We start from the raw sequence: 72,089 nt of genomic DNA on the forward strand, positions 1-72,089 counted from the left end.
AAGTTTTAATGCCAATTTTTTTCAATAACATAATTATATAAATATACTAAAATACAATAAATATTTTTTGTTTGTTTTACATGGTGAATAATATCTTTACCATAGAGAGAACAAGGCCACAGACATTTACTTACATTTTCAATGGGAATCACCATAAAAAAGCAACAGGCCCGCTGCCATGCATGAAACACTTCTGCCACAAAGAGACCACAGCACGACTTTAAAACAAAACAAAACGGAACAAAACAAAAATGAACAGCAACAGAGAACGATCTTAACAAAATAAATCTTAGGTCAACGGAAACCACCAAGCGTGTGACTGTGATGTAATTTATTGGGTAAGAGAGAGCCACTGACCACACAATTTCTGAATGTCTCTTATTCAACCACTCAGCAGACCTGCCCTTTGAGCTCTTGGAGATTGTGATGGGGACTCTTTTATTTCTTTGTGTGTGTGTGTGTGTGTGTGTGTGTGTGTGTGTGTGTGTGTGTTTAAATAATTTCATCCCTCAAAACAGAGCTGCAAAAAGTTAACATACAGCGGATATTCCACGTATTCATTACATGTTCAAAATAATTACAAAGACAGTATTTTCAAACAGTACAAAACAAACCTATGCTACAGAAATGCTTCCTTCTTTCAATGACAGGTATTCAGAAGGTACTGTAAAAGATAGGCTCATTCTCAATGAAAGACTAACAAAGGGAAATTATTTGCTGATAGTATCTTCATTCCCTGGGTCATGGTGGACGTCCCCTTTTGCTTATCCCTCACCTTACTAAGATACAGCAATGTCTTGAGGTTTTTTGATACTCAAGAGCACTGGTTCAGGACACTCTCAGATTTGGACAGTGGGCTGAAAGGGACAATAGGCTTAGCCCTAACTTTCACTGGGGTCCATTTTTGCCTGGACCACTATTCCAGGCTCCCAACTTGACTTCTCCTAACCCAAGATGGCAGAGGTGAGGCAGGGACTCTCTCCGTGAACAGACAGGATGGGCAGGAAGTGGCTGTGGCCTTCACTGGGGAGCAAAACTCTGCCAGCTCTGTCCTGGCCTCTTCCATTGAACAAGGCACCTTCGAGTGTTTGGTGTCCTAGCTGTGCGGATACCTTCCCAAAGCCTTGCCTCTGGACAAGGTTTTCTATTGGTAGCCTTGATCAGTCAACCTGAGTTTTGGGGTCTTTTCCTGTTCCCTTCCCCCTTCCCCAAAGTTCTCAAAAGACAAAACCCTGGTTTCCTCAAGTCTAATTCCAAAGCAGTCAGTGCTCAGGTAGCTAACGCGTTGTATCTCTTAGCGGAGGTCTCATCATCACAATGTCGCACTTGGTTCTGAACCTGCTCCAGGCTACGCCAGCTTAATGCAATTGTCCAGGGGTGGAGGGCCTTAAGTTGGCTTGAGCACGGTCCTCCAGAGAGAACCTCTTAGCACAGTTAGGTAATGTAGGCACTTAAAGCGGGAGGTCCAAAGCAACTTAACACGTGTCATTCCAGAGCCACCTCTGAAGGGTCCTTCAGAGGCCTCCCTTTTGGAATGTCTCAAGTACCATTCCCCACCCCCACCTAGACCTCAGGATGGCCACTCAGAAATTCCTCCTGCACCGCCCGAAAATATGTCAGCTCCACACAGCCGCCACATGGCCAACGTTCAGTCTCCTTTCACCGGCAGTGTGGGCGCCTGTTCTGATCTAGGCGTCTCTGGGTCCATACAGAACTCCACCTTTTGCTCGCAAGACATTTTTAAGCCTTACCATGATTTTTCTTTTAAGCCTTACAATGATTTACCCAAATTGTTTGCCTCTTATTTAAAAAAAAAAATCTTTGTCTTTAATTTTTGTTCTTTTTTCTCCTCTAAAAAGAAAGAAAGAAATCACTGTTCTCCATGCTTATGAGTGCCACGATGTGACATTTGTTCACACATTCATAGCAGTGGTAAACTATTTCAGAGCACGGAACTGATTTTTCTTCCTTAAGAGAAAACAAGAGGGGACCAAAAGGGGAGGCGGGGAGAGAATGTGCTCTAAGTCAATGTAGGTCTTTGCAACAAAACAAGCTTTTCCTGTGACCAAGGCCCAAAGGGTGAGTGAGAGCCTAGGAGGTGCATCGTGGGAACTGGAGTGAGCACTTCGTTCAGTTGCCTTAATTTTTATTCACTTTCTAGTCATCTGATTGATTTTGCAAACATCTCTACAACATACAAATGAGTCTTTCATCAACCAGAATATAGACTGAAGGGGTTCTTTCCCCATCCCTACTCCCTGTGGGAACTTAAAAACAAAAACAAAAACCAACAAACAAAAAAAAAAACACACAAAACAAACAAAAATAGACCCCTCCCATCCCCCATCCCCTAAGCCAGTAAAGCGATGACAACAGCACCTTGACATTGTTTTAATTCCAATGCTATCAGAAGTTTGAAAGCAGTAAAACAGAGTACTAACAAGAATGAAGATACTTACTGTCTAAAATGTAAACGGAATGTTTTGGTTCAAATTTTTGTTGTCGGTTTTTGTTTTGTTTTGTTTGTTTTGTTTGTTTGTCTGTTTTCTGAAAGAGGACAGTTTGTTATCAATTCACAATTAAAGCAGCATGCAATTTATTATTATCTTTTTTAAAACTTTTTTACGTTTTTCAATTCTTGGCAACGGCAACAAACCACAACATGATCGAGGAATGTTAATGCAGACTTTGAAAAGTTGTGCGCAAAATGACTGTTTCCCTTCTGGTCATGGATAGGTCCAATAAATAGATTGTAGAACCACTGTACTGTATAAACTTCATTTATACATGCAGTTCATAAAATTATTTTTTTTTCTTAACTGAATAATTTACCCTGTTATGTATATATACAAATAGATAATTTTTTTGTCTCCATATAATCTATACAACATAAAGCCACTATCTTCCCCTTTTAATGGTCAGTGTACATACACAGGAAGTGTCTATCCTTATGAATCGCCAGCCAATGCGCTTTTTGCTATCCATGGTGAGGGCCCGCACGTACGACTGGGTAGTTCGGCACTGGGAGTTCCAATGCCTCTTGTCTATGCCCCTGCAGCCCTCCTTCGTGTAACCCATGGGATTGCACTTGGTCTCGTAGAAGTACTGCTTCAGCTGGCCTTTCGAGACCGGGACCTTTTCCAGGACCGTGACCGTCCCGCCCGACATGTCCACGGCGGTCTTTTTATCCGCGGCCGTGACCCACTCGCTAATGCTGTCGCACACGCTCAGCTCCCCGCGGCGGGCCGGGTCGGAGTGGCGCCGGACCCTCATGGACATGTTTGCAGCATCCAGGTAATTTTTGTATTCCTCGAGCAGAAAGAGAAGGGGCGGCTCCAAAGGCACTTGACTACTGAGCATCACCCTGGACGTGTACAAGTCCGCGTCCTTACTGTTCTCTTCCTGGGGCCGGGCTTTCGGGTCCTCGTCCAGCAGCTCTTCGATCACGTGCTCGAAAGTGTCAGCCAACGACGTCAGGCCCCTGGAGCCTGCCTTGGGCCCATTCACGCTGTCCAGAGTCCCATGGGTCCGCACACCTGGGTAGGCCAAGCTGCCTTGTCCTCGGACGTTCGCTTCTTTCATGGGGGCAGCCTTCATGCAACCGAAGTATGAAATAACCATAGTAAGGAAAAGGATGGTCATCACTCTTCTCACCTGGTGGAACTGTGGGGAGAAAGCAGAAACAGGGCAGAGAAGTGGTTAGGGCTTTCTTTGGCAGAGGGATGCGATGCAGCCCATTTGATTGCCATTCCAGGCCATTCTGCAGGGTCAAGGGTTTTTTTGTGTTGTGTTTTTTTTTTTTTTTTTATGGATCGGTGATAAACTCCAGCTGCACCAGACACAAGTTAATGTCAGGAGTGTGCTGTACGTGGTTTAATATAAACCAGAGGCGTGCAGTGTTTTCTCTGAGGTTTAGCATATAACCCTGAGATTAGGTGGCGTCCAAGCAAGTGAAAAAGATTGTGGCTTCAAGTTTTCCGCCTTCCTCCTCTCACTTTAGAAGCTTTGTGAGTTAAATTTTTAATGATCTCTGCTCAGGCTGTCACAAGGAACACAACATCAGAAATGTTACTAAGCAACAACTGTAAGTGTAATAGTAATTCCCCCCCTCTGCCCCAAGTTAGCAACAGGGTCCTCTTGCAGGAGTGTGTGGCCTGGGGGGTCTGAGTGGGCCTTTGCTGCTATGTGATAACTAGGCATGAATAGCACAATAAAACGGAAGTCAGGGTGTTATAAAAGGGCTTTTCATTGACGTTTTTTCTCCCATAAGCATCCATTACAACAAAGAAGATCCAGCATCCTGTTTTACAGATAAGGAGACCAAAGGCCACAGAGGACTTGTCTCATGTCATGAATAAAGATTACAGTAGAATGCGGGCCCCCAACCCCAGCTCCAGGGTTTTCCTACTGCACCTGGGTGGTCAGAACTGAAAATGTTTTGCTTATTTCCAAACAGAAATCATTTTCTACACATTGATTTTAATGATGTGTCTATGCCTGAGGCTGATATCATGAAAACAGAGTGTCTGCTTAAGAGAGAACTGGAAAAGTCAGCATCACAAAGGCATCGAAGTCCATTCAGATGCCTCCCGTGTGCGGCTCCACATTTATTTTCAGAACTCTCGGAGCTCCTCACCCCTGGGTTTCTCAGGCTCATATACGGGGTCCTGTGTGTGTGTGTGTGTGTGTGTGTGTGTGTGTGTGCGTGAGCGCACACACCCTGAGTTTATCATACCTTTGAAAAGCTGAGTGGCATTTTGCACGTTTTTGGAATAGGCAGCCAGTGCTTCTTTCTGTGCTTTTGAAGTTTCCTGGGAAGTCCCTTAACAGCACACCACAAAATTAATCTTTTCCTGTTTGCCAGAGGGTTGCTATCCTCTCAATTTGGCTCTACTTCTACACGCATGCTCTGGGAGGCCAATTAGAATGGACGAACAAGCAAAATGAAACATACCTACAGACTAACCCAAGGTGACCGTCAGATGGCGAAGGACTTCAGAGCCACTTACCTGAAGCATCGGGTCCCTCAGCAGTAAGAGAAGCCAGACACTCTAACGTTATCCCTACGCTCAGTTCTGGAGCATGGACTTACAAGAGAACACACATGTGCCAGTCAGCAGGAAAAGGGGACCCTTTTCCTGTCCATGAAGTGTCACTGAATGGGAAGGCAACCTGCCTCGTCACTATGTCACACTGCAAAGATGGCTGAAAACTCGAGTCTTGAGAACCAAATGATTCTGTTCTCCACTTCTACAAGAGATCACATTTTCTACCACCAACAGACTTTATTATCATCCCCAAACACCAACAAACTTCCTTGTAGATTCATTCTCCCTTCGCACGAAGAGCAAGCCTGCTCAGCACTGCTTGCAGTGCACAATGGTCTGAGGTTAGGAAGGGTGCGCTGGTTTGAGTAAAACACACATGTCCATTCTGCTAATTCCTGGACTTTTGTGAATGTTCTGGGTTCTGTACCATCAAAGAAATGGATCCTCCAAGGAGGTTTCTATTCCTGGCAGGCGGTACTTACACCATTGAATGAAAATCCTTCCTCCTAATGTTCCCAGGCCAAATGAAAATAACCCAAGGGACACCTCTAATGTAGGCCGATGAAAGGAAGCAAATTTAGAATATTTTACTCCAGCCATCTCTAGCACACTGGTAGAGATTTGCTGTGATCAGCTCTTTTTTAATATTACATTTCCTTAAATCTAAGATATTATCATTGTAAAATATACTATTTTATGTACCACTAAGAAATTAAAAATGCAGCCAATTAAACTGCTGTTTACTTTATCACTTAGAACTGTTATTGTATACTTACTCAAAAGAGTTATTTTACACTTATTTGGATACTTTTATCATATATAATTTTTGTATACTGGTATATGTAATAAAATTAAGTAAAATAAATTGGCTAAGGCAATGGCAACTATATTGTGACTGCTGCATAGCCAACAAGAACAATAAAATGACATCAGCTGTAAGACACAACCCAAATTCAGAGAGGCTAAAGAAAAAGTGCATCTTAGAGTGAACAAAGCAGAGTTTCTTTTTTTTTTTTTAATCTTTATTGTTGAAACTATTACATATGTTCCTCTTTTCCCCCCACTGGCTCCTTCTAGCCCTCCCCACACCCCTATTGTCTATGTCCATGGGTTATGCATATATGCTTACAAGTTCTTTGGTTGATTTCTTCCCACCCACCTACCCATCCCTGCCTTCCCTCTGAGATTCCTCAGTCTGTTCCATGCTTCCATGTCTCTGGATCGATTTTGTTCATCAGTTTATTTTGTTCATTAGATTCCACATATGACTGAGATCATGTGATACTTGTCTTTCTCTGTCTGGCTTATTTCACTTAGCATAATACTCTCCAGGTTCCTCCATGCTGTCTCAAAGGGTAAGAGATCCTTCTTTTTTATTGCTGTATAGTAGTCCATGGCATACATGTACCACAGCTTTTTTATCCACTGATCTACAGATGGGCACTTGGGCTGTTTCCAGATCTTAGCTATTGTAAATTGCACTACTATGAACATAGGGGTGAATACATTCTTTCTGATTGATGTTTTGGGTTTCTTAGGATATATTTCTAGAAGTGGAAGCACTGGGTAAAATGGAAGTTCCATATTTAATTTTTTGAGGCAACTCCATATTGTTTTCCATAATGGCTGTACCAGTCTGCATTCCCACCAACAGTGTACTAGGGTTCGCTTTTCTCCACATCCTCACCAGCACATGTTGTTTGTTGATTTGTTGATGGAAGCCATTCTGCAGAGTAACTTTAATAAGTATTTACTAAGTGTCCACACTAACTGCTTAAATGGCCCAAAGTACTGAGGCATCTTAACTACAGATTTGAAAAATTGTTTTATTATTACTAACATAGTAACAAGTCTTTTCTTAATGTTATTTTTAATAAATCTTTTAATGATACCTTTTTTATACCAGCCTTAAAGAAGTTTATCCTGCCTTTCATTGATCTCATTTATCTTTGTATTGATTTTTTTTTTGGTTGAAAAAATGGTTCATTCTTTATATATAATTTTCTCATTAGTTCTACAAGCAAATCTTCAGAGGGACAAATAGCGTCTGAATAAATATTACTTGGCTTTCATCCTGAAGCCTTGTAACACAGGTATGCCTCAAAGCAGAACATCTGCATAGATTTAGTAGTTAACCACCTGCTGAAAAAGTCCATCCCCAGGCCCCCATGAGTGATACTTCTTCAATGCTAACTGCCTACTCACAAGCCCTGAAGTCAGGTACACCTGACAACAAACCCATACTTTTTGTCAGAACAATGTAACTTCCTAACTTTTTTGTTTCTGACAATAGTTTCTAGATACTTTGGACCACTCAGACACAGGCTGGAAATCTTGAATCATGTTTGACAATACATTTCTTGTATAGCCTTCAAATCTGGCCAGTGGAGAAGTCCTGCTCATTTTCCCTTTAAAACACTTCTCCTGTCCACCCCTTTCTCTCCAGCCCACAGCCACCTTCTTGGCTCAGCCCTCATCATCTCATTGTGTGACTGCAATGCTCCTCTGATGTATTTGACATCCTTTCTATTCCATTCAACTCTAATAACCACTGCCTGAATAACCATGCTCATCTTATCATTCTCTTACACAAAAACTTACAATCGTTTTATTTTCCCCCTCTACCAGATCAAATCTAATCTCTTTTATCTGGTATTCAAAATTTGGCCTCACCCTACTTAGCTAACTTTGTATATTACTCATTGTTTCATCTCCGTTGCTCTGGTCAGGCCAAAGTCCTGGGAGACCCATACACATTACTGCCTGTAAGTGACTTGTTCCATTCTTTTGGCAAACTCCTTTCTCTCTATGTTACTAAATCCTGCTTATCTTTCATGACCCAGTTCAGGTATCAAATCATATATGCGCACCTTCTCTAATTACTCATACACACACTCTCCTCCTGCTCCTTTAAAATTCCACATTATATCTCATTCAGCACTTCATTCCCTACTCACTTGTTCATTGTGAATGTATTTGCCAATGACAGTCAGTCTTTAGTTGAATGATAAATTCTCTGGGGGAAGTGATCATGTCTGCTCTCCCATTAGCTTAACACAGAATAATGTAATAGTGTCCAGTAAAAATGTACTGATGAGGTCATTAAACCACGAGAAAAGATAGTTCTGACATCATTTCATGATGTCCTTTAGAAAGCATCAGTGACCTCACTGAAATCATTAGATCAAGCGTAGGCTGTGCTAAACCCAAATTATAAGCTCTAAGAAATTTGATGGATTATCACACATGAGCAATCTCTGGAGTTTTTCTAATAGGGTAAAACCTGACTTGAATGATTAAGCAAATAACATTACAGCATACTAACTGTCCCTACTACTTCCTGTGTAGTAGTGTTTCTGACATCAATAGAAGACTTGAACAGTACTCAGGAATAATCATAATAGTAAAATAGGGAATTTTCAGTCTTTTAACTTCCTTTTTTAAAACTGACCTCTTCAATAATTTCATATACTTCATTAAAAAATGATAAAAGTTTAAGAGCTTCTAAGATAATTTTTATGTATTAGCCATTCAGATGAGTCTTTATTACATAAAAGGCAAAGAGGATACACAATATTGCTAAGGAGAGCATGAGTTTATATATCTGTTTATAAATAATAAATTCATTGGTGCCGTGTAATTCTGCTCCAATATTTACAACAGTGCACAATCACAATCAAGTCAACCAAATCTCTAAAATGCTAGGAAGGTCTTTTTTAGACCAACTCTCAAAAATTAAATATGGCATATAGGGCTAAAAAGGAAATCCATACAGAAGGAATAAATATTAGTTTTAAATATGACTCATAAGTCTTAAACATTCAACCAGATGACTACCCATGACAGCATGCTCTCCTGCTATACTAATACTTTGTATTTGTCTAAAAGACTAGAGAACATTCGCAAGTATCATCTAACTTGGTTCTCACAAGGAGAGTGGACAGGTATTGTTGTCTCTATTATGCAGATAAGGCAATTATGGTTCAGAAAGGTTAAGTAACTGTCAGGTATCACAAAGCTAATAGGTCATCTGTCTTCTTGCCCAAGCTTTTACCATCAAGACATGCTGGCAGTTTTGGAATATTCAACTGCAGGGAATAGAGAGAGGCTATGCTACAATGAGTGGTCAAAGAACGAGTTTATACAATATAGACACAGTTGTCTGCAGTTGTGTGTATCCCGGGCCCACCTTTCTAAAGCAGCATCATGTAGACACTACTTTGTAGCAGTGGATTAATCATGACCTCTAAGACCCTTCAACTTTATAGCTTGAGTACTTCAGTGAGTGACTGGAATTTTAGAGCATGCAATTTTCCTCTAAAAGAAAGTTTTGCAAAAAATTTAGACATGTTAGAACCAAGTTTCTATGACAAAAGCTAAGCAGGAAAACCAAACAATAGTACGGATAATTCGGCATACAGGCGAAAATGCAAAGCTTTGTTCCCAGTCCCTTTGAGTTTTGTCAATGAGCATGTAATCAAACACAGTTTAAAGATATGGATGCTCATCTTAGTCCTATAAGCAATAAGGATAATGGTAATGTTGAAGAAATTATCAATTTAGTTCCTTACACACATAATGCAAACCTATCAAAATACCACCTTAATTAAATCTTGCAAATCAATATAATCTTTAATTTTTGTCCAGCTTAACTATGTGCATATATCCACCTTACTTTTGTTTGTTCATTCATTAGACATGGAATCTAATTTTCAAGTCTTATAGTCTAGGGGGGAATTAGGACATATATGTAAGTAACTAAAATATAAAGGTAGAAGTGACCCAGGACAAGTATAGATAAAATTCTATAAAGAGAGAGAGGTTACTTCCTGTTAGAGAATGAAGACTGCTTTGTGAAGAAGACTGCAAGGGATGGAAAGGATTTAAGCGTATCCAGAAAAGATGCCAGTGGATGGAGTGCAGCTTGGTTAAAAGCATGAAGGTTGATAAGCATGCAGTACATTTCTGGAGAGAAGAGTTCTGGATAGAAATAGTGAGAGATAAGAGTGAATGACTGTCAGATTTTGGAAGGCTCTGAGGATGATTTTAAAGAGTTTGGCCCCTGCCTTGCAGGCACAAAAGAACTGATGAGAGTTTCTGAGCAGAATGCTTCAGGAAGCCCAGTTCATCGCCATGTGTAGGAGGACCCAAAAGAACGATAGACTGGAAGAGGTGAATTAATTTATTGGTTTTATTCCTAGTGGCTACTGAACTTGAAAAAGAAATATTAAATAGTTAGTTAAGTGTGGGGGTGGTGTTAAGGGTCTGGATAGATTCTAAACTTCATTTATTCATTCATTTTTAGGCTGAAGTGAGTTACAAAAAGAAACATGGTTAGAGAGAGAAGTGGGCTAAGTGGTAATCATGAGTACTGTTTGGACTGGCCAAAAAGTCAGCATGTTGGAATGTGAAAGGAAGGCGGGAATATAAACTTTCATTCCAATTATAATTACACTGAACTTTGATTCCACTGCTCAGCACTTTTAATTCAAAGATCTCCAAACACTTTGCAAATATTAAGTAATTAAGACTCATAGGACCCTGGAGGTATAGGTAACTATAATTATCCCTGTTTCGTACCGAAGGAAAAAAGGGCCAGAGTTTTTAATCAGCTCCTCTACTCGCTGTGGTTCCCCTGATAGAACAAGGTCAGGACCTCAGATTCCAAAGGAAAACTAGGCCTTCAGCTACAGGCACTAGTTTCTTCCATCCCTCTGAGTTATTTCTGTAGTATTTCCCCATTAGGTATACATTATTTAGCTAAGAAGACTAAAAACAAAACAAAAAAAACAAAAAAAACACTTCACACTCCTCAAAGAAAATAATTGGTAGTTGAAATCCATAACCAAAATGGTGGTGGAGTGTGGGGAGGAGGGAGCTGATGATCATTATAGAATGCTCACCTACTTACCTGAAATGACCAGCCAATTGAAACCAATAAATATTTTAGTAAGTGATGTCTGATAATGCAGCTGTTCCAAAGCTTTGAAGGAAGTGCCTTTAAAAATGTAGTTTTTAACCATAATGTAGTTTATGTCCAGGGTATCCAATTACACTTCCTACAAAACAGTCCTGCAAACCAGAGGACTCGCTGATCCCCTGGTACACTCACAGTGTGGACACTTGCAGACATTTCTCAGCCTCACTAAGAGTGCCAGAGACATTGCTGGTTCTCAGTTCAGACCCAGAGTGATACATACAGGTAACTACCATGAAAAAAAAGTATATTTCCCTGAATCATTAATTTGATAGATAAATTTCCATACATCTTTAACAGAAAGCACTTTAGCTCTAGTCCTCTATTAAACCCCTGTATTCCCTGCCCCATACCTGAAAGAGTGAGGATTTTTCTATTGGTCAGAGACCTACCTTATCCAAAAGTAAAACTAAGCCATATTCTCTATTAGCATAGAAATTGGGTAAAAGTGAACTGTAATGGTGGAATGAACTCTGGAATAAGGGATAGTAAATGCCTGGAACAAGGACCAGGTTAGGGCAGAGAACACTCCCACCTGGCATTCCAATCCCAGGCACAGCTGTCACCATCCAAAGATCTCTAAGTGCTTCCTCCATTACTACTTCCTCGGGAAACCTACTGTTCTACTGTAACTAAAGATTAATCCCTGAAAGTTAGAGCCACCCAGAGTTGGCAGTCCTATCCATGTTCTCACCATCTTCTCCTCTTCCTCGGGGTAAACACTGCCCAAACAGAGCACATCTCTAGTCTATGAAGTCTTAGGAAGTCTTAGCATCGAGCATATATACAAGTCACTTGCATATCAAATGAGTAGGCTGTCTAAAAATGTTGTTCAACAAAAAGATAGATACAGAGACAGTAAAGCAACAAACAGACTTTCAAATTACAGGGGGAAAGTTAGGGAGAGGTGGGGGAGATAAGAAATCAAACGAAGGACTTGTATGCATGCATATAAGCATAAACAATGGACGCAAAACTCTGGGGGGTGAGGGCATGTATGGGTGTGGGGTGGGGGGAGTAATGGTAAGATATGTACACATATAATACCTCAATAAAAAAAATGGAAGAAAAAAAAATGTTGTTCAAAATATATTTTAGAACCACTCTTTTGTAGATTGTAAGAACCAAATGGCAGTCAGCATCCAATAAAAAAAAAGTGTGACCTCTTTAATTAGGATTATCTGTTTTCTTTAGAATTTCAGGTGGGACTTGTTATAATGAACTAAAGTAAAGTTCAGATTTAACAATGTTCTAACTAACAAACTGCCAAAAAACAATGGGTTATTTATCAAATTCCCATACATGATAGACTATAATTTTAATTTAGAAAATGCTATCTACCTGGTTCTATAAGTGTCAGTGAGATTTAGAAAAATGATCAAGTATACATCACATTTAATGATAGGGGTGGATGTCTACAGCTACTGTGAAACCACAGGGGAAATTTCCTATAAAAGGACAATGTCTCTCAAAGTAGTGAGTAGGGAGATCATCATTGTAGCACTGGCATTTTAATTGCATTGAAACATACAGACTTTCAATTTATAGAAAAATTCCAAGTAAGAATTCATTTTATCCAACCTAAAGTCTCAAAATTCAGGTAATTTTTGAGTGTTACATTTATACATTAAGTGTATTAATGCAATTCAAATTTGTGACTAAAAATACTATGACAAAAAGAGAATTTATAGGGCTTGAAATAAGTTTTAGGAAATGTACACATGGATAAACTTTCATGCATGAATATTAAACAAAGCCTGCTTCTCAAAGTGTGGTCCATGGACCAGCAGCATCACCACAGAGTTTATGAGAAATGCAGAATCTTAGTTTCCCTCCCTCCACCCTACCTATCCTATCCACTAAATCAGACTCTGCATTTTGACAAGATTCATATATTCAAACTGATTCAGATACTATTAAAGTTGAAGCACTGGACTAAATGATAAAGAGAAAGGAAATGAAAGTCATCTTTCCTCCTTGGTTCAACTTGTTTTATTGGAACATTTATTATGTAGAAAAAATATTTTTGCTTTTTTAATGGTATTAAGTAAAATCAGGGTTCCCTTTATGTCAACTGGCTTTTCCACTATGGTGTTTATACAATAAAGTACAGGATACCTATAAACGTGATTGGATGAATGAGAATTTACAGAATACTAACTAATCTAAATCTGGCCTTCCACTTAATCACTAATTTTTATCTCAATGCTACAAGGCAAGCACAAGCATAACTGGCTTCCCTGGTCAATTATACAGCCTAACATCACTCACTCAATCAGAATCACACTGGAAACTACAAGGCCAGCTACAGCAGGTGGTAGATTTCAAGGCACATTAATATTACTTGCAGCCCAATGTATCTGAACCTTATGAGTTCTCCCTGTCCTGAAATGGGGAGATAGGGGCAGGCAGAACTGACTCATCCATTCAATGGAGATTCTTTTAGTTCTAGACTTGTCCTAAAACAGATGAACTTCATCTCCTACCAAGTACCAAGAAATGTTTTTAAGAAAAAAGAAAACTCACAAAATAAAACAACAGCAATAAAACCCTAAAAAACATTAATGTAAGTATCTAGCATCAAAACCCCCTCTCCAACATTAACCTGTCTCTACAGGCAAGCCAATTTCTCAGTTGGGTTCCAACATTTGGGATCAAAACTAAAGTACCCAAAATGGTAAGAAGAAAAAAAAAAAAAAGCTAAATTTCCAAAGAAAAATATAAACATTTTTGAGTTGAACAATGTATGAGGGAGTTATGGGCGTAGTTCCATAAACAGAACTGGAAACTGGTCCAGTAAGCTTTTCACAAAGGACTGCAAAGACAAGCCAGTTTCCAAGCACCAAGAAGTCACCAAGCTCACCAGTACAGACGCAAACGACTCCTACTGGGAACCCTAGCAGTGTTGCTATTAAATCATTTGCAAGTGGGTAGGGCTGAGATGACACAGAACACTATTTTCCCAGGCAGTACCCCAAGTATTATTGGGTTCCACCTCAAGTCTTACATAGTACAGATGCCAACACAGATAAGGGGGTGTCCCCTCCAAATTACAAACAAGGCGCACCTATCCCGCGAGGAGATGTTGTGAAAGCAGAGCAGAGCACTGTCTTCAAAGTTCCTGGATCCAGGAATAAGCATGCTCTGTACCTAAAAAAAAAAACCGCAAGGGCGATCCAATTGCATTCCTTGTCCCTAAGGGGAGAACATGCAGTAACTCTTTGAGACCAGAGGATAAAGGGGATCCCCTTTAAGAAAAGAAGATTGCCACAATGTGGAGACTGGGACCATGCCAGAATGATCACAATGAAAGAAATAACACAAAACAAAGAAAGAAAGTTAAGACCAGTCTGTCCCATTTCAATCTCATTTTCAGAATTGGTGACTATATCAACAGGTTGCTTTTAGGGTGTTGCTGGACATCCTGAGTTCCTGCCATGAGATGCTATGGGAATTGTGACAGCTGTGAGCCAACACCCAATAGACACTGTCACCACACAAACACACTCCTAATAGACCCCAGAGCTGTGGGAAAGGCATGCCCTTCTCAGTTTTTCCACAGATGGTGCTCCTGAAATTTTCCATAGCTGTGGCTAATTAGTTACCTGAGCAAATTCCATTATAGAAAGACTAGGTTCAAACTGGAAGGTCCCAACTAGAAGGCTTTAGCATCATTAATTCAGCAGGGCTGATGTGAGAATCAGATGGATAATGCTCACTGATGAAGAGACCTCTCTAGATTTGACCCCATCCTCCGAAGGACATAGAACATTACATTTAAAAAAGCAAAAGAGCCATAGCTGGTTTGGCTTAGTGGATGGTACACCAGCCTGTGAACTGAAGGGTCCCAGGTTCGAGTCCGGTCAAGGGCACATGCCCAGGTTGTGGGCTCAATCCCCAGTGGGGAGTGTGTTGGAGGCAGCCAATCAAAGTTTCTCTCTCCTTCTTCCTTTCTCTCTGAAATATATATATAGATAGATAGATAGATATGGCAAAAGATAGGTGAAAGTAGGTGGAGGAAGAAACGGGAAAGATAAGTTGCTTCTAGAGACAAAAGAATAGCATTCCTTTTAAAACGACTATCAAGAAATCCTAGGGGAAAGGTAAAATTAGTGAGAAAAGGCTCTCAGCTCTCTGTTGCTCACCTTGATGAGACCATTTTCAGGAATCAGTTTGTTAAATTCCACTGAAGTGCAAAGGCACGCAGCACAGCCCTTCTTCTGGGATGCACAGTCATAGCATACAGAGCATGTGCGTAGATGCCAGAACATGTGTGGACATGCAACTCTTTCTGTAGAAACTCAATGTTCTGAGTATTAACGAGGATTAACCTGCACACATAGAGAAAACTGGTGGTTCCACACATCCAGTTGTCTTTCGGGTTATTTTTGCATCCAACTCTATAATTCTTTTAATTGCTTACCTGTAAAGAACAGGGAAGTGATCGTTGTTTGTAGCTCAATGCAGGAGCAACAATAATTGACCGTGTTCCCCGGCTCACTGCCCTACCCCAGCCCCCAACTCTTCTGAGTGTCCCTGTTCATCTGAATAGCACAAGTAAGCCAGTTTCCAGGCCCTGTGCATAATGAGCCATGTGGACCCTATTGAAGAAACTGGCCATGCTCCAGAGCTACCATAAAATACTAGTACAAGGAAAATATTAACATCTCAGATGACAAAAGATCCATATGGCTGGTCAGAAAATATCCCCATAACTTAAGCCAAGAGCATGCACCTATATGGGAACATTCAATTCTGTGGTTCCACGAGTAACCGGGGCCGTGAGAATATTTGTTTGCCTCCATCCCTTTTCACTGAGCATTGATTCCTACAGAAAATATGCAAACTCGAAACAGCAATATATTCAGTCTAAGCAATGGAGCGAGGGCGGTGTTTCTACATAGTACTTATAAATAAGTTCAGTATCGGTGGTGGTGGTGGTATGTATGGAGGGGATTTTGGAGGATGCTCTGGGAAGCTGGATGTGTTAAAAATGGTTAAAAATAATAGCTGACATGTATTAGCTATGAGGTAAATAATCTAATTAGCCACAGTTTATGGGGATGGCTGAGGCTCAGAGAGGTTCAGTAAATCGCCTGAGCCCATACCCCCAGCATGTGGTGGAAATGGAATTTGATTCAGGCCTGGCTTCCATGCCTCTTTCCACATGGGGTCCGATGTGGACGTGGTGGCTTATATTCTGAAGGAGGTCTATTTGGCAGAGATATCCTGCAGACCTAGTGCATGAATTATTTATTTAAGCAAAGCCCCATATGATCATTTCTGATAAGCAGTTTGTTTATACACTATTTCCACAGGGGTTGAACATAACCCTAATGTTTCTTCTTTACTCCCCTCTTCCCAATATTAAATTATTCCTTCAAGGGACTGACCAGGCATGCATACTTCATAGGGCATAGTGTCAAAACTATGCATGAAGGTCATTTGTTTGAAATGTCAGAACATTTCCTCCCAAGATGATCTCTTTGGGCGCTGAGACAGAACCACATGCTATTCATACCAAAAACCACAACTGAAGAATACCTGGTATCAACTCCATATGAGTCAGAATGATTGCAATCAAGACTCAAGGGACATAAAATCTTTCTTTTGTACCCTAACCTAATCCCCTCAAAGTCTGGAGGCCTGTTACCTTAGGCCACCCACTCCATTTGACCTATAATTATTGTTATTTAAGACTAGAGGCCTAGTTGGTGTTGCTCAGTGGTTGAGCATCGACCCACGCACCAAGAAGTCACCGGTTCAATTCCCATTCAGGGCATATGCCCAGGTTGTGGGCTTGATCTCCAGTAGGGGTTGGGCTGGAGGCAGCTGGTGTTTCTATCTCTCTCCCTCTTCCTTTCCCTCTTTCTAAAATAAACAAAAACGTTAAAAAAAAGAAAGAATAGAGCTGAAGGCCTGAGATGTGAGTAAAAGAAATATATGACAAGCCAATCTCACATTTATTCTGAAGGAGTAGTTCAGACAGCTAGTTAGGACCACTAAGGCAGAACAGATGGGCCAGTGTGGACAGAGAGCCAATCCTCACAGGCTGTGCCAACAAGAGCAACCGAGGTGAAACAGCCAAAAGAACAAGGGTCATGGAGTGGAGACCTCATGTGGACTCTGCCACCAAACTGGCTCCCAGAGGCCCTTGGCAGGAACAGCAGAGGCAAAATGGACCCCACAGCCAGACTGAGTTGATGCGAAACATGTACCTGGGCTGACATCCTGAATATTTGTGGCGGGTTAGATGAAGATGGCACAGAAGACAGAACACCTTGCTTCTGCCCATAGCTGGCCCTTGGGAGAGAGCAGACTTCTAGAAAAGCAGCTGCAAGGAGCTTAAGAACAAAAACTGGAAATGCCTGTTGGGAAAGCCTTCCCAGGTGTTAACAAAAGACAAGGTCTGCGTGTCAGTGGTGTGTCAGCTAGCTCCTGGCAGTCCACCCTTACGCCCGGGAATTATTTCTGGTGTAGGCCAGATACTGTCATCAGTGCAACTCCCCAAATGCAACTCGTCCTCATGGCAGAAGAGGAGTGGCTTTGCTCTTTAAAGGGGCCCCACCAACAATCCTGTGAAAAAGACATTCAGTTTGGATCACAGAACCATTCTCCATTTAGCACACTTTCCTATGTGGTGAACCTAAGGGGAATTTTTTTCTCAACAGAGTGCCCTGTCCTCTGCGAAAAATAAGGTTGAAAATCAATCTTTTGCATGAGAATGGTAAGGAGTTATGGGAGGACGACCTGGAATATATGTTTTTCAAAATGTAAAGATGTTATTTAGGCTATGAATCTTGTTTTTACAGGCTGCCCTATTTGTACAGGGTAGGAAACTGCATAGCAACTTTAAGGGACAAGTCCAGCAATATTGCATCATAGTTCAGTGTTGATGTTGTACCCTGGTAGTTTTAATTTATCCTATAGAGTACGAATTGCTTCATTATAAATCTTGGGGGAAGTGCAAAATCATTTTTTAAAAAAGCACCCCCTGGGGTATGAAAGTTCCAAGCTTAACAGGACTTCCTCAGTGATTTGGGCTATTTCTCTTGACCTCAGTCCCTAGAACTAATGTGAACAGCTGGAAAACAAGCCTTGAAAGCCTGGTATGCAGGGCACTGTGGTGGTACAATTCCCTTTTCTGTTCCAACAAACGTTGCGGGGCTCCTCGGATCTAGCATTACTGGTTAGATGAATAATGAATGCGTGCTCAACTTTCCACTGCAGGAAATTCTGCAAGTGGCCACGTGGGTCCATTCCATGTGTGTCACCAGAGCTGGCGTTAGTCCCTGGCCACCACGAGGCATTGTTTCCATTGGAACTGATGCCCACACCAGCTCCTGAACTGTGCAGGGTGTCCACTGCAAACCAGGCAAGGTCAGACACTAAGACGTCACTTAGGCATCCGCCTCCCATTTCTCCCCTTTCAGATTGATATGAACTCTTTGGTGAGGCTGTGGAGAAGCAGGCTTTCCCATACACTGATGGTGGGAGCACAAACCGTTCAAGCCCTTTGCAGGATAGTTAGGCTGCATCTATCGAAGTTATAAACAAATGTTCTGCTGACCCAGCAATCCCACTTCTGAGAATAAATAAATGTACACATAGAGCAGTGGTCAGCAAACTGCGGCTCGCGAGCGGCGGTTTGCCGCTCTGTTGACTAATGAGTTTGCCGACCACTGGGATAGGGGCTTAATCACAAGGAACAAAAACAGCCTGGAATTATTGGAATCGAGAGTCTAGGACCTAGACCAGTGATGGGCAACCTTTTGAGCTTGGTGTGTCAAACTTCGCCAAAAAACTGAGCATAACTCGGGTAGTGTGTCACTTTGAGGAAAAAAACATTATTTCGCAAATGTTTCATCCTCGGAATGCGGCCGCCTCAGCGGCCGCATGTCATCAGAAATGGCTACGTGTGTCAGTGCTGACATGCATGTCATGGGTTCGCCATCACTGACCTAGACTGTGGTCAGCAAACTCATTAGTCAACAGAGTGGTTGGCAAACTCATTAGTCAACAGAGCGGCAAATCGTGGCTCGTGAGCCGCAGTTTGCCGACCACTGAAGGAAGGTGCACATATACCTAAATGATATATATACAAGTAATTAATTGCAACAAGACATATAATAGAAAAATATTAGAAATAGCCCAATTTCCAGCTACAGGAAAGCAGATAAACTATAGTACATACTTATAGTAGAATACATGTAATTGTAAAAGAAAGTTTGTTCCCCATATACGGAAATGAAAAACTCTGTGAAACATTTTGGTAAGTGATAAAAAGCAAGGTGCAGAACAATGTATGCATGACATACTACCTTTTGCTTAAAAGTGGGGGGAAATAATAATATGTCTCTATATTTACTTGTATTTCCATAAAACACACTACAGGATTCACATGACACTAATACAAATGATCACATATAGGTGGTATGTGTTGGGTGGGGAAACGGGTGGGCAAGACACAGGTGGGGGAAAACTTCTCAATGTAGACTTTTTACTACTAGTTCTATTTTTGGATCCTGTAAATAAATTAACTTTTAAAAATTAAATTAAAAATAACCAATTTTTTTAAAAAAAGTACTTTTGGTCCCAAAAACTGTTCTATACGCTTCTGACACAACAGACAAGAGTTACACCAGTTCTTTTGTTGTCCTGGTGGTGGCTATAGTCAAGGAGTCTGATGGGTGCCATACCAATTTCTGGGACATTCCCCTAGAGAAGCAGGTACAAGATATGACAGCTGGGTATAGAGGACACTTCCTGGAGTTGGAGGCTGAAGACCCAAGTTCTGGTCCTGCCTTTCCCACTTGCTATTAAGTTCACCCTCTGAAATGGCAGATAATTGGCCATTTTTAACCAACAAATTGGGCCAATGCATGGGTGCTCCTTTATGGGTGAAATAACCCAAGGATGGCTGCCTCAGCTCTGTGATGAGGATAAGAGTTCTTGCCCTGCCTGACTCACAGCATCTTGCCCAGGGTCATGGACACATGAAAATGGGCTCTGTAAGTGTAAAGGGCAACCCCACCAGCAACTGTTGTGGAACACAACACCAGTCGGAGGGGTGACCTGGCCAAACCCAGAGGAGAATGAGACTCATTCCCAAAAGTGTCTGAGACACTGAGATGGTGGGAAGGATAAAAACTTCCAAAAGATGGAATCTAAACATAATCAGAAAACAAGGGCATGCTGACAAAGAAAGACTTGAAGAGGAAGACCTGAAGAGGAAGAGGTGCTGTTTAATGACTCCCTATGTGGTCATCTGCAATTGAACATCCTGCAAATTCTGGAAGCTTAACTGGAAAATTGGGGAGACATAGATAGGAGCAAAGTTTATGACTACAGACTTGAATACAAATGCAAGATCCATGTCCAATGAATGATCCAAAAGAATGGCCCTTATTCCTTGTAATCAGTATAGTTGTTGGAGGACATGTGCCTGTACATACAGGTAAGCCTCCAACTTTCCTTCAAAATCAGATGCAAACTTCACACACTTCTGAAAATGCTCCCTAGAAGACCTTTCACCCCACGTTTAGAAATTGAATGAAAAAAAAAACTCTTTGAAAAGGCAAAAACACACATCCAACTTCTCATCTTCATATGCACAGTCATCTGGGAAGCAGATTTCCCATTAAATGGCCGGTCAAAGCCGCACTGAGATGTTAAACCCATCATGAAAATCCCAGGGTGGCCTTCCTCATCTTCCTGAAGCGAAACATTCCGAGAGGCGAGAGATAACCACAGGCGGAAGTTCGCTGGAGGTGCCCTAACTTGGTACTGCTATCTAGACTCTAGTTAGGCAACCAGAAGGCTATATGTGGAATTCTGAAAAAGAAAGCAAAGAACTTCTTTCTATTGTGATTAAGGAAGATCCTTGTGCAAGGTGTCTGGTTCCAGCTACGTGTAAGTAGTCTAAGTGGCGCAATGCATTCTGGGACCACCTCTGAATAAAACGATGCACCGTGACTTTAGTCCATGCTGAGACGCTAGCTCCAATGCCATTTTGGGTCAAATACAACATCCTCTGACCTCCAGTTTCATGTTTCACAGAAGACCACCTTTCTCCACAAAACTTTCTCCAGGAGGCCTACTATCTTATATTATTTGAAGGCAGTGTTTCCTCTTGCACAAAAGGCTTTTTAAACTATCTCTGACTAAAAATAACACATTATATTTTAGTTGATAATTCATTTACTCATTCAGCAAAAGTTATTAAGAACTCAGCAAGTTTAGATGCACTTCGCTTTAGGAAAATTATATTCGAGGCTGCTTCATGTAAGGCAGGAATAAATTTACTTGTGTATTCTTAATAGATTTTTCAAGTGGCTACATCCTGAGTTTAAATCATCACTGATCTTCAAGTATAACAGGAGACTCAGAGACCCATGGAGGTGGGGGTACTCCCAGCCAATTACCAGTAGCTTTCAAGGGAAGTGTTTCAGTGTTACTCTAAATGGTCAATTTTACATGGTTAACCAGGTAAAGGTTCACAAGATTAAAAACAATTCTTAAAAAAAATGTTCATGGGAAAGGGACGATAAGGTGTATGTCAGGGTCATGGACATAAGCTCATGTTTCATCAGCAGAGCTCTGGGCATTCAGTTGAAGCTGAAGGTCATAACCAGCTAAGTTTCTGTCATTCCCTCATGTGAAGGCAACTCAGGGGTAGCCCATGTTTATTCCATGAGAGAAGAAAACCCCACACGTGTTTTTAAGCTCCACTTCTGCCTCTTCTCCCTTCAAAGCTAGAAGGGTCTCCCATTCTCCTGTGGTTGGGTTGTCTGTGAAAGCCTGGCATTTGGATGTCAACTTGTCAGACTTAACGCCTAGGATGACTCTGACTTAGCCTTCTCCTAGAATTTATCTTTTAGCTATTTGTTCATTTAACAGACATTCTCTGAGCATAGGTACCAGGGACACTAAAATGAATGAGACAGAATCCCTGCCTTTGGAGACCTCACTGCTTAGACAAGGGATGGATAGCGGATTAGACACATAAACCGGTAATTATCATTCAAGGCAGTACATACTGTAATTGGCAAAAAAGGGCATTCCCCAAAGAGGAAATGAAAAGAGGGGGTAGAGGGAAGGTGACAGAGGAGAGGAGTCTGTTGGCCCAGTATTTTTCTCAATATAGATCATATATTGCAGCACAAAGATTAGATTACTTGATCTGTTAACCTCTTAGCACCTACAACCCATAAAGCAAGACAAAGTACCCATAAAGAGCTCAATATTGGTGAGCTTTTGGGACATATAAGCTGGAAACTGAAAGACTCATTTATGGATACTTACCTAGAACTGATTTGCCATTCAAAATGCTTTCTGAGCTGAATATGATAACGCTGAAATCTGTATCCTTAAGTGAAGGGAGGACATGCTGAATTATTTAGCAAGAACCTATGGCTCTGCCTACTACAAATGTGCCCATCAGTTGTCTATGTGCTATGGGGACTAAGATAATACCGGAGACATAGTTTTTGCTTTCAAGGGCTTATACTATTTTAACTGCAGAGTGAATACTAAAATACATGGGAGAGAAAAAGCTAACTTATACGACAGCTTCTTTGAGACAAAGACCATATCTCATTCAACTTTGAAAAAAAAAATTACCATTTATTCAACTTCGTACTATTTTGTATTTGGGATAACCATGTTTCCTCCCCTCGGGACTTTGAATTGAAATCAGAATAGAAACAGATTGCCAAACAGGAGTCATAATACAGGGTCCAGCCTCATGTTAACAAAGCCGTGTTAGAAAAACAGTGGAACCCACTTCCCACTATCTCGAACCAAGGCCCTGGAACCCACACAGTTAGAGGCAGAAAAATGGGAACTGAGAGAGCAGAGATCTTGGCAGGGCCTGCAAGCAACCATCCCTGGGTTTACTGCTTCCTGTGTAATGGCTAGAATGCCAAGAAACTACAAATGTGGACATAGTGGTCCTACAGAGCAAAGGAGAAATGGGCTCAACCAATGTGCAGTGGTCTGTTGCTTTGGTTTACATGCCATAGAGTCCAGCAGATGACAGATCTAGTGGGTCTCACCAGTCAGATTACTCACTCCTCTTCTCATGGAAAGGAGCAAGGAATAGGGACAAGAGAAGGGTCCAGGTGCTCCTGTTAGTGTTCTCTTTTAGGAAGCAAGTCCCCTTGGGGAACCACAGCATGGGGGGAAATAATTCCCTTAACTTTATTCTAGGCATAGAAAACTTAAGTAACTTGCCCAAAATCACAGGTCTAGTAAGTGGTGGGCCTGGAATTAAACCTAATCATCGGGCCCAGGAATGCAGGTACTAGGCTTAGACTGCCTCATGAAGTTTCTGTTTAGGAAATGTTTCTTTAAAGTCAAGGACTACCTATCCCAAGTAGGATATTCCAGAATATTTTTCTGGACTAGAACATCATATCCAGTCACAGAGAAGACACACAACGATTTAATGATTGTGTAATTGTTTATATAATTAATGACTAGTTCTGATACATAGACCATACATGACCTAGGAATTCAGATAGGGCAGGTTTATTCTGGGCAGGAGACTTTCTAGAGGAAGTAGAACTAGAGCTGGGTCTTGCTGGATTAGTAGGATTCAGATGAATGAAAGGAGGAGAGAGTCATGAATAAACAAATTAGATGACAAGGATTACAACAAAACATTTTTGGTTTTGTCAACTTTGGTACAAAATAAAGGAAACTTAGTCATAAAGCATGCTGACAAAGTTTTTAATTGTCTTGATAGTAAGTCATAAAGATGCTCTTTTAGGACTGGAAAGTGCCAATAATAATAGTATGAACATCCATGAATCACTTATTATGCCAAGCACTTGTCTAAACACTTCTTTACATATATTAACATTATCATTACTCTGAGAAGAGGTTGTGGCCCAGATATTTGAAATAAACTGTACAAGGTGACAGGCCTAGTGAGTGGTGAACCTGGAATCTAACTTGATCCTTGGTGCCCAGGAATGCTGCCCCAGGCCTTTTGTTCTCAGATGGAAGTGTCTGATTAGGAACTATATATTTTTCATTGATTCCAGAGAGAGAAGAAAAGAGGAGAGAGAGGGAAACATCAATGCATCAATGTGAGAGAGAAACATTGATTGATTGCCTCACACACACACCCTGACCAGGGATCAAACCCACAACCTGGGTATGTGCCCTGAGCAGGATGATGCTCTATCCATTGTGCCCACTGGCCAGAGCAAAAGAATTTCTTTAGCAGTCCATGCTCTCAAAACCTCTGAATTTCTGATTATTTACAAGGCTGCAAATCCCTTCTAACCATGCTCTAAACCAAGTATTGGGACAATAAAGTAAATGATGTCTCTCTAAATCACAAGATATTCCATTTATTTGGCTTCCAGTACAGAAATTCAAACTTTCCTGTACATCTGAACCACTTGTAGAAGTTTCTAATCATAACATATACCCAGGCCCTACCCTAAACCTATGAATCTCAGGAAGTAGGATCCGATATCCATATTTTAAAAAAACACCACAGCCCTATGTTAAGTTCTTCAATTGTTCACTTACCAGGATCTTAAGCAAAGCTTTAAGCAAAATTACAACTTTGGAGCTCAAGGAACCAGGCATCAAAAATTATATGTTCCTTTCTCCTCTTTTTTTTTTCCAAAGAAGAAAAAGGAAACTAAATTTTAAAAACCAGAATAAGCATTTTTTTTATCTTCCTATCATCATTTCTTCCTTGGCACATAAAAGTTCTCTCAGCTCTAGGGAGAGAGTGGGCACTAGGCCAGGGTGACAATATTGGCCTCTATCTGTGCCAGGCACTCACATTAATGCCTCAAGAGTGAAATATGGTTTCTTTCTTGAATACTGCAGGTCACGGTTGTAGATAGCCAAAGTAATGGTAAGGGGGCTGCGTTAGAAGTCACCTGGCTGTAATCCTCACTCCTGTTCTGGAAGCTGTGCATCTTGGATCGAGTTATTTAGCTACTCTGAGCTTCAGTTTCCTCATCTATTATATAGGAATAATATCTGTCCAATCTTTTTTCAAAGGTTATTTGTAGGATCAAATGGAATGAGACATGTGGATGCATTTTTAATGTATGGGACACTACACCTTTGGACAAGATTATTATTAAAATGTACAATCTTGTCTAGATATGACTTTAGCCAATAAAATCATGCAGGAATGTTAGTGATGACCAACCAGCTGAATTTTAGTTTCAGTACCAATGCTATTGAGGTGCTTCACCAGAGCAAGACTTCAGAACCTCTGATACTGCATGGAACAGAAATGGTGAGGGTTCCCTAAGTTTTTACAGCAGACTGACTCTGAAGAATAAGCATGGGCCTGACCGCGGTGGCTCAGTGGTTAAGCTCCAGCCTCTGAAGCAGGAGGTCACAGTTTGATTCCTGTTCAGGGCACATGCTTAGGTTTGGGCTCAATCCCCAGTAGGAGGCATGCAGGAAGCAGTTAATCAATGATTCTCTCTCATCATTGATGTTTCTCTCTCTCTCTCTCTCTCTCTCTCTCTCTCTCTCCCTTCCTCTCTGAAATCAATAAAAATATATATTTTTAATAAGAATAAGCACAGGCTCTGGAATAATAGATACTTCCAAGTTTTAAGAAAGTCATTGTCAGAGATGTGAAAAACAAAAATATACATACTGGTATTTTAGAAAAAGCATTTTAAAATAAATTCTACTAATGATGATAAATTTCAATGATTAATAAAATCTTTAAGATAAGGTCCTACTGCATTACTTCTCAAGCATTACACATCTATAATTATTTCTAAAAATGATGCAATGAGAAGCATTGCACATAGAAGCATCTACTTTATCAGGTTATCACTGTGAACACTCTTGACCAAGCAGATGAACACAGCTTTCAATGCCAAAAAATGATGACAGGAATGGGCAGGAAGATTGTCATTTTCATGGGAAAGGAAGGAAGATTTAGGACTTTGGGATTTCTACTTGTTGACTTTTGATCTAAAACAACAGTTTCCCAACTGGGTTTTAAAGAATGTCAAGAGGCCCCTTGCAAGGGTCATAATTGGGTCAAGGGGGGCAGGATGCTCCCACCTGTAGCTCAATTAGAACAGACCTGCTTATTTTTATTTTAACTATTGCAGTTCCATATAAGATTTTGTTAGGGAGGAAAACAGTGTCACAATTTACTAATTTATATTTATACTACTAATCTGAAGGTTGTGTCTATCCCTACGATTTTGTCTGGAACGAAGAATAGCATAGTCTCTGGCACTATTTATTTACCACTTATTCTAACTGCCCTCCTCAGGAGTGACAGAGAAGGCTAAGTACATGGCTATAGGTTTGGTATTTGAAGGAAAATGGGACCTCTTATAACTTCCTGTGTCCTGTGATTTTTTTATTTTAGATTCACAAAGAACTACGTGCAAATTTGCTTCCTTGTTGTATATCAAGAGGTTAAACCTTTCTGAGTGGATGACTGTGCTCTAGTTATATTGACATATTTACATGATCCATGAAGACCACATACGGATTCTTACTTCCACCACACATTTGAGCACAAGCACCTCCTGAGTTTCCAGCGAAAGGAGACCCAATGGATTGAAAAGTAGTTTTTAGTAAGCTCTAAATAAATACCATTACAAAATTTAAACATGTTTTGACTAATTTTTAAAGGCAAGCTAGTAGTCACTGAACGGATTTTTGTCTTCTTTTCCTTAGCATAATCATGAAACCAGCTTCTAGTAAAGTAAATGAAAGCAGTCTCACAATTTAAGTTTCTTAAGGGGGAAAACACACAGGATTTATAAACACTGTCAAATGAAAGACAGATTCCTGAATACTAAGAGGCCCAAACACGTCCTTGTATTTAAGAAAAAAAAAAATCCATCATAAAATCAGTGGTCCAGAGGTTTCCTTCTATTGTGGCTTCTATCGGCATTATTACAAGAGTTCCTCATGAAATATCCTCAAAAACAAGATGTTGAAGACAATGTCTAACAAGCATGTTCATTGTCTTAATTGAACGCAAAATGACATCTGAAAATTGGGGTACGAAAAAAGGGCAATGAGTTTTTCCAAAATGTTCCAGTCCATAGTATGAGCTGGAAGTTCAGAAATAACTCAGAGAATTTGTTCAAAAGACTTTTTTTCTAGTCTTTTGATGCGAGTCTATAAAGAGGTCATGGGAGGTTTATGTGGGAGAATCAATGGAATTCCTTATCAAGTAGCTGCTGAAGACAGTTGGCTTTATATAGTGGGGGGAAACCAGCTAGCCCAGTGCTTGGTACCCAGTGGGTGCTCAATTCACGCTTGGTGAATTAATGAATAAAATAATCATTTCAGTGTATAACATCTTTACTTCTTTTAAAGAAAAGCTTTGAAACAGGGGAAACATACATGCAGGCTATAAACTATAAGATATATCAAAAATGGGATTAAATACTAAATTGCTTTGCTGATAATATGAATACTTGAAAGCTGTATGAGGGATCATAAAGAATAAATATTCGTGAGTACTTGGAGTGTGCTATGCATCTGATGGTCTAAACTTGCACTTTAATGGCATCTCCATGTTGGTTAATCTCCACCTTATCTCACATATGAGTAAAGTTAAGTTATAGTAAGTTATGAAAAAGTAGCTCTCTCCATGGTGAAGCCTGATGGGATTGGGGGAGGGGTCAACCTCTTTGACAGTTTACATTGAAAAAGAATAACTCTTTGGAAAACTAATCATCTGAAGATTTTTATGGTTCCCAGAGAGAAAGGTGAATTTTTATTTTTTTAGTTCAGCTGTTGAACTCTTTTAAAAAATCTAATGTCAAAAGTTAATCTCTTGAGCAATTCAGTCGTCTAAATCTGATCAGGACTATTTTTTTAAACATTCCCTTCTGTCTGATCCAAAATAAAAATAACTACCTTTGAGAATCCATAGGTAAGTACAGAAAGTAGTAAAAGTTCTGGACTTTGCAAGGACATGGGAAGGATTTCTGAGACTTAATTCATGAAGCTGCACATATTTCAGGTAGAGGATTCAAAGACAGAATATATTATTGTCACCATTAGGATTATATGGGAATTAAAAATAAAGAGCATACTTATGATATCAATATATTTGAAAAGCTTAGGAGAACAAAAGTACTGCAGAGTATACGTATACCTTGTTCCAACCTCCTATGTTAGTATATAACACTTCCTAAAAGGATTTCAGTCTGTTTAAACATCTGTAAGAGGAAACTGACCATATGCCAAAGAAGCCTCTTTTTTTTTCCATTGTTAGATTATAAATCCCCTTAATAAAATGCTTTGCATGCAGTAAGCATTAAATAATTGCTTAATTAAATGGAACTACAAGTTCTAGATACTACGCACAGTACCTAAGTTGATATCACTGGTCCTAGGTCTGCTCTCAGGGGCAATATAAAACAAACCTCCTCCCCCAGCCAGATCTTCACATTTGTGAAGGCTGTCCTCGAACATATCACACATGCCGCCCCTCCAACCTCCCCAGCCATGGCAGGCATTAACAATCAGTTAGAACATTATTTTATTTAAAAAAACGTTCTTACTGATTTTACAGAGAGAGAGAGGAAGGGAGAGGGTTCGAGAGATAAAAACATCTATGAGAGAGAAACATTGTTCGGCTGCCTCCTACACACCCCCTATTGGGGATCGAGACCACAACCTGGGCATGTGCCCTGACCAGGAATCGAACCGGAGACCTCTTGGTTCATGGGTTGACGCTCAACCACTGAGCAACACTGGCCAGGCTAGAATGTTCTTTTTCATTGAGCCTGGAGAGCTCCAGAATTCTTAACCCAGCATTCCAGCTAGCTACCATCATGTGATTAGTTTTTTAAGAGAGATAAAACCATTTGCCACTCCAGCCTAGTCTTCTTGTCCCAAGCCACCCATTGCATGTTCTCTGTTCCCTCAACCATTCCCCCAAATCCCCTATGCATCCTGGTCACAATGATCTCAATATGGACCAATTTGTCAATGATAAACCTAAAGGAACCTATTTCAGACCCTTGAACTGAAGATAACACTCGTTTAATAGTCTACTTAATAAGTGGAGGAGAGGGGGGAAGAGGAAAATGGCGACGGAATAGAGTCGGGTTTGGAGTCTGTTCCTGGGGCGGAGAGTCGGAGCAGCAGAGGCTCGCAGAGGGAGTGTATGTGGGCAAGCCAAGGGACAGCTAAACTCCAGGAGAAGGCGGGGGAGTGCTGGGCAGTGTTCCTCTGACCGCGCAGCACCCACAGGGGCTGGGTCCCCTCCTGGAGCTGCGGGCTCGCCGGGCGCCTCGCCATCTTGCAAGGAAAGGAGGATTTTAGGGGAAACCTGACTTTCCGCGACAACTGCAAACACTGAACTGCTGGGAGCACCAGACCACCGGTCCCCTATCAGCGCAAACATTTGGATTCAAAGAAACTCTTCACTGCACCACGGAAAGGTCAGATTTTGTCTGAAATAAGCTGCGGTTTCTAATCCCCGCGGTGGGTGAGGGAGGCGCTGGGTGAGGGAAGCGCGGCAGCCGCAGGACCGGCAGGAGCCGGGAGGTCTGTGCCTAGAAAAATCAGCGGCAGTTGGAACTGCCGTGATCCGTGAATGAGGAGGGGGGTCTTCTGAGCTGCTAACAGAAGTGACCTCTTGAAAGCAACTCATTTTAATCTGACGAGGAGGGTCAGACTAAGAATTTTCAAAGGAGTGCAGGCTCCTTAGTCTGGGGCACAGACCCACGGTCCGCACACCTGGGCTCTTTCCGACTCTGATTGCTAAGCCCAATACAGAGGTAAACCCAGGTGGAAACCCTGAAAGACTGCAGGGGGAAGGTGTTTTTTCGGAACCTGGGGCCAGAGCTGCGTGTGACCATCAGAGAGGCAGCTCTGAGGCGCACATCTCCACAAACCGGTAGTGAGTGCCATAGAAGGGGGAAAAAAAAAAAGAAAAAAGAGCTAGAGAGGCCCGGAAGTCAATTCAGAAACACTGCCACCCAGGGGCTGAAACGCTAATTGTCTCTGGTGTAATCAAAAATAAATACGAGAAATTAAGATAGGGCTGGCTTAAAAAGCAGGACTGGCTTCCAACACTGAGGAGCCCTGGAATGAAGCTGAACTGAAATACCGCCCAGACTGGGAAAAAGGCGTACCAAACAGAATAATAGAGGAAGTGAATGACAGCCGCTACTGCACATTTTAGTCTTCCTATTTTTTAATTTTCAATTCTTTTTTCAATTTTTTAAATTTTTTATTCTCATATTTTTTTATTTTCATTTTTTGCATCTTTTACTTAAGAAACTAATATTTTTTTCTTTTTCCTCACTTGATTTTCACCTTTTTAATTATTACATTTTTATTTTCAATCAGCACTATTATTACTATTATTTTACTTTTTTTTTTTTTTTTTAATGTCATTTGATTTTCTCTTTCTTTTATTTTTGGATTAGTGTCCTACATTCGATTTGCATCTTTCCCTTACAATCGCTTTACCCTATCTCAAAGCTAACATTATGCCATCACTCTCCTAACCTTTCCCCTTTTGCTCCCAGTTTATCTTAACCCTTTCTGGCTTTAGATTTTCCCTACTTTTTCAGTTTACTCCCTGCTAAAACTTCACCCTACTTATATATCTAATTCCCAACCCCCTGCTACAAATCCATACAAACCTCTCTCTACGCTACCTTTAAAAAATTATTTTTCTCTCGGGCCTTTTGTTGTTGTTTGCTTGAATGTTGATTAGATTGAATTTTTATGCTTTTTTATGAGATTGTTTAGATTATTCTTTTTGTTGGTTTGGTTGGTTCTTTTGTTTGCTTTGTTTTTGTTTGTTTTTTACTTTTGTTTTCCCTTGCCTCACTTGATATTAGCTGCTGTTGCAGTTTGTATTAATCTCCAGGCTCGTGTTGCTGGAATTTGCTGGGAATAGTGGTTGTTCTAGTGGAGTTTACTCCCCATATATATAGTTTGTTCCCCTTTTCTCTCTTAGTATCATTCTTGTCTCTCTTACTTTTTTTTTCTTTTCTTTTTCTTTTCTGTTATTTCTTTTCTTTCTTTCTGCTCTTTTCCCAAGTTCAGATTCACACTCTTTGTTGTTGTTTTTTTCTTCGTTGTTGTTCTTTCTTTTTACTCTCCCTCTTCCACTCCTATTCCCTAATTTGTCTTTCTCTGGTGGTTACCTCTATTGGAGGTTATTAATATCGTGAATACAATTCTGTTCAGTGCCTTGTCTGTTGTGCCTGGTTGTGTTGTATTTTATACCTTTAAATCAACGCCAGAGAGAGAAATCTATATAACCAGACATCCGGAGAAGAGAGACCATGGGGAGACAAAGAAACAGCCCCCACAGGAAAGAGAAGCAGGCATCACCAGAAAAGGAAGTAAACGATTTAGAGGCAAACAACCTATCAGAGAAAGAATTCAGAGAAATGGTCATAAAGTGGCTGAAAAGGATGGAAGACAAATTTGACAATATGAGTAAGAACCAAGAAGAAATGAAGAAGAACCAAGAAGAAATGAAAAGTGACATCGCTGCTGTAAAGAACTCAATAGAAAGCATCAAGAGTAGACTAGATGAAGCAGAGGACCGCATAAGTGAGCTAGAAGACAAGATGGAAAAAAATACCCAATTACAACAGCTTCTAGAAACAAAAATTAGAAAGATTGAGGAGAGCGTAAGGGAACTTCAGGACAATACAAAACAAAACAACATCAGGATAATAGGGGTGCCAGAAGGAAAGGAAACTGAGCAAGGAATAGAAAACCTGTTTGAAGAAATAATAACAGAAAACTTCCCTGATATAGGGAAGAAAAAACCCACACAAATCCAAGAAGCTCACAGAGTTCCAAGCAAAATGAACCCCAAAAGACCGACGCCAAGGCACATTATAGTTAAGTTGGCAAACACCAACGACAAAGTAAGAATCTTACAAGCGGCCAGAGAGAGACAGACAGTTACATACAAAGGAACCCCCATCAGACTAGCAACTGATTTCTCAACAGAAACTCATCAGGCCAGAAGGGAATGGAATGAAATATACCAAGTCATGCAAAGGAAGGGTCTAAATCCAAGAATACTGTACCCAGCAAGGCTATCAATCAAAATTGAAGGTGAAATCAGGAGCTTCAGAGACAAAAAAGGACTAAGGGAGTTTATCACCACCAAACCAGCAATGAAAGAAATGCTAAAGGGTCTGCTGTAAAAAAAAGAAAGAAATAGGAAGCAAAGAAGGTACACAGGGGTATAGAATAAAAATGGCGTCAAATAAGTACCTATCAATAATAACTTTAAATGTAAATGGATTGGATGCCCCAATCAAAAGACACAGGGTAACAGACTGGATAAGAAAACAAAACCCAGATATCTGCTGTCTACAGGAAACCCACCTCAAAAAAAAGGATGCATACAGACTGAGAGTAAAGGGATGGAAAAAGGTTTTCCAGGCAAATGGAAATGAAAAAAAAGCTGGGGTTGCAATACTTATATCTGACAAATTAGATCTCAAAGTGAAGGACATAACAAGAGATAATGAAGGCCACTTCATAATACTAAAGGGAGAAATCCAACAAGAAGAAATAACTCTGGTAAACATATATGCACCCAATACAGGAGCACCAAGATACATTAAAAAAATCCTGGAAGATATCAAAGGAGAGATGGACAGTAATACAATCATAGTAGGAGACTTCAATACCCCACTATCACCATTGGACAAATCCTCTAAACAAAAAATCAGCAAAGAAACATCAATCCTAAATGACTCACTAGAACAGATGGAATTAATCGACATCTTCAGAACATTTCACCCCAAAGCCACAGAATATACATTCTTCTCAAGTGCACATGGGTCATTTTCAAAGATAGACGATATGTTAGGACATAGGCAAAGTCTCTCCAAATTCAAGAAGATAGAAATCATATCAAGTATCTTCTCAGATCACAGGGGCATAAAACTGGAAATCAACTACAATAAAAACAACCCAAAGAAATCAAACACTTGGAGACTAAACAGCATGTTATTAAACCATGACTGGGTTACCAAAGACATCAAGGAAGAAATAAAAAACATCATGGCAACAAACGACAATGAAAACACAACAATCCAAAATCTATGGGACACAATGAAAGCAGTCCTGAGAGGGAAGTTCATAGCTCTACAAGCCTACTTCAAAAAACAAGAAACAATGGTAATAAATTACCTAACCCAACAACTCAAAGAGTTAGAGAGAGAGCAACAAGATAAGCCCAGTGTAAGCAGAAGGAAAGAAATAATAAAGATCAGAGCGGAGATAAACGACATAGAGACCAAAGAAACAATACAAAAGATCAACAAAACCAAGAGCTGGTTCTTTGAAAGGATAAACAAGATTGATGGACCTCTAGCCAGGCTCACCAAGAAGCAAAGAGAGAGGACCCAAATAAACAAAATCAGAAATGAAAGAGGTGAAATAACAACAGACCCCGACGAAATACAAAGGATTGTTACAAAATACTACGAACAACTCTATTCCAACAAACTGGACAACCTAGAGGAAATCGACATATTCCTAGAAAAATACAACCTTCCAAAACTCAATCAGGAAGATTCTAAACAGCTCAACATGCCAGTAACTATGGAAGAAATTGAAGCAGTCATCAAAAAGCTTCCGGCAAACAAAAGCCCGGGGCCAGATGGCTTCACAGGAGAGTTTTATCAAACTTTCAAGGAAGAACTAAAACCTATCCTCCTCAGACTATTCCAAAAAATTCAAGAGGAAGGAACACTTCCAGGCTCCTTCTATGAAGCCAGCATCACCCTAATACCAAAACCAGATAAAGACAACTCAATGAAAGAGAATTACAGGCCAATATCCCTCATGAACATTGATGCCAAAATCCTCAACAAAATTCTAGCAAATCGGCTCCAGCAGTACATCAGAAAGATCATACACCATGACCAAGTAGGATTTATTCCAGGAATGCAAGGATGGTACAATATCCGCAAATCAATAAACGTGATACATCACATAAACAAATTGAGAGATAAAAATCACATAGTCATATCAATAGATGCAGAAAAAGCATTTGACAAAATCCAACACCCTTTCTTGATAAAAACTCTCAACAAGGTGGGAATAGAAGGCTCATACCTCAACATAATAAAAGCTATTTATGATAAACCCACAGCAAACATCATACTCAATGGGCAAAAACTAAAACCATTTCCCCTAAGAACAGGAACAAGACAGGGATGCCCACTCTCACCACTTCTATTTGACATAGTACTGGAAGTATTAGCTATCGCAATTAGGCAAGAAGAAGAAATAAGAGGCATCCAAATTGGAAAAGAAGAAGTGAAGCTGTCCTTAGTTGCAGATGACATGATATTGTACATAAAAAACCCAAAAGATTCCATCAAAAAACTAATAGACTTAATAAATGAATTCGGCAATGTAGCGGGATACAAAATTAACGCCAAGAAATCTATGGCTTTTCTATACACCAATAATGAACTTACAGAAAGAGAGACTAAAAAAGCAATCCCATTTACCATCGCACCAAAAAAATTAAGATACCTAGGAATAAACTTAACTAAGGAGGTAAAAGACCTATACGCAGAAAACTACAGGACACTGAAAAAAGAGATAGAGGAAGACGTAAACAGATGGAAGAACATACCATGTTCCTGGATTGGTAGAATCAACATCATTAAAATGTCCATACTACCCAAAGCAATCTACAGATTCAATGCACTCCCCATCAAAATACCAACAGCATATTTCACAGACCTAGAAAGAACTCTCCAAAAATTCATCTGGAATAAAAAAAGACCCCGACTAGCCTCAGCAATCCTCAGAAAGAAGAATAAAGTAGGTGGGATCTCAATACCAGATTTCAAGCTGTATTACAAAGCCACTGTTCTCAAAACAGCCTGGTACTGGCACAAGAACAGACATATTGATCAATGGAACAGAATAGAGAACCCAGATATCGACCCAAACCACTATGCTCAATTAATATTTGACAAAGGAGGCATGAACATACAATGGAGTCAAGACAGTCTCTTCAATAAATGGTGTTGGGAAAACTGTACAGATACATGCAAAAAAATGAAACTAGATCACCAACTTACACCATACACAAAAATAAACTCAAAATGGATACAGGACTTAAACATAAGACGGGAAACCATAAAAATACTAGAGGAATCCACAGGCAACAAAATCTCAGACATATGCCACAAGAACTTCTTCACTGACACTGCCCCTAGGGCAATGGAAGCTAAAGAGAAAATTAACAAATGGGACTACATCAAAATAAAAAGCTTTTTTACATCAAAAGAAACCATCAACAAAACAACAAGAAAGCCCACTGCATGGGAAAACATATTTGCAAATGCTATCACTGATAAAGGTTTAATCTCCAACATCTACAGGCAGCTTATGCAACTCAATAAGAGGAAGATAAATGATCCAATAAAAAAATGGGCAACAGACCTAAACAGAATATTTTCAAAAGAAGACAGAAGGAAGGCCAAGAGACACATGAAAACATGTTCAAAGTCACTTATTATCCGAGAGATGCAAATCAAAACAACAATGAGGTACCATCTCACACCTGTCAGAATGGCTATCATCAACAAATCAACAAACGACAAGTGTTGGCGAGGATGCGGAGAAAAAGGAACCCTCGTGCACTGCTGGTGGGAATGCAGACTGGTGCAGCCACTGTGGAGAACAGTATGGAGTTTCCTCAAAAAACTGAAAATGGAACTCCCATTTGACCCAGTAATCCCACTCCTGGGAATATATCCGAAGAAACTAGAAACACCAATCAGAAAGGATATATGCACCACTATGTTCATAGCAGCACAATTTACAATAGCTAAGATTTGGAAACAGCCTAGGTGCCCATCAGCGGATGACTGGATCGGAAAACTGTGGTACATCTACACAATGGAATACTATGCTGCCATAAAAAAGAAGGAACTCTCATCATTTGCAGCAACCTGGATGGAATTGGAGAACATTATGCTAAGTGAAATAAGCCAGTCAATGAAAGAAAAATACCACATGATCTCACTCATTTAGGGATAGTAAAGAACATTATAAAGTGGTGAACAAAAAGATAGATACAGAGACAGTAAAGCATCAAACAGACTTTCAAAGTACAGGGGGAAAGTTTGGGAAAGGTGGGGGAGTTATGAAATCAAACGAAGGACTTGTATGCATGCATATAAGCATAAACAATGGACGCAAAACTCTGGGGGGGGGAGGGCATGTGTGGGTGTGGGGTGGGGGGGGGTAATAGTAAGATATGTACACATATAATACCTCAATAAAAATATTTAAAAAAAAAATAAGTGGAGGAGAATTATTAACTTCTCCATTTCAGCATTATGCTTCTACCAGTACAGACCAGTAGCTATGTTGAATGGCCCTAGTCATACCACTGGTTCACATGGAACCTGCAGCTATTAAAGACACTTAGGTTTCCTTTCTACAGTCCATTAAGTGATCCCCAAAAACCTTGTCTCGATTCCCTATTCCATCCTACTTATATAATTGATTTTAACCTAATCATAGTATTTTCATTGAAGTGAATGTAAATGATCCAGACTCTATCATTCAACAGAAGGTCTGCTGGCTTTATGTTTCCATATGATAAGCACATCGTCTGTGCCTTCAGATACATCATCAGCCAACATGTTAATGCTGGATGTCCTTGCCCAAATGTTGCATAAGAGAGAACACCTTCGACAGTTTGGTCTAGGAATGTGGCCTGGGACTCCGCCAAGCATCTCTTCCAGCAGCATGGAGCAAATTTCTCAACCTTCAGTTTCCCCATGATGTAAAAGAAAGTTATCTGTGTTTAAAAACACTTCCCGTAATTCAAGAAATAAATGAGCATGTGAAAAGAGAGAAACTTGTTTTAGTTTGGGCACAGTTTCAGTTTTCAAAAGCACATAGAGGCAGAAAGAAAGCATCATGAAATGCAGCAAATGCTGATGGTAGCAGCTCCAAAACCAAGACTGATTTAGACTAAATCCCATGTGGCAAAAATTTTATTCAATGAGTTTCCTTCTTTATCTCTCTCTCTCTCTCTCTCTCTCTCCCCTCCAACCACTTCTTCCCTCTCTTGCTTTCATTTTTAGAATTTTTTTCCTGAACAATAAAGTTTTCTGCAACTGATTGCTTCTATGATGATACAAAGTGCAGACAATATGATGACTTTCTTTGATTCTGTGCTTATCAGAAATTGGCACAAACTTAATGTATACTGTTTTCCATTTCCTGAGGTATAATAATTGGCATCACCACTGGCATCCAAATATTTGAAACCATTTAAATGAAAATCCACCAGTAAGTTTATTTTTGCTACTGTCTAAATCAACTTTAACATTCCATATGTTCCAAATAATTTTATGAATGAACCAAATTGTGCATAAGAAATTTTAGAACTAAGCCAACTAAGGGACATTTATCATAGGTACTAGGAAGAAGCAAGTATTATCACATACATTTTCTCCAATTTTGGCCTTGGCACCAGCAAAACAAATATTTCTCATAACTATGAAGTTTCGTTATCTACTTTGCTAGCCTGGATCTGAAGCAACTATTAACAATCTACTTGTTCATTCAACAATATTTGTCTAAGTGCCTCCTCTGCTACCAGTGCTGTTTTAGATGCTAGTCTGGGAACATACAGAAGTGAACATATTAAATACAGATTTTGTCATGAAAGCATTTTAAGCTAATTTGTAACGACTGGTCCCTGGTTGCATCACTATGTTTTGGTTCTGGCCCAGATGTATATCTTCAGCTATTCTAAGGTTAAGGTAATTCTTATAATTTCCTTCTCCTTGTGCTCTCCTCCCCACTTACTTTCTTTGGTGTTTAAAGTCTTTATATATATCTTTATTTTATTCTTAAATCTTCCCAAATCATTAAAGTTAGAATAAGATCATAGATTTAAAAAAAATTCTTAAGGCCTCTCTACTCAATTTATCTAGTGTTATTGCATCTTGGAACGTGCAATGAATTGCCTGTAGTAAGTGAATAAAATCAGAGCCTTTGCATTCAATGCTGCAGTGCATATCCTTGAAAATAATATGTATTAAAGAGGAAACCAGCCCTTATTCCTGGCAGGCTAGTCTACATTTGGCTACTAAATTAAAATGCTAAAAGTGTTACATACTGACTTGTGGATCTGCCTATTTTAAAATCTCATCTCCAATCCCAAATGTGTATTAACCCCCCCAATACACTCACCCCACAAATCTGAATAGGACATAGTAACTGTGGCCTTGGGAAATGGCTCACATGGCAAACAAGCCATTTGGCTGGTAAAGCTGGTGATTTTGTTCTCTAGGTGGCACTATTACTTCAACTTTTGATGAGCTGCTTAAATTCCTTAAAAATGCCTGTTTATTTTCTTCATATTTCCATTATAAATATCTTAATTTTATACATAGTAGTTGTAATTTAATGACAGGTTGCCTTCTAGTTTTCTTTTAATAAGCCAATTTGAAGTTAAGTGATTTTTTAAAATATCATTTTGCATCTCCTAGTTATATTGTCTCCGAATTAAGGAATCTTCCTTTGTCTGCCCTCCTCCCTCCAAAAATGAAGAGGCATGTCAAAAACACAGAAGGTCGTCATAAAGCTTCAGTCAGACCAAAGGGAACAAGATGAAAGCACATTTAAGAGCTACTAGGTTCTGCGAGCTTTCAAAATCAGGACATTACTACCATGACAACCAATGAAAGTTCTTTCAAGTGAACCTTTGGGGAAAACTGTATAATGTTCATTACTCTGGCCTCTTTAAAGATAAACTTTTACTTTATTATAGCTGTCACTGGAGCTTAAAATGTACTTTGCTTCCCCCGCCCCGCCCCCCTCCCCCCCCCCCCTCGCCCAGTCCTCTCCTGTCCCACACCCAGGCCCCCGATTCCTCTAATGGAACCCATCCTCAGTTTTTAGGCAACGTGTAAATGAGACATTAGGGCAATGAGCCATTTTGTAGCATCCAGGATATCTGTCAGATTTGTTTCACCAAGAGCATAAGTGCCCCAGAGTCTGTACTTGAACGTGAGTAGTTGCATTTATTTTTAGTTTTTTTTTTCAATTACAGTTGACATTCAGTATATTTTGTATTAGTTTCAGGTGTGCAGCATAATGTTTAGACAATCATATACTTTACAAAGTGTTCCCCCCTCATATTTCAAGTACCCTCCTGGCACCACACAGAGTTATGACATTATGGACTGTATTTCCTATGCTGTACTTTACATCCCTATGACTGTCACCGTACTCATTCCCTTCAACTTTGTCACCCATTTGCATTTATTTTTTAAATACATTTTTATTGCCGAAACCGGTTTGGCTCAGTGGATAGAGCGTCGGTCTGCGGACTGAAGGGTCCCAGGTTCGATTCCGGTCAAGGGCATGTACATTGGTTGCGGGCACATCCCCGGTGGGGGGTGTGCAGGACGCAGCTGGTCGATGTTTCTCTCTCATCGATGTTTCTAGCTCTCTATCCCTTCTCCCTTCCTCTCTGTTAAAAATCATTAAAATATATTAAAAAAATACATTTTTATTGATTTCAGAGAGGAAGAGAGAGATAGAAACATCAATGATTAGACTCATTGGTGGGCTGCCTCCTGCACACCCCCCACTGGGGATGGAGCCCACAACTGGGGATGTGGCCCTTGACCCGGAATTGAACCCGGAATTGAACCCAGGACCCTTCAGTCCACAGGCCGATGCTCTATCCACCGAACCAAACCTGCTAGGGCTCAACTTGCATTTAAATGAAAGCTTCCATACTTCTCTGACCACTCATGCTTTTCTACAGAAATGAGAACACCTTCCTGATGCACTTAGAGAACACACCCATTGAAGGAGTTTATCAAAGTCAGTATATTAGTGAGCAACACTGTTTCACGTCGGTCACCAGGGATGGTTCCATATACTTAATAATGGGCCCACGACTCTCTGAAGGCTTGACTGTCAGCATTCTGGAAAGCCAGAGATGCATTTAAGTACAAAATTATTTAGGATTAAACAATGCTATGCCTTCAGTGGAATTTTAAGGGAAGTTTGAGGACACATATGCCCGAGTTTAAAAATACTAAAGCCTTCCTCTGTTTCCAGGGTTCAACCCCACATGCAAATGGCATATGGATTTCATTTGCCAACATCATTTATTGCTTAACATTACTCCATACCAAACAGAGTAAATGGATGCAGAGCGTAACTGGTAAGTTTGCTCATTCACTTCTGAAGCCCATCTGGGCATGTTTTTCATCCTAATAAAGAGAATATATCACAACGAAACTTAATGTAACTCTTGTTAAAATGTTTTCTTCCTCCACTGAACAACAGCCAGCAGTGAAACCTAGAATTCCCTGGAATTCTCTCCTCTCTTCCTATTTAAAATGCATTCACAGTGTGAGATCACAGAGCCTGCCAGTGGGTGAATGACTGCACTAGATGGCTGAGAGTCCTTCAATTAAGCAGCAATTTTGCAATTAGTGGAAACTGAGTGCTCGGTAACAATCGTTTGAAAACAAGCGGAGAGGAGTCAGCAATTATTCTAGTAGAGGGATACATTCACTGCATTGGGTAGCCCCCTCTCACAAACTGAAATCTTCCACGCGGGGAGAGGCAAACTGAAATGATGTTTTAACCATCACAATAAATTCAGTATTATGAACATCTGAAATGAGAGTGCCTTTCCTTTTAAAAAATATCCAGAGTTTAACTGCATGCTGTTTTCATTCAGGAAGTCTAAAATTGTTCTTTTCTCTACTCTAGGACAAACTTCCTAAATCTTAAAATGGTAATGAACTACTTTGTATAAGGCCTTTGCATTATGTATATCTTAAATATTTTTGAAGCTTTTAGTAGATTGAGTCTATGATTGAGACCCAAAGCTGCTGGCTGTTACATTCCACAAGTTTACCACCTGGAAATAGGTGAGTGTGTGGTGTGTGCGCTATTTACAGAAGGTTGTAAAGACAAATGTGAACAAGCTGTTTGCTATACTATCAGGTGGGCGTGCTCAGCTTGCTGTGTGAGCTGAGCTACAAACCAGTGCTATTTATGTTTGAAAGAAATGAGATTATCAATCATCTGCATTTTCACTATTGAAAAGCTGGGACTCAAAGCTCCCAGGAAGGAAGGGATAACTTACATTCGAATGGTGCCCTATTAAGCAGAACACCCAGGGACTTGGAGCCAGGATTTTAGAAAATTGCATCATTTACAGATGCCCCCCCCTTCCCCCCACCACACACCAGTAAATGAAAATGAACCAGTAATAGTCTAGCACCTCCCCACCCGCTTTGGCCATTATGAGACTTAGGCAATTAACTCACGTGGTATAAATGTATCATTTGAAGTGATCATTGCATTTTAGGCAAAATAATCACTTTCTTGGTTCCTTTTGTTTGCAAGTAAAAGTTACACTTATTGAAAGGACATCCTAAAACCGATTTCCTAAATGCTTTATTTTCTCCATACTTGAAGGTTGACCTACATCTTAAATGACCTTAAATATCACTTTTTAATAAATAAGAATTCCAGGCACTAATTCAGCTCTGAATGGGTTGTGAGAAGCTCCAAAGGTATGTGAAAAATTACTGTTATTTTGCTTTTAAAAAATGTGATGTCTAAGTGTGTCTGCAATGTTCTAATGTTTCAAAATACGTACGCAAGTCTTGTTTATCTGGAAACCATTTCTTTCTGCTTATATCATTTATAAATAGGAAACATTTTGTAACAACTTAAAATAGCTCTACATACATAACACTTTTCCTGTCATAATACTTATTATCGGTCTATATTTACCACCATTTATCACATTTTGCAAAATAAAGTAGAAGAAAAAAACACAACGACTTTATGGCTCTGGAATTCCAGTAATGGTGACCAACATGTTTTAAATTCCAGTAAAGGTTATGGTTACATTTCAACAAGTGTCTCTTTCCTTTCTCTTACCTCTACTGCTAGTCCAGAGGTTAACTCACAAAAGAAAAATCTTAAGCAAGGTATTTGCAAAAATCAGGGAACAGTAATTATTTTAAAGGGATGCTGTTCGTTCCCAAGGCCAAAACTTTGTAGTATAACTTTTACGTGCAATGCGATCTATGATGTTTAATAATTTGAAACACTATATGCCATAATCTCAGATACCTCCAACCTAAAAATAATAACGTTGCATGAGGTAAACATTGAGGATTGCCATGTTTAGACAAATTAAATCTGGGATTATACCTCAATAAATAAAAATGTAAAAAATATATGTATATATAAATATAATTTTATAAACAAAATTACTTTTGAGCTTACCGCAAATTCATATAAAAATAGATTTTTGGATAAAAATAGGAGTTATTTTTCAATAAGTTGGGCCAGTTTGAAGGTTTCATAATAGCGTAACACGTTTTATATGCAGTTAAAAACCAACGTTCCCTATTATATATTGCTTTGCTTTAAAAGATAACTGTGCTAGGAGGATTAATGAACACTCAGAAATATGCTTTTCTTTGCTTCTGGCCAAGAACATTCCTGCACTCTTGTCAGAAAATGTTCACTGGGCACTGCTGACATTGAGGACTAAGTGTAAGCCACCTGGAGAACCCTAAAATAAGATCCAGAAAGCCCTAGTACGCCAACAACCTTAGTCTGTCAAAGCTCCACCAGCGAGGAAAACTTATTGCATTGGAGCCAAAGACGCGCGAGGAGTCAAAATTCATGGGGAGTCAGAAAGCATCATTCAACAAGTCCCTCCTACCAGCTCCCAAAGGGATCCCGCACAGCCTTCCCTTCCCACTTCCCCACCCCCAGGCTCCCGCCCCCAGCCACTGCTCAGGGCAGCTCGGCCGGCAGAGGGCACCCTCTACCTTCCCTAGCACCGCTCTCCCTGCCCCCTCTTCCTCCTCGCCCCTCCACCCGCGTCCCTCCACCCCGCTCCACCCCAACACACAAACACAGCATCCTCCGACTGGTTCTCGGGTTTATCCCAGCTGCCGTTAGGCCCTCCTCTCCCCGTCCCGTCCCCCCCCCACCACCCCCCACCCCCCAGTCTGCAATTCTCCTGCTCTGCCCCGTCGGGCATAAAGCCCCCGACCCTCGGCTATTTCTTTCCAGGCACAGCTCACTCACCCGTTCCTTCTTCCCTGCTCTGCATCCCCAGAGACACACCCGAGTCAGGGCATCCCCCCAAAGACAAAACTTTTACTTCCCGGGAAGGTGAGCTAAAGGAGGGGCGCGGGATGGGGAGAGGTGTGGGCACCGCCAGCCCCGGAGTTCCGCAGCCTCTTGAGCTCCGAGCTGCGGGGGTGTCTCAAGTTTTCCCACAAACGTCGGCTTAGGACCTGTATCCGTCCCTCTTTGGTCTCAACTTCTGGGGAGCAGGTGGCACCGTGCCGCCGGGATGGAGCCCTGGGGTCAGGATGTGGGCCCAGGGAGCAAGACCCCCCCCCCCCCCGCCCCAAATCTTCGCGGGGACCGCCCAGCCCAAGGGAAAGATTTATATGCCAGTCTCCACCCCGTCACCTCAGTTAGAGCCCCCGACAGCTGGAGCCCTAAATCTCTCTCGGGACCCGTCCTCTGCTGGGAGAGGGTTTCGGGGGATCCCCGGGGCGCCGTCTTCGCTCCCTTTGGGCAGTTCCGCGTCTCCCCTAGGCTTTCTCTCCCCCACCCCAGGGGCTTCCTGGGGTCCCTCTCCTTGGGGGTCCCCGGCTGCGCCTCTGGATCCTGCGATAGGAGAAAGCTGCGCAGGAACAACTCCACACCACCCTTCTCTCCTGGAGGGGATGAAAGTTCTGGTCTCTTCCCACAACTTCGGGGCCCCGAGGCAACTTCCCCCGCCCGCGAACCGGCGGCTGCCGCGCCGAGCCCCATGCCCTGCGCTCGCCTACCTCGGGGTCCATACAAAGCTCACGGGTCCCCGGCGGCGGAGTCACATCGTTGTCCCGTTCCTGGCCCCTGCGCCCCGACCCGGTCCCCGTCGCGGAGCCGCTGGCCGCCCGCCCCAAAGCAGGGGTGGCAGCTGCAGTTCAAGTGTCTCATCAAAGCTTCGCGTGGAGGATGTGGGGGGCGCGCCGAGCTGGCTACTCGGCTCCGCCCGGGAGCCCGCGGCGCGACGGGGTGCGCGGGACAGCGAGCCGGAGGGTGCGCCCGGGGGCGGCGGCGGCGGCGGCGGCGACCGGGAGCTCCTGCCTGCGCCCGGAGCTCGGGTCAGACATCCTTTAGCCCTTCGGTTGCGCTAGGATTGGTCCAACGGCGCCGCCCCCCCCCCGCCCCCTCCCCCGACTATCCCTCCCCCCGCCTCCCGTCCGGCTCCCCCGCGCCGCCGATACCAGTGCGGGGCGGCCGCTTACAGGGAACGGCGGCCGCTTAAAGGGAACGCCGCGCCTTTTCCCCGCCCCGGCTCAACCCCCGGGACTCCCGAGGCGCCCCCGGCCCGCGCGCCCCGCGCGCCCCGCGCCGCCTGCCCCGGGCCCTGAGACGGGAGCCCCACGAGTCCCGCGCCCGCCTGGGGCACCTCGGCAGGACGCACGCGCCGTGCCCGTCACTCCTAAGGGAGCCCTAACGCCCGCCCGGGGGAACCCCAAGTCCCGCGCCCTAGGCGGAAACCCCAGCAGTACGCGCGCGGGGGCGGGAGGGAGCGGGTGCAAATTCGGCGCCCTGGGGTCTTGCTCTCCCCGCTGGAAACTCCCGCCGCCCCATCCCAGCACCCAAGTTCTGTGGGAGAGGGCGTGCGCTTCCCCGGCCACAGACACACCTTCCCGCACCGCGGAGCTGGCCAAGGCGAGCACACAATGAAAGTGCCCAGAGCAGGGGGACTATTGGTTTACTCCTCCGCCTTAAACACGCCGGCTTAACAGGAGTTCGCGCACTGACCTCTCTGGAGTTTGCCTAATAGGGATTCAATCAAGATAATAACGGTATTCCTTATTAATGAACGCCCCCAGATAACGTTACACCAAGTTACTTGCTCCAGCCAGGAAGCCAAGGCAATGACAGAGCTCACTAAAGCCACATGCTTTCTAGCCGACCAAACAGAAAAAAAAAAAGAAAGAAAGAAAAGAAAAGAAAGAAAGAAAACAGAAAGAGAAAGATAGAAGAAACCCACCTTTTCAGTCACTACTTGTCAAAGTAAACATCAAGGCAGCTGCTCTGGGGAAGACTTCCGTCCCAAAACTCCAAGACTATTTTTTTTTTCCACGTTCCCTTTCGTTAAAGAGAAGGGGGGTGGGGGGCGCAAGTCGTTGATGCCCGGTCTGTACTCCTGTTCTGCAGCAAAGTTAAATTATTGATAGTGGAAATTGCATGGCGGAGGTAATACTCGCACCCCCTGAGCGAGGAGCTCCATTTGATCTCGGCAGAGGCAGGGAGATTTCATGCTAGCTCGCCGGGGGGAGCGGCAGCGCCAGCAGCCCTCGCGGCGGTGAATGGGAAAGTGGGTGGGAGTCCACGAGAGGGCTCCACGGTGCCTTGACGTGCGCTGTCATATGATACCTCCGCTGCCTCGAAATAGACACTCTAGTGCACGAATTACCAGAATCAAAATTCAGCGCATTTAAAATGATACATCTTTTATTAGAAGAGTTCCGTTCCAGGCATTGCATGGTTTTGCAGATGTTTTCACTTCCCTCCATAGCAAACTTACACACATAAACCAACCCTTTTAATGATGAACCTGGGCAGCAAAGATAAAAAGCCTTCTGTTTTAAGGGGGGGGGGGGGGGGAGGAGCAATTGGCTCAGTTGATCCTCCTCTCGCCCGTCCCCTCCCCCCTAGCTTTTCTGCTAGCAAACAGTCTTTCCCGTTCATATTTGCCAGTGGCCCAGACCCTTGGAGAGAATGAAAGTGGCTAGGGTCCAAGGACCATTTTTCAATTTGCCATTGGAAGAACGCTGTCAAGCGTCTATACAGGTTCCTGCATTAAAGCTGAATTTTCTTCCCATTAGTTCGACCGTATGCACGAGGACAGACCTTAAATTTCAGAACAAGGAACAAGACGGCAGTACTTAACTTGGAGTCATTGGACCTGCTCCCAGCAGAAACATCACCTGGGTGCCTGTTAAAATGCAGATTTCTCTTCCAGACAAGGTGATTTAGTGGGGGTGGGGCAGGGTCCAGGGATTACATTGAACAAGAACCCCAAACAATTCAGACGCAGAAAATCTGAGGTCACACTTTAAGAAATACTCTTTTTTAAAGGATACAAAATGGAGTCAGAGGAATCTCCCATCCCCCTCCCGCCCCCCACATTGGGGTAGGCAGTTTTGTGTGTATGTGCATTTTTCTGTACTCTCAAAGACGTTTGACCTAATAATTGCTGTAAGAATTTCCCTAAACACTCCAACCTTAATTTGGGGAAAGGGAAAGATTTATAAACAGTTTCCTTTCCTGGACCCTCTTGCGGTTATCAAGAATGTGCTGTTGAACCGAATATATAATGTTAATATATACTCAGTTCAGTTTACCTAAGGATTTACAGTTAACAAAATGAGTTCACTTTTATTAGCTGTTTTAAAGCGTCTAACGACCAGTGACAGAAAATATTATTCTCATTTTATAAACGAAGAACCAGAAGCTCAGTGTCACGAAAAAAAAATAAAGTGCCCAAGTTCACACAATTAAATGGCAATGAACCCAGGAACTCCAGCTAGAACATCCCCACTCCAAAATAAGCGAAGCTATTTGTTCCTTGGAAGTGTTATCAGGAGGTGTGATCATCCAGAGCATCTTGGCAAATTGTTGGACTGAAGAGTCAAATTATTCAAATATATGCATATTCTTAGAGTGTTACACATTTAGCTTTGCACCTCTGTCAACTTGACGGAACACATGACCAATACAAACTACCCTACTGCACAGATGGTGATGTTTATTGGGGAACAGTCAATGTATGTGAAATATGCAGGCTAGCCAGAAGCAATAAAGGACAGAGGGCATGAATCTGGGCTTGTCCCCCTCAAAGAACCTCTATATTGATTCCCAGGGGTGTGGGCTGAATGCAGACACAATTTCTTTTAATACTGCAAAACCATTTAAGAGGCTAGCTTTATAAGTAAATAAAAAATACTTGTACTACTTTATAAAATACAGGAAGAGTCCTACCCTAAACTTTGTTTTTTATTAAACTTTATGATAGCTTCAAACCGATGCTTACTTTCCAGCTTTACGTTTGCTTGAAAATGAGTTCTTTCCCCCAGGTTTTTAAGTTCAGTTGCAATTTACTCCCTTCCTGAAAAATATCTGGCAAGTGGACAGCAGGAATCTTAGCAGCCTTCTCAACGCTGCTCGATTAGAAATGATGGCAAATCTTTTACCTGTTCAGTTCACATTGCCACATCTGCGTTTCTGCTGAAGAAGAAGAAGAAGAAAAAAAAGTGTTCTCATTTCTGAGACTCTGGTTGTGTCTGTGGCCAATCTTCTTATTTCTACTTTCCCTTGACATTATTCAAATAAATTTTTGTATCTTTACTTTCCAGTGTGTGGTGCAGTTTCACTGAGGAAAAGGCAGAGGAGTCAGAAGTAGCAGGAATATTTAGAAATTAAAAAAAAAAGATCAAATGCCAATTTAGATAAACCTTCTGATGAATCAGACCTCTTGACACTTCTGAGCGTTTACAAACTTTGAGTTGTAATTATAGTGTTTTACCAGACTTAAAACACTTGCCTTAAAAGTGCATCTTAAATTCAAAAGCAATGACACCGAGATGAACTAAAGTTGTACCAGTGCTTTACATGGAATTCTAAATGTTTTTATTTGTTTAATTCAGGTAACATCTAGAGTGTTCAAGGTCTAAGGTCAAACTTTTTACAAATTATTTTTCCATTGTGGTGCTGAGGAAAAGCTTCACTGCTTGAAAAGAAAATGCTCCCTATTTCACTTTTTGGGATTAAATATTAATTTTGAATTTTGACCTTTTCTTATTTTTTTTTATTATGGTCTAATACTATGCTAACCCAGTGTTCTAGAAAGACAAAGTTCAGGATTAAATGTGAATTCCCATCTATTCTTGTCAGGAAATATATACTTAATCTTCATTATCCAAGTGGGAACAGGGGCAGTAAGCTCAGATTTGACATTGACATACTTTTTTTCTATTAATAATTTTAATTGGCTGAGGTCAGTTTTAGTATCACTATAAGCGTCTATGTTTAATTATGTTTATTTAGGCTTCCTAGTTACTGCTGCCTTCAGTCTCCTTGCAAAACAAAAGAAAAAAAGAGTTGTTTGGAATCAAATTAATTGACCTCAAAAACTGCTGAAAATTGGAGTAAGTAATTAGCATAGGGAAAATAATAAGCAAACAGAAAACTCTCCTGCTGAGCAGAGTGCCAAAGGTATTTTCAAATTCACGCTGGATGATGTCAAAGGCCCAATCCAACACTGAGCTATGTCACTCACAGTCCTCCAATTTATTAAGTGAGGACTGTCCTGAGAAATATCTCAAGGGAGAAATCATATCCCTGTTCATTAGATGGCACCATCACGTGAGGTGTACTCCTCCACAAGCTTTTAATGTACCATAAGGACAGCTCCATGGCATCCTCAAATGTGTCCCAATTGGTCAACACCTGATACAGGAACTATGTAACTAGGCATGGCCATTAGTTACAAACAAAAGAAAGGAGCCACAGTAAAACGATGTTAGAAGGGCCAAGATTAGGAGAATAGAACAAGAAGGTAAAAAATCGGTCCCATCTGGGAGTAATAGTTGGATCAAGAAATTCAGCACAAAAACCATTTACAAAACAACTGAGACGAACCCCCAAACACATGAGAGTCATCAACTTGTAACCCTCCACATTACCAGATTTTCCCTGAGAACATTTAAAAATTAATGGTGAAGAATACACTGGTTTACTCGTTGTGATGTTTCTGTAAGCATGGTCAAAAGGGATGTAATTGTGGACTTAGGACAAAAGTTAGAGCTGACAATGATAAATGATTGTGGTATTTGTTGGTTTTACTGGGAGAAACGCCATGGGAAGAATTAGGAAGTTTAAACCAAAGGGTTTCAGGACATTGAAACAGATTATAAAGAGCAGATTACCTTATTTTTGAGAGCCAACTATTGAGGTTGTGTGATGATTGGGGTAAGAGATTTTCTAACATTAAATTTTGTATTCTTCATGGGGAAAGCTAGAAAGGTTTGCAAAAAGATAATTTAGAAAAAAATAATAACTGAAATTCCCAAAGTCATATTAAAGAATTACATTAAGAATTCGGCCTATTTTCATGTGATTCTGAATCTACACAGTGCCTATCTTTCTTTTTTCCCCCTTAGATCTTTAATTTTTAGAGAGAGGGGAAGAAAGAGGAGGAGAGAGAGATACATCGATCAGGCTGCCTCTGGAATGCCCACACTGGGGATCGAACCCACAACTGGGGCATGTGCCCCAAACCGGAAATTGAACTGGCAATCCTTCCATGCACAGGGTGATGCCCAACCAACTGAGCAACACCGGCAAACGCAGTGCCTATCTTTGATGGTCTTTTTGATGAAGGACCTGGGCAGGATGTGCAACTGGCTCTCTTGTGCAAGTCCTCTAGATAGCACAGCCATGGTGGAAATAAAATCTCCAATAGCATATGTGTGGTAGCAAGGGTCAGCCTTTAGATTTGTCTAGCATAGTGGTCGGCAAACTCATTAGTCAACAGAGCGGCAAACCACGGCTCGCGAGCCGCAGTTTGCCGACCACTGGTCTAGCATTCAGAATCATTTGGAAACATCTGAAACTCTTGACTTTTTCAATGGCAGTTTACCTTCAGTTTAATACCTTCATCACTACAGTCCTTCAAATGATGAAAACTTGCTGAGCACCTTACAGCCAGACACTATTCTATTGACCATGATACAGGCAGATGAATAAAATACATTTAAACTCTTTAGGGCCTCAAATTCTAGAATATAAGACTTGTCTTTTAATCCACTTGGGCCACTTGTCAATTAAAGGTAGGAATTTTGTTTTGTTTTGTTTGGCCATGGGTTTGGTGTATAGGAAGATGAGCATCAGCATGCTCCTAGTGGCCAGGGGGTAGTAGTGATGGACAAGAAACTTGTTCCCAAACCTGGAAGGGCCCACCACCTTGATCAGTGCTCTTATTATCCTGATTAGCAATGATTTACAAAAATAGACAAAGGATAAAGGGTTGGGGGTGGAGGGATTAGTAGGGAGAAAATGAGACAGTTCAGGCAAATAACTTTTCCGAGTATGATTAGGTAGACATAAAACAGTAGATTCAGAAGAGATCTTAAGAGATTATCTCATCTTCCTCACTACTCATGGGCCTATCATTGCAGATCAGGGAAGTAGACCACTCATCCTTTTTCTGAGGACCTTTCTAAGAATCCAGCAATTCTAGTGCTTGGAAGTTCCCACTTGTAACACATTTTTGTTCTCGTTGTAATTTATATCTTATTACATTTCATCCAACCTTAGTGAAGATGGAGAACAGCTGCTTACTAACCTCCTAGTGTTATTAAGTCACCACTCAGACTTTTCTCATAGCAAGAAATCGGATCTCACAACCTTTCTTCATAAACTCCAACTTCCAATGCATTAATCTTTCCCTTGGTCTACCCTGGACTTCCTCCAAGATCTCCATATTCTTCTGAAAATGTAGAGTCCCAAACTAGACATATGTGTGAAATTATCCAGGGCTCAGGAAACATGGGAGTCATGAATTATCTGAACACAGCTGTTGGGAAAAACTAAAGGGAAGATTCAATCAGATGGACAAATCCTCTTGCAACTTAGAGACAGAAGTGGTTGTTTCATAAAAAGATGAGCCTTTATGTCAAAGTTGTATCTTCTAACCTTAGTATTTAGAGGAATCGTTTTTCAAAATAAACAGATCTTGATTGGGACATTTGAGTTTACTTCTTTTACTTTCAAAAAATTGCTTAAGAACAAGTGATTTTTCTGTACTCCACTTAATTTCTCAAGTTGTGGGCCTTTAATTGTTAAATTGGATAGTATTTATTTTCATGTAATTTTAATGTAATTTGGTATAATTTTGTTAGTGTTTATTTTGATGCATAATTTATTTCAGAAGGTAAGGTCTACAAAAAGTTTGAACTTTTTTCCTAAATTCAACCATTGGCTCTCATTTTTTTTTTCTTTTGGCACACAAAACCTAATTAGAATGGTATAAGACTAAGTTGAGGTCCATAAAAGAGAATTATTATAAACTGCATGATACCCAGCATTAAGTTTACCTGATTATTTCACTTGTCAGGTATAGCTCCATTATGATCTCACCATCCAAAGTGACCAAAGAGTTTGGGCCTTCTAATTCTTGATAGCCTAGATGAAAGCATGGGATCAGCAGAAATGCCATTCCCACTACTCATGGCTGCCTGTTTAGGACATGTTTAGGGCATTCAATGGTAATTGCAAAATCAACCAGGTAGTTCCAAGAAGAAATTAGGCCAGAAATGGAACAAAATCAGCACTCAAAAAAGATACTGGGTAAGAGAGGAGAACATTTATTTCCCCTGCATAATATTTTGAGAAGTTGTCAAGGGATTCTGAGACCAAAAGAAGACCAAGAGTGTTTGCTGTAAGTAGGCACTTCTGGACCCTTCGTCTACCAGTGCAGGGGACCACAGAGTGGTGAGTCTAGCTGGACCTCAGAAAGGGTGATGTTGATGCAGATGGACAGGACAAATACAATGCTTCATGAAGTTGAGGATAGAGGGATAGAGAGATGGGATAAAATGGGAAATGAATGGGGGAGCACATGCATTTAAGTTCCAAGACATCCCTCCCCTATTCCCTCCCTCCTCCCCATCCTACTGGGCGTGGCTCAGTGGTTAAACATTGACCTATGAAACAGGAGGTAGGTTCAATTCCTGGTTAGGACACATGCCCAGGTTGTGGGCTTGAACCACAGTGGGAGGCAGCTGATCAGTGATTCTCTCTCATCATTGATGTTTCTATCTCTCTCTCCCTCTCCTTCCTCTCTGAAATCAATAAAAATATATTTAAAAAAATTTTTAGTCATTGCATATATGTACTCAGGGAAACTCATTTTTCTCTCTTTGGACAGTAGTCATGACCTGGGAGAGGGGACAATGTATGTGAGGTGACAGTGTGTATGGCCAGATATCAAATTTTGGAAGTCAGATGTTGATTACATCATACAAATTAAAAATATTTTTGGGATGCAAATTCAGACCACAATCAGCTTTCCTCAAGACAGCCTTCATGTTGAATAAGAAAAATGAAGACCCCAAACTTATTACCAATTTCATGCCTCACGCAAATGTGGGTTAGCATTGAGAATCTTTTATATCATAGGTATAGTTTTCCTGGAAGCCTGGGGAGAGTGAGCCAATACTATCATATTTTCTGACTTTTCCAATAAAAAAGTCATAGATTTCTAACATTTTTGTTTAAAAAAGTGTTTTCAGGATAAACAACTGAAGTTAAGTTGCATTGCTCATTGCTTTATGTCTATACCGAATGCTAATTTGAATTATCATTGTCACATAATAAACATATTCTTATGGCATTACAACCAGATTGTGGATGTTGATCATCTTAGAACTACTTTGCAAACCAAATTTCCATTGCCTTCCATTTTATCTGCACACAAAACTAATTAAAGTAAGTAAAAATAAGTTGAATTCCATTAAAGAGAATCATGCTAACTCACCTACATGATACCAATTTATCTGAAAAAATATCTAGAAGTTTGACATATTCTTTTTTTTTTTTTGACACTTTGCTTGACTAATTACCCATTTGTTCTAATATTATTTTTTGTTTTTTGGTAATTTATAGTTATTATTTATATGAAGAATTTAGTCCTAACCGGTTTGGCTCAGTGGATAGAGCATTGGCCTGCGGACTGAAGGGTCCGAGGTTCGATTCTGGTCAAGGGCATGTACCTTGATTGTGGGCACATCCCCAGTGGGGGGTGTGCAGGAGGCAGCTGATCGGTGTTTCTCTCTCATCGATGTTTCTAACTCTCTATCCCTCTCCCTTCCTCTCTGAAAAAAATCAATATATGAAGAATTTATAAAGTATCTAATTTCCCTCCAATTAATTGATGTTTAAAAGGACACAACCTCAGAACAGTATTTAATAATAGAAATTAATCATAAAAGTAGAATTATATGTATAGATATCATATGAAGAACAAAGAAATAGACTTGAAGAATATTTTTTGGAAAGTGACATGGGTTAAAAAATATAAAGTTTAAATTAGTAAACATTTCCTAACATTTTTAAGACTAGGGATTTTAATAAGTACAATTACTTTTAGAATGCCTCCCTTATTTCTTGATCTTTTTGAAGAAAATAAATAAATTTTTTGTTTTGTTTTCCTAGGGAGAGGAAAGAGGAAGCTACAAGAATTTTGTTACTAAAAAATAAATAAAGCTGTTGTCAAATATCAGGTAAGAATCTAGAACCAAATGAAGTAAGTCAAAACACAGAGAATAGTAAAGGAATTAATGAAAACTTGAGGTTTCAATTCATCTTAGCTAGTGTTTCAATAATCATTAAGTAACTATGGAGTGTTGAGGAACTTCATGATTAGTTTTGTCCTATCATTTTGAAATTAATGTTTATTAGCATGCTGTTGACATTTTTGTTAATTATGTTTACAGTTTAGTAATTAATCCAAGTTAGATACAAAACATTTTATTTTGAAATTCAAAATACTTAAAATCTTGTACAGACTATCCATTATTTTCTTACTAGTGACCCAGTTCACGGATTCGTGCACATTGAAAGGAAATTAATTAGAAGGTGGCTGGCAGGGCAGGACTGGGCGAGATGGGTCAGACATGCCCTGGAGCCAACCTCCCGTGGTCCCTCCCAGAGTCTGCTGAGTGAGCAGGGTCTCTCCAGCAGGTGGGGTCCCTCAGCCTGGCTTGTGGGGATGGAGCTGAAACCGGCTCTCCGACTTCCCCTGAGGGGTCCCAGAGTGCGAGAGGGCACTCTGCAAAGTTGCTGTCTTACAGGGTGTGGAACGCAAAGGCAAGTGTACAGTAAACCAGATTCGGGGCCTACAGTACCCCAACATCATAACCCATGGGGTCGAAGGTGGAATTGCGTGGCCCTGTGAGAGGAATTGGGCTCCCTCTTCTCTGGTTTCGGGGTGGGTCACCCGAGAACCACCTCTGCCAAGTCACTGCAGCTCGGCAGTTCCTGCATTGAGCATCTGCCCCCTGGTGGTCAGTGTGCACCATAGCGACCAATCGGATGGTCGGACACTTAGCATATTAGCCTTTTATATATAGATGTTTTATTGGAAAACAGAAGAAATATCAATGTAGTATGATTTTAAGGCCCATATCGTAGTCAATAGTAGTCAAGAGAATTTGGGTCCTCGTTTAAACTTTATTATTTTCTGGCCATGTGACCTGGGCAAGTCACTTCACTAGCCCAAGCTTGTTCACATAGATACTGTAAGTTCCATAGACATGGTGGTTGAAGTTGAGAGACCTTCACTACAGTGCACCTCAGCTACTCAGTCAATAAAATGAGGGCAGTGGGCTATTAGCTGTAACCAATTGTCAAGTCTGGCAGTACATTCAGACCTTAGCTCAGAAAGAACAGATGACCCAGGTGATTTCAGTGCACCAGGATGACCAATGAGCTAGATCATCTCCAAGGTGCTTTTTGTAAATTTGGACTCCTTTCAGGAACTGCATATCATCTGGTAAACTAAACTTGGATCTTATGTAATTATTTCCCCTAAAGTTAGAGCCTCAAGCCAAGGTAAGGATTCATACTCTTCTTTGATTCTCTACATGACTTTGGCAGCTCTGCAAAAATCACTGACTTGTGCTATCCAAGACTTAAACCAGTATGCATCCAATCCCTCGTTTAAAACCACATCTTTCTAGGATTTGCTTTCCAGGAGGGAGATGGATGACATTTATCGGGAAGATGCCCAAGTAGATATGTAACTCCCTTACCCAGACCATGTCCCAGCTTAGTTTCTAGAGCTGCTGTTCTGAGTTCTGAGTTGATGCAAATACACAAAGGACCCAGACACCAATTCTTGGCATTCTCCCAAATGAGATGCTATTTCCAGAGAAGTTCCAAGTTTGGAGTGGAGTCTTCTGAGGAAGAACATTGAATTGCACAAGGAAATCCAATAAACATTTTAGTCCCCAGCAGGGAGTGTAAGCCTTGTAATTATGTTTAGCTTTGTGCTTGTCCATCCTCTTCTTGTCCATATCTGTAAACAACATGTTAGCTTTAGAGATTTGTCATTCACTGTGTTTCTGGAGAGGGCGTTCCTCACAGCATCTGCAGTGCTATAGTCACTAACAATTTGAAAAGGCAAATTTATGAAATGGTCTCTAAACACTCTAAATCCTAATGTAAACAATTTATAACATTTCTTACTCAATAACTCTCAGGAGTCAATTAACTTGGAACTGCCCTAAACAAGTTAAGAAAGGAATTAGACATTATCCATTGGGTTGATAAAGTAAGTGGAAGGAAGAATGTGCAGGTGAAGAGTTTCAGATACTAATCTTTCTCTTCAGTGAGCATATATTTATTTCTGAACAATTCTCCTTCCTACTAGTGTTTTAAATATGACAATAATGATAATAATAACAGCCAAGATCACACAGGAATTTACAGATTCACTTACTGATTAAAATAAAGGGGTTTGCAATATACGGATCTGGGTTTGAGTCAAGCTTTGCTACTTATTGGCTCTGCTAACTTAGAAATAGTTAATTTATTAACAGATGCCTCTGTTTCCTTATCTTTAAAAAGGGAATAACAATAATCTCTGCCTAGAAAGATTGTTGCGAGGGTTCAATTAACTATGAAAATGTAGAATGCTCACCACAATGAACTCAATAAAGTTAGATTTTTTAATTAATTTATTTGACCCTTACAAACATTTTTAAATATTGTCACTCTCTCAATTTCGTGACTGTGAAAATGGAGCTTCAAAAAAGATAGGTGACAATTAATGGGTTGAAAGTCTTTCATTAGTTAGCAAAGATTCACTGTAATTCTAAAACAGCACTTGTGGCCACTAATTTTGAGATTCTCAAATATCTCATAGGGTTGTGGTGAAGATCTTGTAACAAAATGCATGTGCAAACCTAAAAATGAGAAACCCAAATCAAACCTGTGTGGCAGCTACTAGAGAGGGAGACATGATTTTATACTGGACTTTGGAACCAGAAAACTTTAGGTTGAACTTTAGCTTTTCCAATTAATATTTGCTATATAATTTGGGGTAAATTACTTAAACTCTCTGAGCTCCCGTTTCCTTATTTATACAATTAGAATATAATCTACCTCCGAGAGTTGCTTTGGGGTTTAATTAATATATGTCAAATGCAAAGCAAAGAACTTGCTGCTGGGCAAATGCAAAGTAAATGTTGTCCCATTTCATCATAATTTGCATATACTTTTTCATAGTATAATAATGACAAAAATGATGTCTTTATAATCTGTTGAGGTTAGTGAATTCATGCCAGATATGTATGGTAAGGTTGAGTTAATGAGCAGAGTTTGAATTTTTCTATCTATACTAATAAAAGGGTAATATGCTAATTAGACTGGGAGACCTTCCGGGAGACCTTCTGGACGTCCTTCCAGACAAAGCCATGGTGGCAGGGCCAAGGCAGAGGTGGTTAGGGGCGATCAGGCCAGGAGGGGAGGGAAGTTGGGGGTGATCAGGCTGGCGGGGGGGGGGGCAGTTGGGGGCGAGCAGGCCAGCAGGGGGGGTCAGTTGGGAGCAATCAGGCTGGCAGGAGGGGGAGTTGGGGATGATTAGGCTGGCAAGGGGGGGCAGTTGGGGGCTTGCAGGCCAGCGGGGTGGGGGCAGTTGGGGGCAAGCAGGCTGGCAGGAGGGGGAGTTGGGGATGATTAGGCTGGCAAGGGGGGGCAGTTGGGGGCTTGCAGGCCAGCGGGGTGGGGGCAGTTGGGGGCAAGCAGGCCGGCAGGCAGAGTGGTTAGGGGCAATCAGGCAGGCAGGCAGGTGAGTGGTTAGGAACCAGTGGTTCCAGGATTGGGCCTAAACCAGCAGTCGGACATCCCCTGAGGGATCCCAGATTGGAGAGGGTGCAGGCTAGGCTGAGAGACACCCGCCCCCATGCACAAATTTTGTGCACTGGGCCACTAGTTTTTCAATAAAGTGATGGATTTCTAGGGCAGTAGGGTAGGGCTGATGGTAAAAGGATAAACAGAGTAATAACAAGTTCAGTCAATATAAACATGTCCATTATACCCTAACCAACTCATCACTCAGTTCGTTCTCCACTTGACTACTTGTGTAATGGCAAAAGTGAGTTTTAAAAGTTTTTGGTTTTTTTTTTCCAAATGCCAGTTTCCTTTTACCCACAAGGAAAACTCAATGGCCAATTCCAAAAGGTAACAAAAGACTAAATGACCATTTCTGAACCTATGCTATGTTAACAAGCTCCCCTACCCAAGTGTTCTGTTGTCAAATATGTTTGGGAAACTAAATAGCAGTTGTAGATTATGTTACCAATAGAAATCACAGACACCTTCATGTCACATGTCAGTTGTTATAGATATTTTAAAATATAATGATGCTTATTGCCACTTACCAATCATAATATTTACCTTTAAAGTGCATTTAAAAAGCACTAAATTATTGTCACATAATATACCATTTTTATATTTTAAGTGTATTTCAATATAATTGGCTTCTTTTATAATCTTATTCTTTATTTTTATTAATTTAGAAACAGTATTCTGAGAAGGGTTTACACAGACTTGACCAGACTGCCAAGAGTGGAGTCCTTGGTACAAAAGTGGTTACAAAGCCCATGTTAACATTCCCCAAGGAGAAAAATAACAAGGCCATTCTGAAACACTGATTATGGAAGTTGGGGGATAAAGAAGTCCTTACTGGAGGAGATAAAAGAAGAAGAAACCATTGTTTTCTACCAAACTAACCAGAACCATAATGAGCATGGACATTAGAGATCAGTCTCAATGGACAAATGCCCCTTGAGGAATACTTACAGAAAGGACTCTTCAATGCAAAAACCCCATATAAATGTTAACCCTATTTTGGTTTCCTTTTTATGTCTCTGCTTAATTTTCTTCACAGTCCCTCTCTTTTCCATTCACTCACTCTGCAATATCCTACTCAAAAAGCTTTAGATATTTATGGAGCCTCTCTATAGTCACCCAACTTGGGTATTTCTTCCCACAGTCACTTTATTACCCCTGGAGAGTAGGTAGTTGATAGTTTTCCTTGAAGCTATAGATAAGGTAAATCAGTTCCAACTCCTTGTGGTTCTGATGTGTTTGGAATTTAGCATATTCTGAAGAAATTTCTAGATTCTGTAACATTCTAACATGCACTCTGGGCACAAAGATCACAGAGCATTTTTTTTTTTTTCTTGCTCTTTAGGGCAATTGATTAGATTTCCCTTTTCCAGTATGAGAAGATTTTGGAGTGCACTGGACATTCACTCAGAGGTTAAATATTAGCAGAACACCTTCTGTCTCCTGTGGTAATCCAGAAATGACCACGACTGGTCAAAATGTCTCATCTAGGCCACATGTATCTCCTAGGTTCAGACTGAGCTGTTAAATTCAGAGGTCACATGTTGCTAAACTGCTTGTTTTTTAGAAACTAGACTAGCTTTTTATTTTTAAACTAATTCTTTGAAATATATTTTGCCATTTGTCTAAAATAGAATTCAAGGATGATGTCTGTCATGCCTAGTACATCAGAAGTTATTTTAAATATGGCATCTTTATAAAAGTCAATAGCTGCCTCATCAAAGGGCAATTATGTCCAGTGTGGGCGGCTGTGCCAATTGTTTTTGAACCACTGCAGCAATCCAGCCAATCCCAGGGAATGGCTTGCAGCCTTTCTACACCCACAGTTTTTCTTAATTATCTCCACCGGGCTGAGTTACTGGTAGCTAAGGACGGATCTATAGCATTTCCTGGATGTCAAAATGCCTACACACCTTCTGCAATCATTGGGCTACCAGCTACCTTTCATGTTTCCCCTGGTTGGTCTATTTAATTATCTATTATCATGTGTTTATAATGCATTATTCATGAAGCCCAGACAATTTCAGGAAGTATTATCTTTGATTTCAAAAGGAAATGACCTGAAAAATTAGAACTTCTGTTTGCACAAAGGAAGTAGGCCTGTGATAGTGAGTCTCTCATCTTACCACTTTAAAATATAATCTGTGGACCTTGGAGATCATTGTTCAAATTAAGACTTTCCAAGTTATCATTCCTCAGAATGATAGGTTCAATATCTAGATTATTTCTATGCTGGGTTCAAATAAGCTGCTTTGATTTTTCATAATGTTTTCTTCACCAGTTGATGGCACCCAAAATTGTAAATCATCAAAGGTTAGGATGACTTAGGCCTTACTTTCCACCAAGTAATAGTTATCTAGCATATCACCCAAAGTTAGAGCTAAAATGGTATTTAGAGTTTATCCTGAGGACACCCTCCTTGTATGTGTGAGGAAATAGAGATTGAGAGGGACTAATTGAGTTTTCCAGCTACTGACAACTAGTTGGGAGCAAAGCTTGAACTCAGGCTTTTAATCTGGTTCACTGTGTTCTCTTAAAAAAGGTAAGACTCCAAAAGTCTTCCCCCTTCTGGGGAGCAGAGCAAATTAAAGGACCAATCATGACTCTAAACTGTAGGCTCCACTAAGATAGGTACCACTCAGTTTTGCTCATTGCTGAATCTCCATACTCCTGGCACATAATAGCTTGTCAATTAATGCTTATGAAATAAAATTATAAATGTTAGAGCCTATAGAAAGTATACCTCTTGGGCCAAGTGGGAAATGGCTAATCAAACTCATGATTCCCTTAGGTGTCAGAGTATCTACCAAGGTAAGCAAGATCCCAGGCATCCAAGACTGGCATCAAGTTCCAGAGGGTTCCAAGGAAACAAGTCAGCATGAATTCATGTGTCAGATATGTGCGGGGTGGTGACCTCTGAGAACCTTCCCAGCCCTCAGATTCTATGACTCATAAGTAAAAAGTAAAGTGCTTCTTGGCTTTGGCTCTTCTCATTCTCTGTGTTGTTTTGGGGGGAATTAGTGACTGTGCCTTAGATGTTGTGTCAGCACCAGGAAGAAGTGTGGAAGAGTGAAAGAATGGCTGGTTAAAACTTTTCATTTAGGCCTGCAAATTTTGGGAAACGCTTTGTAGATCACTTTTTTAAAAAATTAAGGCAATCAAAATAGGAGGAAATAATTCCTATAGCCCCCTTAGATGGCTGAACAGGGTTTGAGACATGGTCTGGAGAGAAACCAGTAGTCTTTAACATTCGAAGAAATAGATTCCGAGTCAGTCTTCACCTCTTACTGGCAATGTGTTCTTAGGCAGCTCGGAACCTGAGTTTTTTCATCAGTGAAAGGTGACTGATGATTCCTGTCCCACACAATTGCTGAAGACATTAAATAAGGAAACCTATAAAGAGCTTTTGAAGCACTCTATGCATATAAACTATTGTTACTAGGAAATACAAATAAAATCTGCATTATAGCAGAATCCTTTACACAACTCTTTTAGAATGTTAGAAAAAGAGAGAGAAAAAGTCAATCTGAATTTTAAGAAACTCAGAATGAACACTCCAGAAATTGCCAAATGAGAATGAAGGCAGGGAGAAAGAATTAACATTTTGATTTTTGCACTGTGGGTTTTTGGGATGTTAGTCTCTATGGAACACGTGTCTCTTTCTCAAGAAACACTCGTTAAAGCAGTAGCTTTAACTTCCAAAGTAAATTTCAGTTTTTTAAAAATTATAACTCTTAAGCCAAAGGGGGGAGGAAATTTTCTTTTTATTGTTCAAGAACTTAATCTTTCTCCCATAAAGGCATCCCCCCTCTCCATTTCCTTAAGATTCAATAAATGGTAAGCTCACTAAATGTTAATGTTTATTTTCATATATTAAGTACTACTCCCTGTTCTTTACATGGATTATGGCATATAAATTTAAGAGACTAACTGCCTGTTAAATCCACTAGGAAACACAGACACACACATACAGCAGTAGCAGCTCAGCAGAGAAAGATACCAGCCAAAGAAAGATAATTTGAGATACTTCTGAGGTAGCAGTTGTAAAATTAAAATAGGCAACTCATTAAATTATCCACAGAGTGAAGAGAGAGCTACAAAAATAGATATTTTTCTGGCAAGTCAGTGCTTTATAGAACAAATTTAGTTTTAAGCAAAATTTTAAAATCAGATGATATCAGTTCATATTCGTTAGAATCATTTAAATGGTTGGATTAGTCTGTCGTAATTAAAAGCAAAGATTAGCTTCACTGGCATTTGGTAGAAGTATATTTTATAAAAAATATGTTCAGTTAGACATCATTTTAACTGACAGATTGTAAGCAATTGGATAGAGTGAATGTTATTTGAGCAAGTTGGAGCCTGGTCCCTCAATCACAGAATTAAAAATAAAAATCCTTTGTAAGTCATGTCTCAATGCTGACTTTGTCTCATTTTTATTTATTTTCATTTTTATTTTTTTGTGGCTGATCAGCTCTTTTGTGGTCATCCAGGCCTTTGCCTCTCACACTGCCTGATTTGGGAATGTTGTTTCTTACTAAAGCTTCCCCTAGAGGACAGGCCAGGAAAAGGAAAGAAGCTAAATTCAGTAGCTTCTCCTCTTATTAAGAATTTAGATTAGAGATGTGATAGGGAGAGAGTCAAGCAAATGAATGAAAAGCTTATGTATGTTGGTTGATTTTAGATCTTTTAAATGTCATCTTTCCAATGTACCCTGATAGGCAATTGACAAATGATATTTTGCAAGCCAACAACAACAACAACAAAAACCACAAACAAACTTGTTTTTAAAATCCCCATTTACTGCCTTGACCATACAAATTAGGTAATATTTAAAAATAACTAGTTTTCTGGTTCAGTCGAATGAAAATGCAAAGAGTGTCATAAGGATACCTCCCACTTATGGAGTGTCTGCTTTGCAAAGCCTTTTCAGACATTCCCTTCTATCCTCCAAAAATTGCTGTGTTGTAGGTCTTACTATCAATGACACTGAAAAAGCTACAGGCAGGATGAATATATTTTCACCTGAATTAATACTGATATATTCCATTAGGGGAGCTAGACCAAACCAAAATCTCACACAGAAATATGCAAGACCAGGGCGTACAAAAGTAAGCTAGGTTACTGTTATTATTATTATTTTTAGGTTAAAAATATCCCCCCCTTCCTATTATTCCCCTGTTCTTATCACCTTCTAATCTGCCTGATTTCAAAGAGGACTATTGAATTGTCTTGCCTTCATGCTGAGAAGCTCTATGTAAATATACATAAACAGTGACTACCAGGTGCACCATTCTTAAAGTGACATCCATTTCCAGGACACTTTAGGTGAAACCATTTCATCCCACAAGTCGAGGATATGTGTGTGTGAGAGAGAGGGGATGACGTGACACTTTTGAGGTTTGTTTAAGTTGTTACAAATCTCGAAGTTAAAAGAATGAGACTGTCAAGCATTTTCCCTCCTTGTCTCCCAGAGACGTGAAATCTACAATTTTCTCACTTCCGCTGTCAGATAAATTGGCAAGTCGACTGAAAGGATAATATTCCCTTAAGGATGCGTTCATTCGAAACCCTAGCAACTGTATTAGGCAGCAGCGAGTATTCGCTAGCAAGGAATCTAGCGAGGAGAGGGAACTCTACAATTTAGAGTGACAGATGCTTTTTTTTCTCATCCATCAAGACGCCTCAAAATGTCACAATATTTACACCTCTTCCTTGGTGAATTAGAATCCAGAGATTGGCAGACAGAAAAAAAAAAAAAAAAAAAAAGATGCGACTGGTTGTCGCTTGACTGGGGAAAAGCAAGCGTTGCACCTTTAAATTCTGCCCACCATTCCCCATGCTTCCCCCCCTTCTCGGGATTTTGCAATAAATCTCCCAGTTCTGCGTTCAGCCCTGCAGATCCGTATTTAAAACAGCACCATCTGGGAAGGGTGGGTGGTGATGGTGATGCGGCTCCTTGGAGTTCCTTTGCAGCACGCTTGGAATTGCATCAGACTGATCAGAAATCCCCCCGCCCCCAAGCCCAGCCCCTCCCGCCTCGCTCCCCGCCCCGCCCCTCCCATTCCCTCCTTTCGCGTAGATGTGGCTGAGAAAACGACTGGATCTCGGAACAATCTGTGCTCCACTCGCTGCGGGCTGGCTCCGTAAACCCTGCCCTACGCTCTCTTTGTGTGCTGAGCAGCCTATCACCGTCATCTGATCCTAGTGCCTGGTTTTTTATATTTATTTATTTATTTATTTCCCCCTTCCAAATCTCCACAATATCCTCGCGTTACCTACGAATCCATCCTTTTCACCTGAGCAGAGTGGAGATCCTTTCTTTGGCTCGCTAGCAGAGTCAAGTCTTGAGTTTCGGAAATAGGTTTTCCCCTACGCTCCCCCCCCCCTACCCCCCCCCCCACCCCCACCCCGAGCCTTAGCCTCTTAATTAAGAAGGACTGATCCGGGAAGGAGGAGTCCAGAACGCCCAAGCGCTGGGGTAGAAAGCTGCCCGGGCCGGGCTCCGCGGCTGGAACAAAGGGCCCGGGGAAGGAGTGGGCTGAGGGTGGTAGGAGGGTGGACCGGTCGGTGGCCCCCCGAGCTGGACGCCCAAGTCCCGAGGCTCCCAGAGGAGACGGGGGGGGGGCGGGGGGAGGACAAGCTGCCGCGCGCTCCAGCCGCTCCGGGTCCCCTCGGGATGAGGCGGGGGAGGTGGAACGGAAGGCTGGGAGGCTCTGAGCAGCTTCGATCTCCTCCGCCCCCGGCCCACTCGTGCGGCGGCGGCGGCGGCCCCGCGGCGAGGCGGCCGCCCTCCTCCCTCCCGCGCCTCCCGGAGCAACTCGCGGTGGCCCGGCGGTCTGCACGCCCAGCTGATTGGCGGCTCTGTACGGCGGGCGCGCGGAGCGTTCTTCTCCAGCCGCCCGGGTCCCCTCCCCGGGGCCTCTCCCAGGCTCTTCGGCCCGGAAGGGACCTTCTCCTCCCAAGCAGAGGCCCCCCTTTCCTTAGTTACCCCGACTGACTCGGACTTGGGCTCAGTGAGGCATCCGGCCAGGCGGGGGAGCGGAGCGCAGTGTCCGCGGCTCCCCTTCCCTAGAGAAGGCGGGAGCCCTCTAGGGCAGCGTCCGAAACTCGTGGGGAGGGAGGGGAAAAAGGAAAAGAAACATCCAGGGAAGCGTGAGGGCGATGGAGGGGAAGAGATAGAATAAGGAAGGGATGGAGGCTGGAGGAGGGGGCGGGGTGGAAGAAGGGGGGGTGGTGGTGAGAAGGAGGCAGGGAGAGGGAGGGAGGGAGGGAGGGATACAGAATGAATCCTTCTCACTAGAGGAGCTGAAATTACCTTGATTCATTTTGTGTTGGAAATTTAACGTTACCTCCTACCCTCTCCCCAACCTCAACCTCCTCTTTCCTCACCGCACATAACCTCCACCGCCTCATTCCAAATGGTACAAAGTAAAAATTTAGAAAACCGAATGTTGTGTAAAAGGTTCATAATTAGTAATGAATCTACTGTACACACACACACACACACACACACACACCCGCAAAGAGAACGGAAAAGAGGGAGATGAAGGAGAGAGAAAGAGGGAGAAATCTTACATTTGAAATCAGACATTTGCAGGTCCAAGTTAACTAAACTCATTATATTCACAGGAAGACGGCATAATTTCCCCCTTTCTCTCTTCACCCCAAGGCTCTCACCTAGGGCAATCCAAACTGGGCAAATACCAAGAAACAAAACCCCTCTCAACCTCTCTACCTCCTCCCCTCCACCAGGCGTCCTCTCGGGAAGCTCGAGTATCAAAATAGCTCAGGAATTGGGGTTGCGGGGGTCCCCGCCCCGGTGCTTACCTTCTTTGCGGCTTACACCACCCCGGTGGCTAGATCCTGGAGATAAACACTTGCATTTCCCAAAGTTAACCCAGTATACCAACCCGGAGCTTGCCCAGAGTCTATTCCAGCCTACACCGCTAGGAAGCCAACTTCAGCGAGCTCAATGAGGGGACCAAACTGGGGTTCGCTTTCCAAATGCTCCGCTCCAAAATCCGACTCTTCAGCCCCGATTTCAGTGTGAGCTGAACCTCGGAAAAGACGCTTCTGAAGGGCGACACGGGGCTGGCTTTCCTGTGGGGCCAAGCCGGCTACCTGGAGTACCACCACCTCGGACAAACCCGTTGGCTCTGTCCAAGGTGCTGAATGAACTCGGCTCTCCTCGATTACACACACCGGGAGCAGCAGGAGGAAAAGGCTAAAAAAAAATCTCTAATTAAGTGATACTTGATATTGCTCTGGACGGTTTCTTCCACTTCCTTACGTTTTGTCACGTGCGGACGGCTTTGCCAAAGCCATCCTGTTAATAGTTGATCACATGTTGATGAGACCCTTTTCTTCTACGAGAGGATTACCCGTTTCGTTATCAGTGATAAGCTCTTCTGACTTATTTTTCTCCCACCAACCCCACCCCCATTTACACCCAAACTCCCAGTCTCTACCCCATCCTTACCCCCCACTCCACCACAGCCCCACTCTCTAATAACATTATTGTTTTCAGATGGAAATTAATCCCCTCGCGAATGTCAATTACATGCCCATATATAAATCATAGAATATGCTCATACACCACACATAGAGGCAAAGAATGAAATGCAGGAAAGCTGGGAGAGAAGCATCAGCCTTGAACAGCCAATATAACACACACACACACACCCCTCTCCAGCTCCAAGTTTGTTCCACGCAGTTCCACATCGCTGTGTTAAATCTCAAATGATTCCAATTAAAGTTGCACTGTGTAAAAAACCCGATTCTCCTGGCCTGAGTAGCTGCTGTTCTTTGGCGTGTGAAATGCTCGGAAGAGCTGTGGTGTGCCCGTTGTTAAGCAACATGTCAAGATTTTTCAATTATAATGCAGGGTTTATTGCTACTCACCATTGTGCCTTTGCTGTCCTGGAGACTCAAGTGTCTTAAAATCCCGTCTCCCCAACAGATGCTGGAAGGTAATGTGTCTTGTTTGAAGTCATCATGTGAGAAGTTCGGCTTTGCTCAGTGGATCGCCCACCACTTGGTGTGACTTATGAATCTAATAACCCTTTGCAATATCCGCAAGCTTAAACTCTCAACCACCTTGGCGACTACGGAAGACAAAGCAACTGGCATCGATGTGGAAAAACCTATAGATTTACGCAAACGCCCTCACTCCAAGAGACACGTTTCCTTTTGAGTTCTTACGTGATTCTAATGAATGAGCGAGGATGCCAGTGACTGCCCAACTGCCCTGCTATATAGTGGTTGGTTCCTGGAGCTGCCTCCCAACCGCTCGTCACTGGGTCCTGGTACAGAAAGTTCCCAGGGAAAGTGAGGGAGTTTCAGGGTACCCTCATACAAATAGCCCAGCCTGCACGCCGCTCCCTTGCCCCCTTGCTCAGGTCACACTTGGGGCTCTGGCAAAGCTAAGCTCGGCTGGGGAGCTGTCTCTGTCGCCAGGTAAGAAAACCTTCGCCTCGTCAGGCTAGGGCGGGAAGACCGCTGGGGAACTTGTTGCTTATCAGCGCCAGCAGGCTATCGCTTTAATAATAATGCCAGAAAAACGCACCGGGAGGGGGCGGGGGGGGGGGAGGAGGGCGGCCACGAAGACGACTGACTCTCTGTCCTGTTTACGTGACCAGCTCACTGTGACTCCCTCGGTACAAGGGAAACTTCTAAGAAAAAAGTTCGTGCCCCTCCCCCTCCCCCATCATGACTAAGGGTCTCCTGCTGATGAGGTCGTGAGTGCTGATCAAGTGGGGGTGGGGGCCGGGCGGGGGGCGGGGGCGGGGGCGGAGGGGGGGAGGTTGTGTGTGTGTGGGGGGGTGAGTGACTTGTCCTTGGGAACAACTACGTGCGTCCTAGCGCGCATCAATCAGCCCGGCGACTTTCCCTTTCCGTCTTAGGGACTTGATGACGAGGCGAGAGGCACCGGGCCGAGCCACTAGTTGCCCACAGGAACCTGTGTAGACCCAGCTCTGGAGCGGCTGAATTGAATGAAGTTATAGCTGCGTTCGTTCCAGTGGGGTTAGGGCTCTTCAAAGGCGAGTTAGCAGCCCGGGTACGCAGCTAGGTCGGCAAGGCAAGCCGCGGAGTGTGGAGCCGCAGGCGAAGGCAGGGAGGGGTGCCACCGCAGCGGCTCGGCGCTCCGCGTCCGCCCGGTGGCTGCTTCCCTGGAGTCGCTTCCGCATCATCCGGGGGCTCCAGGTCCGCCCGGGTGCCGAGGTGAGCGCGGCGGGAACCGGAGCCGCGCGCAGGAGGAGCCTGGGCTGGGACTGCGAGCAGCGGGAGGGGGCTCTCCCAGGAAGCCCCGCGGTTGGCACCCGCGCTTCCCAACCAGAGGCTGCGCAGGCTAGGAAGTGGAGAGGTCACGTGTTGGCGGAAAGTAACTTAGAAGGAAAAAGATGAACTTCAAGGAGAAAAAAAGCACTATAAAACAAATCATTTCCCCACCCCCTTTCATCGCTACTCCCTCCCCCGGGTGTAAAATACAGGTAAAGGCGGGAGAAACGGAGAAGGGAGCCTCACTCTGCTGGAGACCTGGGGAGAACTGGGGGAATCTCAGGCAACAAAGTATAAGTCGATCTTTGGCAACTTTCCCCAGCCTAGGGAGGCGCTAACCCAAGGTATCTTTCCACTCACGCTGCCCTTTGCCTCCCTCCAGCCGGCTCTTGCACAGCTGAGCAGAGGCACCGCGGATGACTGTAAACCAGTTGTTATGGAGATGCCGGTTGCTCTGAGGAGCGCAAATGCCCTGGGAAGTCTCTAGACGCCTTTCAGGTTTCGTCGTTTTGGCACCATCACCACTCTTTTACTCTCCACCCTGGGTTCCCACGAAGGAGAGCCCACCAACTGCGTCACAGGCCCTGGCTGCGGCGCTATTGATTGCAGGGATGAAGCAGATGGATGCTGCCGAAGATGGTGGATAGCTCTTAAGTGTCAGACCACCAAGCCCTCTCCCATTTCCAGTTTCTTTATGCAAATCAAAAGTGCTATACTTGAGTGTCATTCGTGCTTCCTTATGTGTAAAACCTCAGTTACAGGACAGAATGATCAGAAGCAACAGAACATTAGCATTTAGTGGCTAATTCAAGGTCCTGCTCCCTTCCCCCTCCCATCCCAGAAATGCCTTCCTTATGGAAAACAGGCTCCTAATTCTGTATATGGACCTATGTTCATTGGAGCTCCCATTGGTACCAGTTTATTACTACTATAAGTAAGTTCAGTGTTTGGTTCAGATCGCTCTACAGATGTGTCCAGGGTCAACCTAGCTTATTCTAGGTTCCAGCCAAGGTACGTATAGACACATGCTGGCCAGACCTCAGTAGGGAAAGTTCTAGACTTGCCAGGCTCCTGGAGACTTAGGTTAGGTCATCATGGAAGGATGCCAGACATTCTCACAATAACCAGTGCAACAGTTCCCTTCAACTGGAAGGACTGCTCAGAGTGCCCACAAACTGCCACTTTTTTGTTGATCCATGAGTTAGCCAGCAGATGCTGCCCTAAGACTGGGACAGCTGGCACATACCATCCTCAGAGGTCTTGGGGTATAGATTTTGTGGACAAAACTGGTTTCCTGGGAGTATAATTCATAATACTATAAGTTCCTTTGCCTACTCAGTGACTCTAGTATAGATCTAAAATCTTGGAAATAACATAGGGAGATGACCACTATGTGGACATAATTATTCCCCATTGTCATCTATATAAATATTTATCTGACTTCTTTGTCAACAGTTTGTGGTCTATAGAGGGACTATCAGTTATTCTCTGGTGGATCTTTATCTGAAAGTTAATGCCGTTTTATAAAAGATACCCTGAATTGCTAGCTTGGGTGCTCGGGGATTCAGAACATGAATGACTAATTCATTTGAAATTATTTAGACCACATATGATTGCACTGAAAACATTTCCCAAGGAATATTCTTGACCATTGTCTTTCTTTCCTGGAGTCATTACTAACTATGAAGCAAGATGAAGGGAAAGAGTTGCTATATAAATAGAGAGTTGCCATAGAGCAGGGGTGGGGAACATTTTTCCTGCCAAGGGCCATTTGCATATTTATAACATCATCCGTGGGCCGTATAAAATTATCAACTTAAAAATTAGCCTGCTATATTGGTCAAACATTTAATTAACTCAGTCTTAATGCCAGACCAAATGATTTCTCAGTCTTTATGTGGCCCTTGGGCCGGATGTTCCCCATCCCTGCCATAGAGAGTTGTGGAGAGGAGTGAAGAGATGGTGATGACATACATTTTTTTGCTCTCTCGATTTCTCAATGATCTGAGGGAGAATTCTCTCTGCTTGGTACAGTATCAGCTCTCCATCTTTTTATCTCCATCCACTCACATATTTACTTTTTCCCCCATCTGATGAAATCCAGTGTCTACTATAAGCAAAGGTTGCAATTATTTCATTTGTTACGATAGATGCCAAGCACTATACCTGCCACAATTTTAAACTCTCATTTTCTCCACATAATCTTATATAAATATCACATTTCTCCAGGTTCACCTGACCCCATTCATTTTTAGTAATGGGAAGAGCATTTCAAACTGAACAGTAAACAAATCTTGTTTCTTGAAGAACATTACCTAACAATGTAGCCAAATTTAAAGCAAAGTGTATTCCTTCCGAGAAGGAAGGGTTTTTGCTTTTAAACCATAAGTATTATGTTCCTTAGGTGAATTGGCTGATGTTCACATGCAGCTTTCTACCAAAGCCATAGTTATAAAGCTTGTCCTCTGCCTGTACCTTTATGAATATGGGTCCAAATAATAATAATGGGCTTATCACGACTAGGTGGCACAATCCAGTTATAAAATAAATGAATCATGGGGATGTAATGTAAAGCATAGGGAATACAATCAATAATATAATAATGACTTTGTATGGTGGTAGAAGGTTATTAGTATTGTTGTGGTGATCACTTTGCAAGGAGACATAAAAGTATCATTAAGTAGATGTGTGAAGAGTCAGAATTACTGGGAGTGAGGTAACAAAACAGTAGTCTAAAAAAATCAGAAATGAAAGAACTTTTCTTCCTTCTTAAGGAATTAACAGGTACTTGGAATATCTCTTGAGACAAAGTCTACTCTCTTAATTTCTAAAAGGCAATTCAGCAAGTCACATTAAAAGGAATGGTTTGGGTATTTTCTCCCCCATATCAAGGCAGCAGTGATGAGATAGTACTTTCTGTTTTTTTCTCCCAACTTTTCTTTCCAAATCTCTTTGGTTGTAGTTAATTACCAGCCTCTCCATCTCACCTTGCATTGGGTAGATTACTGGATAGATTATTTCCTTTCTTCCTTCTTACTCCTACTTCTCCTCCCCTTCAGTACTTATTCTATACCAGGCACTTTGATAGGGACTAGTGATCTGTATACTAACAATTCCCTACCCTAAAGAATCTCAGAGTTGAATAGACCCAAGATCTAATCTCTTAAGACTTAGGAAGTGAGGTGAAGATGATATAGTTGAAGCATGTTTTGTTAAATATTGCCAAAATGTCATAGTGCCTTCTCCTGGTCACTAACTCAGTATCATTTGTTATAGTGAATGAAGAAGAGTGTTCACAGAGAGGCTTCAGATAGTGGCATAACTGCTGTTTTAGAGGCTTAAAAAAAGATAGCAAAAGAGTTCTGTTTATGATATAAAGAGTGATTCTGACCAGGTAGGAAGAAAGATTGGCTCTCTTAGTCACTTCCTGATCTCTAATGGTTCTCCACAGGCAATAGAAGGAGAGGCAAAGAATCACGATGCACAATTTGGAAAGCTTTTTGAAAACAAGAATAGGCAATGATTGCCAAGAACCTGGTGTTGACATCATATTTAAAAAGAACTCAAGGAATCTTCCATCTACAAACTTAGTTTAGTTATGAAGGAAATAATCAGAGTATCAAAAAGATGCAAGCAAAAGAAAGCCTTGGAAAAGTAATGAGGAGAAGTGATGATTTAGTTGCAGTAACCTCTGTGCATTCCCAAGTCTGACAAGTAAGCATGAGACAGAAGATCTGGACATGACTTAACTCAATTTCAGGAAAACCAGACAACCCCATAATGAGGCTAAAGCAAGACCACATGGAATATTAAAAAAGAACCGAATGACTCTTTCTTCTAAACCATCTTGCAGACAAGAGATGAAGTATGGTTAGCTAGTAGGTGAGAAGTGATGTTGCTGATATGAAAAGTTGATCAGAGATTAAGACGGATCAAGAACATGTCAGGTTAGGACTTGCAAGAAAATATACTTAGCTAAATGTAAGATCATATTAGAATCAAATAAAATAAGAAAATCACATAACTTAAGATCATGGAAAGGCAAGTGAAAACTAGTAAAAGTGGTAGAGTCTATATCACGGTGTCATCTAACTAAATATGTATGAGATCGAATCTGCCGAGAACATCTGGAGGAAAATTTTCACAGGTGCTAAACCATGCTTATGGTAATTTAATGCGCCCATGAATCTCCTGGGCAGTTTGTTAAAAAGCAGAATCTGAGTCTAGGGTGCCGACTAAGATTTGGCATTTTTACGAAATTCCCAGATGATCAGGTTGGACCACACTTTGCAAATGCTACTGCAGCCTATGGTATCATTTGCAATATGCTTTCATTGAAAATGAGCTAATCCCTTTATTAACTGAAGTGAATGGCAAATAACAAAAAATAATTCAAGGAAGAGACCCATTCTTTTAACCTTAATGTTACACAAACCAAAAACTCACTCTTGAATCCATTAATTCTAGAAAGTTCCTAAACACAATGGCTGTCAACCTCTCATTATCAATAAGACTGGCTATAGTTTGAATGTTTGTCATTTCATAAGTATTGGAATAAAAGAGAATCAGCTTGGAATATATTGGGCACATTGCAAATCTGCAAAGGAGTCAGGGAAAATTATTCTAGTCATGCAAAGAGGAATGGTTAGGTCATATTATGAGTCCTGAGCTCATTCTGGTCTTCTTTCTATAAATAGGTTATTTTGGAACTAGAGAAGGCATAGCAGAAGGCAACCAGAATGACAGAGGGATTTGGGGAA

At 41.6% G+C, this 72,089-nt stretch overlaps 1 protein-coding gene across 2 annotated transcripts; it reads right to left on the reverse strand.

Moving 5' to 3' along the window:
• Positions 1–2,548: 2,548 nt before the first annotated feature.
• On the reverse strand, positions 2,549–45,202 carry BDNF (brain derived neurotrophic factor). Of its 2 annotated transcripts, none has more exons than XM_008148951.3 (2): positions 45,122–45,202; positions 2,549–3,663 (listed from the first exon to the last, which is right to left on the reverse strand). In XM_008148951.3, exon 2 carries the CDS (start codon positions 3,640–3,642, stop codon positions 2,899–2,901), a length of 744 nt encoding a protein of 247 aa, XP_008147173.1. In that variant the 5' UTR covers positions 3,643–3,663; positions 45,122–45,202; the 3' UTR covers positions 2,549–2,898. The 2 variants fall into 2 exon arrangements, with proteins under 2 accessions (XP_008147173.1, XP_008147169.1); XM_008148947.3 differs by lacking the exon at positions 45,122–45,202 and adding an exon at positions 43,905–44,189.
• Positions 45,203–72,089: the final 26,887 nt, after the last annotated feature.

Source organism: Eptesicus fuscus, chromosome 13 (genome assembly GCF_027574615.1).
Source record: "Eptesicus fuscus isolate TK198812 chromosome 13, DD_ASM_mEF_20220401, whole genome shotgun sequence".
NCBI classification, from domain to species: Eukaryota; Metazoa; Chordata; class Mammalia; order Chiroptera; family Vespertilionidae; genus Eptesicus; species Eptesicus fuscus.